Genomic DNA, 72,089 nt, shown 5'->3' with positions numbered 1-72,089 from the left:
GGTGGCTTGTCAAGGTTTCTTGGTTAGGGAAGCTTGTGTCGGTGTTCTGGTGGGTGGAGCTGGATTTCTTCTCTCTGGAGTGCAATGAAGTGTCCAGTAATGAGTTATGAGATGTCTATGGTTTTGGGGTGACTTTGGGCAGCCTGTATATTGGAGCTCAGGGCTGTGTTCCTGTGTTGCTGGAGAATTTGCTTGGTATGTCTTGCCCTGGAATTTGTTGGCCCTTGTGTGGTGCTTGGTTTTAGTGTAGGTATGGAGGCATTTGATGAGCTCCTGTCAATTAATATTCCATGGAGTCAGGGTTTGGACTTAGGCCTCCTGCTTCCAGTTATCTGTCTTATTTTTACAGTAGTCTCAAAACTTCTCCTTCTATGCAGCACCACTGATAAAACATCACAGGGTTTTAATCTATTGCCTGTCGCTTCCATGGCGGTTCCCTCTGTTATAGCTTCTTCTGTTTGCTGGTCTCTTCAGTGTCTGATATCCGCCCTGATACAAAGAGGGCGGTGGTGGGCACCTTTTTTTTAATCTTTTTAAGGCTCACTTGTTCAGTCGTACTGTGGGGAGGGAGGGACACTGCAAATAAATAAGACTAGCGTGTGCTTGCAGTGCCTCAGCCACACTGGGCCTGCCCCCGTTCACAGTGCATGTAGCCTCCCTGCCCACACTGCTCAAGCTCTAGATTGCTCTGCCGGAACCATCCGCGGCCGGCCCTGGGCGGCTTGCACCTCCCAGGTCTAAGCCGCTCAGGTTCAGGCACTCGGGTAGTCCTCAGAGGCACAGACTCGGTTGGGCCTGCGTTTTGTGCCCTTCCCAAGTCCGAGCAGCTCAGACAAGAAAGACAAGACATATAGTTGTCTTTCAATGATGAGGTGTTTGGCAAGCGTGGTTGCTGCGACTTATTGCTTCCCTGCCGCTTGGTTATCTGGGTGTACAACCAGCGCACCTTCTCAGGTGGATGTTGACTGTCCAGAACCCCAAGAAGTTTTAGTTAGCAAAGAAGCCTGCTTACAGTTTTGTAGATAATGTCTCTCTGGGGCTGAGATTGCCCCCTTCCAGGTCTGGCTGCCTGTCACCAGAGGGGGACGGTCTACAGCGGCTATCTCTGTCCAGTCCTTTGTTCCATGCACCGGCCTGGCGGTGTCTTAGGTTAGGGCTGACTTTTCGCGTGGTAGATATCCCACAGTCTGGTTTGCTAGCCCAAATATTTCAGTCAGGTAGCACTCGGGGTATTCAGGCCAGATCCTTACTCTAAGCGATGCAGCCCATGCCGTGCCTCCCTGCCCAGCCCCCGCTTGCTAAATCAGGATTATTTTCTTAATATCTCTTTCTAACAGTTTGTTGTTAGTGTACAGAGAAGATACAGATTTCTGCATATTGATTTTGTATTTAAGATAAACTCAGTTTGGTTTTAGTACTTTTATGGTTTTATTAATTTTGTTTATATACCATATAATCTCTCTAACCTCATTATCATCTAATAAATTGTTGTTTCAAAATCTGGTATTTTTGTTGCCCGTATATTGAAACCCAGTAAGAAGGAAGTGCACTTTACCTTGTTTGATAATAATGTTAGTATTTTTTAATTTTTCAAAATTTCTCTGTTTCAAAATCTTATTGAAATCTCTAAGTATTTTATAATTTAAGTTTTAAAAAATATTTGTTAGATTTTAATATTCTATTTGCATTTTTCTTATATTTTCTTATACTTAACAGTTGGCTGAAATTGGACCATTGGCTCAAAAGAAGGAGATACAAGAAAATTCACTTTCTCAACCCACACTGCACTATCTACATTTAAAACTACTAAAACAAATGAAACTGGCATATTAGAAGTTTTCTGAATCATGAAAGGGAGAAGTCTACCCCAGAGAAATTGGGTAACCCTGTAAATAAGAAATTTAAAAATGACAAAGCTATCTGTTCTTTGACTTTATAAATATTAATGACTTACATTATTGTGTCATATAAAGCAAATTAGTATTTTGATGTCAGTTAAGTTGTAACATTGTTTTAAGTCCAATTGTTTGGCATTTAAAGAAAAAGGAAGTGAATATTTTAAACATGAATATTAGGAGCACTCTGGGTTAAAAATTGTATTATGTATAATTCACTACAATAAAAAAATAAAAATTGCTTTTTCTAGTCCTTAAAATTGGAAATGAGGAAGCCATCAAGGCATCTTACAGGCTAACTAAGCTTCTTCCTGGGTAAGTACACACAGCAGTTGAGAAACAAATCCTGTTCCAGTTGACATGGCTGAATGCCTGCTGATGAAAAGCCAGTAAAAAGAACCGCAGCTCTGTCATTCTCTGATACAGTAACTCATCAAATTAAAGATTTTGCTGCAAACATTAAGACTGAGGTTCTATCTGGACTGCAGAATTGCACTTTAGCCTTAAAAATGGATGAAAAAAATATGCTACAAGATGGATGAACCTTGAAGACTCAAGTGAAATAAGCCAGATGCAAAAGGGCAAATACTCTAAGATTCCACTTCTAAGAGATACTTAGAATCATCAAATTCATAGACAAATGGTAGAACAATAGTTTCCAGGGGCTGGAGACAGGGAGCAATGGAGAGTTCTTCCTCAATGGGTACAGAGTTTCCATATAGAATAAAAAAGCTCTGGAGATGATGGTGATGATGGTTGCATCACAGTGTGAATGTACTTACTGCCATTTAATACATTTTAAAATGGTTACAATAGTAAACTTTAAGTAATATATAGTTTTTTAAGTGTTTGTTTTAATGGACGGATTGATAAGTGTGGTTATATTAGCACCAACTAATCTGCAAAGAACTTTTATATGAAGACCTGAACTCTTCTCTTGATACATTCTCCTCCACATCTTGGGAGAAGCCCCAGGCTTTCTCTATGCATTTGCCTGTCTCCTTAAAAATCACTAGAACAATAAGCAACTAATTATCTGGAACACTAAGAAAAACACTGCCATGGTAGCCTGAGTTTCCTTGGTTTCCACTGAGAGGTCCTAGTTCTCTCCAAACATAGTGTTTAATGAGCTCCCTGGGGTTGATAACTGGGGAGGCTGCCTGGCCTCTTGGGATGAAGTCACATGCAGGACAGTCAGGTACTCCCAGGTCCCCATCCTATCCCTTAACATCTGAGGAACCTGAAGGAGTCAGGTGGTGGATAGTTGGGGATGGGAGAAAGGTTCATGATTCCAGTGCCAGGGGCTACACAGAGGAGTCACCTCTTAGGAAGGAGAAGTATAGCCACTTCAGGAATTCATAACTTCATCTCTAGGCTAAGGCAACCATCACAGGCACTCAGTATTGCCGGTCTTGACACCTCTCTCCAGAATATGGGGCTTTTTCCTTTTATTAACCTGATATGAACATTCCTTCTATGCCTCAAGCCCTCCAATCCACCTCTAGATATCATGGTCAAGAGGACTAAGGAGAAGCTACTGAGACCTCACACACACACACAAAGACCACCCTGGAGGTCACCATCCCTTACCTGAGTAAGTAGCTTGTAATCTTCAACCATATTCAACCTAGAATATGTCTACCTTAGAGGGTCAGAAACATTAAAGCCCTCCTATCTGATATGCTCATTTTTACAGAGAAGGAAAACAAGTTGCCCAATTACATGCAGCAAGATAATGCCATACTTGGGCTACAAGACAGGTCATCTGCTCCTCATCAACCTGCATCCCTTATTTCTTTATCTGAGAACCTCAAACTCCTCCACACACCTCTGTCTCCCTTCTCCATTCACAAAAAGGAGGAGGACTGGCTATGAGTGAGTGAAACTCCAAGCAAAGGGATCAACTCTTTCAGAGAAAGAGTAGCTGTGCTGAAGCTGATGGGCCAAAGTTCAGCTTCCATCATTCCAGCCTGCCTTCAGAATGTCCCCAAAGCCAGTCTTGTATCAAAGAAAAGTCTACCTCAATGGCTTTACCACAGCCTCAGAGCAGCACGGGGACACCACCTCAAGAGCTTCCTGGATGAAATCTGAAACCAGTCCTGCCCCCACCCCCACCCATACACAGAGGGCAGGGAGAGAAGAAAGAGGCAGATGGGTAGGAGGGATGGGTAGGTGGCAGTTTTAGTAAGCCAGGGAACTTACAAGGTTTTCTTGCATGGCCTTAAGAGGAGGAGATCTCCACACCTGCCTGCCAGAATCTTAACAGTTTATACAGAGACCTTAACTGGTTCAGTCCGTGTATCAACAGATGATCCCAACACATCTTATTCTCTAAGGCTGTCTCCTTGAAACAGCTTCTATTGTGGGAACAATAGGCAGAGTGTAATTACCAAGGAAAGGTTGGGGGAGGAGCCTTTGATTGCCCAGGTTCAGCTCCAAGAGCCAAGCAGTCATATCCTCCCAATGACCTTTTCCAACTCCTGGACTGTCACACTAGTCCTGCAGTTCACTGATGGTACAGCACTAAATGACCAACTTTGTTCTTGAGGCTTCAACTGTTGTTGTTCAGTCACTAAGTAATGTCTGACTCTTTGCGATCCCATGGACTATAGCAGGCCAGGCTTCCCTGTCCTTCACCATCTCCCAGAGTTTGCTCAAGCTCACGTCCATTGATTCGATGATGCCATCCAACCATCTCATCCTCTGTCGTCCCCTTCTCCTCCTGACCTCAGCCTTTCCCAGCATCAGGGTCTTTTCCAGTGAGTGGGCTCTTCACATCAGGTGGCCAAAGTATTGGAGCTTCAACTTCAGCATCAATCCTAGCATCAATTTGCAGAGGCTTCAGTTGGCTCTATGCAAATTGATCATGTAGAGTAGAATTTGTTTTGAAACTTTTCTTTAGCACTGAAAGCTTATCTTCAAAACTATCTATCCTTTGTAAAAGAATCTGTAAAACACATGAAGGAAGAATTTTTCTAACTAAAGAGGAAGAATCCTCGGACCCCTGGGTCTGTTCATACTATGCCTCACCAGTGACCTATCTGTTCACATGGGAGTGTCAACCATGGGGTAAAGGAAGAACAGGATGAGAAGTGGAGGGAGGATTTGAAGCTGTGTCCTGGGGAAGGCCAGAGGAGGCAAAAGAAAGATGACATGGAAAAGGGAAGCTGTCCTCTTTCCCATCCCTCCCACTATCTCAGCTCAGAAACAGCCTGCCTTTGTATCAAGGCGGATGCATAGAAATAATGAGAAGAGCTGGGGAACTGATAGTCTATTATACCACATCAGATGGCTTTTGAATAAGCGAAAAATATTGCATGAAGAAAGGTCATCTGGCTTTGCTGAGCTATCTGAAACCACACTTGGTGACCATCTCATCCTGGGCTGGCTGTCAGTACCAGGCCCCTTAATTTATCTGTCACTGCCACAGGAAAGACCCTACAAAGCACGAAGCCCACTAGAATCTCTGTTCCTTCCCCTCTCTGACCAGGAAATTCTCATACATCCCCATTCTGCAGCTCTCCGTGCTTTGATCTTGCTCCCCTTTCAGTGGTCATCTCACTATTTTACACACAATCACACTCTTCCTCACTTTCTTTTACCTTAGCCAGCTTAACCAGTTATTATATATTTATGAGAATTATTGGGCTTCCCTGGTGCTTCAGTGGTGAAGAATTCACCTGCCAATGCAGGAGAAGCAGGTTCAATCCATGAGTCAGAAAGATCCCCTGGAGAAGGAAATGGAAGCCCACTCCAATATTCTTGCCTGGAAAATCCCATGGACAGAGGAACCTGGTGGGCTACAGTCCATGGGGTTACAAAAACAGTCGGACATGACTTAGTGACTGAACAACTTGAGAATTGTGATTTTTCATTGTTTCTTATATTACTTCTATCATTATATATTATTTATATAATTAGTACAAATTTTATAGCACACAGTCTTTAACAAAGCACTTTTCACTCCTTTTCAAAGATATGTTCACCCATTTGATGCCCACGACATTCTGATGGAAATAGGCATTGCATTTCCATATTTTCATGAGAAAAATAAACTAGGCACAAAGACTTTTCAGGGGAAGCAACTGGTAAGTAACTAAACCAGGAGTAGAACCCAAATCCTATACTATTTCCACTAATTCTCCTGATCCAAAGAATCTGATTCAGGTCCCTCTGCAACACGTCCCAGTTATTCAAGTAGCTGTCAAAGTTGCTTATTCTAATTTTGTGTGCACTCAGTCACCAAGTTGTGTCGGAGTCTTTTGGGACCCCATGGACTGCAGCCCACCAGGCTCCAATGTCCATGGGATTTCCTAGGCAAGAATACTGGAGTGAGTTGCCATTTCCTTCTCCGTGGTATCTTACCAACCCTGGGATCAAACCCGTGTCTCTTACATCTCCTGCATTGGCACGCAGAGTCTTTATCACTGAGCCACCCGGGAAACCCATTCTGAGTTTACTCTGCAAATGAAGTCTGCAAGTACTTCATAGGGAGAGAATTAGTATAGTTTAATAGCTAAGAACAGGACCCTGAAACAAAACTGCTCTGGGTTGGAATTATAACCACTTACTCAGTGTATAATCTTGGGCAAGTTATTGAACATCTCTTAATGGTTGTGTAATTGCTTCTTCATCTGTATAGTGTGGGAGTTCTTAGGTGGATTAAATCATCATACAGTGCCTAGCACATGGTAACTACTTTCATTGTGTTCAGTATTTTTTTTCTTTTAAAATCTGTTTATTGTTTTTTTTTTTTTTGAAGGATAATTGCTTTATAATATTTTGTCATTTTCTGTCAAACCTCAACATGAATCAGCCATAGGTATACATATATCCCCTCCTTTTTGAACCTCCCTCCCTTCTCCCTCCCCATCCCACCCCTCTGGGTTGATACAGAGCCCTGTTTGAGTTTCCTGAGCCATATAGCAAATTCCCATTGACTATCTATTTTACATATGGTAATGTAAGTTTCCATGTTACTCTTTCCATACATCTCATCCTCTCCTCCCCTCTCCTTATGTCCATAGGTCTATTCTCTAGGTCTGTTTCTCCACTGCTGCCCTGTAAATAAGTTCTTCAGTACCATTCTTCTAGCTCCATATATGTGTGTTAGAATATACTTATATTTCTCTTTCTGACTCACTTCACTCTGTATAATAGGTTCTAGGTTCATCCACCTCATGAGAACTGACTCAAAGGCATTCCTTTTTATGGCTGAGTAATATTCCATTGTGTATATGTACCACAGTTTCTTTATCCATTCATCTGTTGATGCACATCCAGGTTGCTTCCATGTTCTAGCTATTGTAAGTAGTACTGCAATGAACAATGGGATATATGTATCTTTTTTCAATTTTGGTTTCCTCAGGGTATAAACCTAGAAGTGGGATTGCTGGGTCATACTGTGGCTTTATTCCTAGTTTTTTAAGTAATCTCCATACCATCTTCCATAATGGCTGTATCAATTTACATTCCCACCAACAGTGTAAGAGCGTTCCCTTTTCTCCACACCCTCTCCAGCATTTATTGTTTGTAGACTTTTTGGTGATGGCCATTCTGACTGGTGTGAGGTGATATCTCATTGTGGTTTTGATTTGCATTTCTCCAATAATGAGCTATGTTGAGCATCTTTTCATGTGTTTGTTAGCCATCTGTATGTCTTCTTTGGAGAAATGTCTGGAGAAATGTTTTTCCCACTTTTTCACTGGGTTGTTTGTTTTTCTGGCATTGAGTTATATGAGCTGATTGTATATTTTGGAAATTAGTCCTTTGTTAGTTGTTTCATTTGCTATTATTTTCTCCCATTCTGAGGATTGTCTTTTCACCTCGCTTATAGTTTCCTTTGCTGTGCAAAAGCTTTTAAGTTTAATCAGTACTTTTTAACCACAAGGATACAATGGTGAACTGGGGAATACAGTGTTGAATAGCCAATAAGATCCCTGGAAGATGTCCTTGGAGAAGTAATACCCTGGCCTTCTCCTATGTCAATCAGGTCTCCTAATAGGAGAAATCATCTTGATCCAAAGCACACTGGGGAGAAAAAGATGCTATAGGAACCTATGCCATTGTATCTTAGGAAAGTGCCAAGATGCAGACTGTGGGGATCCTTTCCAATGATGCAGAGAATTTCATTTAAGGGCTTGAAACATTTTTAAAAAATTAGTTCTCAGTGTCCTTGAGTGTAGACTTCTTCTCACTCATCTTTTATATATCTTTTTCATTCTTTATCAGCAATCACTGAGAGACATCTGCAGATTACTTCCTGTGTTTGCCTCTGGAAATAATTCTGATTGTAGGAAAGGTGGACAGTAGGAACCCAAATCCAGGCACAGAATGACTGACTCAGCCTCAGGTAGTTCTGGCTGATAACCAGGATCTGATCCTGGGTGTGAGGGCTGATAGTTGATTTCCGATCTTATTCCACTACAGCTCAGTCTCCACCTTTATAATTGCTGATCTGAGGGACAATTCCTTCCCAACAGGGGTCCTGTTTTGTTCTCTGGATCCTCTGTGCCAGTTTTCAGATTAGAATCCAGCTTCTGAAGCCCAGAACCTTGCTATCCAGTCCTCTCACTGTTATCTGCCAGCCTACTTACTCCGTTTATATAGTTCTTATGCTCAGATTACAATTTATGACTCAGCTCTGATCTACTGTCAATACACTCACCTGTTACTTCCACGATGACTTCCTAATTACCACCCACCTGAATGAAATAAATTAACCCAACCAAACAGGTGCTCTCTCCTGATGCCAGAAAGTGGTCTTCGCTTATGCCACACAACTCCAGAAACTGGTTCTGTCCCCGTACCATAAAGTTTCATCTCCTGGAGGGTTGTAGACTTTCCAATTTCATGGCACTCATAAAGTGATTGTTACTCAAACCCCCAAATGCATTTCACAAACTTTTTCTACAGAGAGTGGAGCTAGGAAAACCATCTGTAGGATGTATATGTTTTCTCATGGAGAAGTTGAGGTATTCTGATATTTGTTTTGAGGAAACGAAAAAGAATTCCTGTCCAAAACAGAATAGCCTGAGGAGGTAAATTTCATACTTTCTGTCTTTATGGATTAAGGTAATGAAAGTTCAGGAGGTGACTTTGTGCTGTGTGTCAGTCAGTGGCAGAGCCAAGATGGAAAGCCAGACATGTGTGACGCTAAAATCCATGTGCCTGTCAACTATACCAGCCACTCATCAGAATTCAGAACTGGAGATTCCAAGCCAGGACTCATGCCTAGCATTCCTTTAGATTTTCCACTTGGGGGACAGCAATGACAAGAGGAAACCAGAGCCACATCACTGAATTCCTCCTTCTGGGACTGAGCAGTGACCCCAAACAGCAGGTGTGGCTCTTTGCCAGCTTTCTGGTAATGCACCTGGTCAATGTGGGAGGCAACTCAGTCATCATTGCAGCCATCCAAGGGGATGTTCGCCTCCACACCCCCATGTACTTCTTCCTCTCCAACCTATCTTTTGTGGACATCTGCTTTACAAACGTCATTGTGCCAAGGATGCTGGCAAACATGCAGAGCAAGAGCAAGAAGGTCCCCTTCACCCAGTGCCTGACACAGATGTATTTCTTTGTGGCCTGTGCAATCACTGACAGCTTCCTCCTGGCTGCCATGGCCTTGGACCGCTACATGGCCATCTGCCACCCACTACGTTACACCACCACCATGAACCCCAGATGCTGCCTCCAGCTTGTGACAGCATCCTGGCTGGTATCCCACCTCCACTCCCTCACCCACACCATCCTTATGGCCCGCCTCTCCTTCTGTGGGCCCAACATCATCCACCACTTCTTCTGTGATGTCCAGCCTCTGCTGATGCTCTCCTGCTCTGACACCTCTCTCAATGAGCTCTTGGCCTTCACAGAGGGCTCCTTTGTGATCATGAGTCCCTTCATCTTCATTACTGTCTCTTATGTCTATATCACCCGTGCTGTTCTGAGAGTCCCTTCTGGGAGAGGCAGGTACAAGGTCTTCTCCACCTGTGGGTCCCACCTCACAGTTGTGGCATTATACTATGGGACTGCCATCTCAGTGTACATCCGCCCCTCATCCACCTACTCAGTGACAAAGGACCGGGTGGTCACTGTCATTTACACTGTGGTAATCCCCATGCTGAACCCTTTTATCTATAGCCTTAGGAACAGGGACATGAAGCAAGCCTTGAGAAAGCTGGCTAGGAGAAAAGAACAGAATAAGCATTGAAGACAGAATGGGAAGATAGCTGAAATTGCATAAATATCTCATCCCTCATCAAACTTCTTCCCATCTATTCATTTACTTATATTGGTATAGAGTTACGGTTTCCGGCTTTGTCCAGTGAGTTATAAGCTATTACTTCTGTGCCTGTTGATGTTTCCACCATTCTCTGAACACTTTCTTGCCTTCTATCACATCAAGATATTCCAGACTCATCTTGCACTTTCTCTGCTCCAGTCCTGAAATCATCCATTTCTCTAAAAGCCAGGTTTCCCAACATGGATGTCAGCTTCACTCTGGGAAGACTCTCATAGTGAAGCAAGGGATATATGGACCCCAGGCTGAGCCGCTGAAATCTATCCCTTGTGGACAAATACTCAAAGATAAAGATAATGGCGGGAGCAGTTCAGTTCCATTCAGTTGCTCAGTTGTGTCCGGCTCTTTGTGACCCCATGGACTGAAGCACACCAGGCTTCCTTGTCCATCACCAACTCCCAGAGCTTACTCAAACTCATGTCCATCAAGTCAGTGATGACATCCATACAACCATCTCATCTTCTGTCATCCCCTTCTCCTGCCTTCAATCTTTCCCAGCATCAGGGTCTTTTCCAAGGACTCAGTTCCTCACATCAGGTGGCCAAAGTGTTGGAGCTTCAGCATCAGTCCTTCCAATGAATATTCAGGACTGATCTCCTTTAGGATCAACTGGTTGGATCTCCTTGCAGTCCAAGGGACTCTCAGGAGCCTCAAGAGGAAGGAGAAGCTGAATCCTGCTTTGATAAGAAATAAAGAGACCACATATTTCTCATTCTTGAGGTCAAGGAGACCTTCCAAATTACACATGTGCAGAAAGGTTCCTCAGGGGTCAGAGAAGGGAAGGGACACCAGATAATAACGTTTTGTTAATGTCCCAGAAACCCTTGTGCTGGAACCATCTTGGCTAAAAGACGCATGTGCACACAGAAGAGGGCCTTGAGTCAGACCAAATATGGACTCAGAGCCAGATAAAGCAAGATGAATGGCCAGAGGAAATGTGAAGAACTGCCCCCATGTAAGTAATTTAAACCACCCCAAAGGCACAAAACTCTCCGATCCAATCTGTGTCTCTCCACAGCCACTTTTTCCTCCTAATAAACACTTTACTTGTTTCACTACTTTCCATCTCTTTGCTGAATTCCTTCCTCAATGCAGACAAAGAGCCAGAGTCCTAGTCTTATCTATTTATTCTGGTCCCTGGTGATATAGTGACTAAGATTCACCATCAAGGCCTTTCTGCTTCTCCCACTTCTTGATTATATGAAATAGGCTTCATTCAGCCTCCCTGACCTTACCCGATTTCTAAGGAGAGGAAAGGAGGGGATGCAGAGACAAGGGAGGAATAGTCAAGAGAAATGATAGTGCAGCCTTGGGGCAAAGTCCTGGTTTCCCATAAAGGGGTATCCATAACAATTATTGCCAAATTCAGACTGAAATTGAAGAAAGTAGGGAAAACCACTAGACCATTCAGGCATGACCTAAATCAAATCCCTTATGATTATACAGTGGAAGTAAGAAATAGATTTAAGGGCCTAGATCTGATAGATAGAGTGCCTGATGAACTATGGAATGAGGTTCCTGACACTGTACAGGAGACAGGAATCAAGACCATCCCCATGGAAAAGAAATGCATAAAAAGCAAAATGGCTCTCTGGGGAGGCCTTACAAATAGCTGTGGAAAGAAGAGAAGCGAAAAGCAAAGGAGAAAAGGAAAGATATAAACATCTGAATGCAGAGTTCCAAAGAATAGCAAGGAGAGAAAAGAAAGCCTGCCTTGGCTATCAATGCAAAGAAATAGAGTAAAATAACAGAATGGGAAAGATTAGAGATCTCTTCAAGAAAATTAGAGATACCAAGGGAATATTTCATGCAAAGATGGGCTCAGTAAAGGACAGAAATGGTATGGACCTAACAGAAGCAGAAGATATTAAGAAGAGGTGGCAGGAATACACAGAAAAACTGTACAAAAAAGATCTTCACGACCCAGAGAATCACGAGGGTGTGAGCACTGACCTAGAGCCAGACATCCTGGAATGTGAAGTCAAGTGGGCCTTAGAAAGCATCACTATGAACAAAGCTAGTGGAGGTAACAGAATTCCAGTTGAGCTATTCCAAATCCTGAAAGATGATGCTGTGAAAGTGCTGCACTGAATATGCCAGCAAATTTGGAAAACTCAGCAGTGGCCACAGGACTGGAAAAGGTCAGTTTTCATTCCAATCCCAAAGAAAGGTGATGCCAAAGAATGCTCAAACTACCGGACAATTGCACTCATCTCACACACTAGTAAAGTGATGCTCAAAATTCTCCAAGCCAGGCTTCAGCAGTACATGAACTGTGAACTTCAGCTGTTCAAGCTGGTTTTAGAAAAGGTAGAGGAACCAGAGACCAAATTGCCAACATCAGCTGGAACATCGAAAAAGCAAGAGAGTTCCAGAAAAACATCTATTTCTGCTTTATTGACTATGCCAAAGCCTTTGACTGTGTGGATCACAATAAACTGTGGGAAATTCTGAAAGAGGTGGGAATACCAGACCACCTGACCTGCCTCTTGAGAAACCTATATGCAGATCAGGAAGCAACAGTTAGAACTGGACGTGGAACAACAGACTGGTTCCAAATAGGAAAAGGAATACGTCAATGCTGTATATTGTCACCCTGCTTATTTAACTTCTATGCAGAGTACATCATGAGAAACGCTGGGCTGGAAGAAGCACAAGCTGGAATCAAGATTGCTGGGAGAAATATCAATAATCTCAGATATGCAGATGACACCACCATTATGGCAGAAAGTGAAGACGAACTAAAAAGCCTCTTGATGAAAGTGAAAGAGGAGAGTGAAAAAGTTGACTTACAGCTCAACATTCAGAAAACTAAGATCATGGCATCTGATCCCATTGGTTCATGGGAAATAGATGGTGAAACAGTGGAAACGGTGGCAGACTTTATTTTGGGGGGCTCCAAAATCACTGCAGATGGTGACTTCAGCCATGAAATTAAAAGACACTTACTCCTTGGAAAGAAAGTTATGACCAACCTAGATAGCATATTCAAAAGCAGAGACATTACTTTGCCAACAAAGGTCCATCTAGTCAAGGCTATGGTTTTTCCAGTGGTCATGTATGGATGTGAGAGTTGGACTGTGAAGAAAGCTGAGTGCCGAAGAATTTATGCTTTTGAACTGTGGTGTTGGAGAAGACTCTTGAGAGTCCCCTGGAGTGTAAGGACATATAACCAGTCCATCCTAAAGGAGACCAGTCCTGGTTGTTCGTTGGAAGGACTGATGCTGAAGCTGAAACTCCAATATTTTGGCCACCTCATGCGAAGAGTTGACTCATTGGAAAAGACTCTGATGCTAGGAGGAATTGGGGGCAGGAGGAGAAGGGGACGACAGAGGATGAGATGGCTGGACGGCATCACCGGCTCAATGGACATGAGTTTGAGTGAATTCTAGGAGTTGGTGATGGACAGGGAGGCCTGGCGTGCTGCGATTCATGGGGTCGCAAAGAGTTGGACATGACTAAGCGACTGAACTGAACTGAGAACAATATCTGAGCTCTTTTGCAGATACTGAAACCTCCACCAGGTAAGAGAAGTTAACAGTATGCTGCTCACAAGCACTTAGACCCCAGGCCAGTTGAAACCAGAAGGTTGATGACACTGTCATTTACCTCACTACCAACCAGTCAGAAGAATTTCCGAGTTGATCACCTCCTCTTTGAATTGTCAGCTTAAAAACAATTGCAACGTAAAAGCTGAGAGTTATGTTTCATTCAGCGGACATTTTTAGGACTCCAAGCCTGGAAGACAGCATCTCAGGTAACCCTGAGAGCACTCTTCCAAGACGGCAAGTGGAGGAATCAGGTTATATAGAAGTTTGCATCAAAGGGAAGGTAGTCTGATCAAAAGAATATTGCTAATTCAGGAAAACCAGATATCTCAAGTTAAGGAATGTAGCACTTTCTATGTATGGGAAGATGCAAGAGTCTGGGCTCACTGAAATCATTCCTTACATATGCCTCTCAGATATCTGGGGCCAGTATCCTGTTTTTCACACCCCCCCTCCCCAAAAGCTTCTCAGTACTCACCATAGGAAATGGCTGCAGCCTGATATCTCCCAGATAACAGGTATTATTCTCCTTCCTGGGTGCTCACGGGGCTCAGAAATTCAAGTTTGGAGGACTGGAAGTGCTGATATCTGTGACAGCCTAGTTTATTGATGTGACAGGAAATACTCTATTTCTCAGAACCATTACTATAAAACTCCTCACTACCCCTTCCAGGTTGACACACAGTCCTGAGGGCCTTATCCCACTGTGACCCCTTTTGCCTGGCAAAGCAATAAATCTATTCTTACCAACTTCACTCAAAATTCTGTCTCTGAGATATAGTTCAGTGTCGAGTACAGAGATCAGATTCTGCTTCAGAAAAGTGAAGTTGCTCAGTCATGTCTGACTCTTTGTGACCCCATGTGTAGCCTACCAGGCTTCTCTGTCCATGGGATTTTCCAGGCAAGAGTACTGGAGTGGGTTGCCATTTCCTTCTCCAGGGGATCTTCCCAACCCAGGGATCAAACCCGGGTCTCCCACATTGTAGGCAGACGCTTTACCCTCTGAGCCACCAGGGAAGCCGCTGCTTCTTCTGGGAAACCTCTGCTTCAGAAGCAAGACATTAGTGTGAGAAGAGGAAAGGGCCAGAAATTAAGAAATATAGGTGGTCTCTGGGAACTGCAAAAGGCAAGGAAACAAATTCTCCTCAGAAGATTCCAGAAGGAATGCAGCCTTACTCTTACTTTAAATTTAGACTTCTAACTTTCATAAGTATATAAGAGAATACATTTGTATCACTTTAAACCACTAATTTGTTAGAACAACATCAAGAAAGTAATAAAGTAGTCAAGAGCCTGAGCTCTGGCTAAAAAGCTCTATGTTTGAATCTTAGCTCTACCATTGACCAGCACTTTGATCTAAGGAATGTCACTTCATGTCTCTGAACTTCAGTCTCTTCACAAGTAATATGGGTAAAATATGCAAATGAAATGATTGATTCAGGCAAGAGTTTTTCACCTAAAACTAAGATATAACCATTAAGTAGAAAGGTGTTAGGGGAAAAAAAATGGATAGTCACACAATTTCAAATACCCACCATTGCTGCTGCTGCTGCTTAGTCGCTTCAGTGGTGTCCAACTCTGTGCGACCCCATAGACAGCAGCCCACCAGGCTCCCCGATCCCTGGGATTCTCCAGGCAAGAACACTGGAGTGGGTTGCCATTTCCTTCTCCAATGCACGAAAGTGAAAAGTGAAAGTGAAGTCGCTCAGTCATGTCCTACTCTTAGCGACCCCATGGACTGCAGCCTACCAGGCTCCTCTGTCCATGGGATTTTCCAGGCAAGAGTACTGGAGTGGGTTGTCATTTCCTTCTATGATACCCACCATTGACTTCTTACTAATTAGAAAAGAGAAACTTTGCCTTTACAATGAAACATCTGCTGGTCAGTAACTTAACAAAGTAATCAAACTTTCTTGAATAGTGGACCTGACCCTCTTTCCCAACTGATGCGATGGAACCAGAGGTACACAATATCTCCCTTGTAATATTCTGATCAAATATTAAATATAAATCTAATCATGTGCAAACAAATAGATAATGTTAAACATTCAGCAAAGCAACTGACCTGCACTCTGCAATGTCAGGAAAAATGAATAAACCAAAAAAAGAAAATTAAGGGGGGAGATGTTTTCCCATTATTAAAAGAGACAAAAGAAATATAACCATCAAATGCAACACATTTACCTTGATTGGGGACTAGATTGAAAAAATTGGACCACAGGTTGGATATCATGTAGGATCTGTGTTTATTTTCTCTTATACAATTATTATTCTGGGGTTTTGTGGAAGATGCCTGCTGAAGTATTTAAAGGAGAAGGGCATGTTGTCTTCAACTTACTTTCAGCTAGTTCACCAAAAAATAAATAGTAGAAATTTATAGAAAGGGATAAAACAAGTGTGGGGAAAAAGTTAACAATCTGTGGACCTATGTGAAGGATAGATAAGAGTTCGTTGTTATCTTCTCTCCATTTTTATGTGAATTTGAAATTTTTCAACCTAAAACTTTGGAAGCAAAAATATAAGTTAGATCATGCTCTTCCACTGCTAAAACCTGTGCAATGACCCAAGGCTTCCTACTGCACTCAGAGAAATAGCCAAAGCCTTGTCATAGCCACCAGATCCTACATGATCTGGCCCCTAGCTTTCTGCCTTCACATATTGTTGTTTGCTCTCTAATGTACTCCTGCACAGAAACATTGATCTCTGGTATTCGTTAAATAAACATGGATTGCTCCCACCTCAGGACATTTGAATTGACCATTTTCACTGTCTGAAATGCTTTCCCTCAGACACTTGGGCATAGCTACACTTCTGTTTCTCTCCATGTTCAGGCTTTAATGAAATGACACTCAAAACCCATGACCTTTTCATCTTGAGTACACAAATGGCCCATATTTCCCAGCTTTTCTTATAGTTAAGTGTGGCCATGTAACTGAGCTCTAGTCAAAAGAATGTGGATGGAAAGGATACACACCACTTTTCAGCCTGATCCATTCAAGTCTCCTCACCTGCAACCCTCTCTCTTAATAAAAATACTAGCTGAAGAGATGCCCCTGAGGAAATAGATGGGGTAGAGCTGCAAGAAGGAGGAATCCTGGGACCCTGAAGGACTGCATGGAAGTCACATTCACATTGAACTTTGTGTCAACAAGAGGTAAACTTTTATTGTAGAAATAAAAAATAAATAGGTGTAATTCCCTGATGGCTCTGTGGTAAAGAATTTGCCTGCCAATGCAGGAGATGCAGGTTTGATACTTGGGTCAGGAAGATCCCCTGGAGAAGGAAATGGAAACCCACTGCAGTATTCTTGCCTGGGAAATCCCATGGACAGAGAAGACTGGTGGGCTACATTTCCTGGGGTTGCAAAAGGGCTATACATGACTTAAACACAAAAATAAATAAATAAATAATAGGACATCCCTCAGTGTGCTATTGTAGAGACTGAAAGCAATGATGACTAGAAAGCAGTCAGCACAAAACCTCAGAATGTACTCAATGCATATTATTTGTGGTAGTGAAAGATAGTGTATGAAATTATGAGAAAATAATATCTGATATGCATTAAAAGTGCCTCAATTGGTAATGTCTTAATTGTTAAGAATTATGCAAAGTTTGCCAAAGAGTACTAAGTTTCAGTTAACAAAGTGAACTCACTCAGTCGTATCTGACTCTTTGCGATCCTGTGGACTGTAGCCTACCAGTCTCCTCCGTCCATGGGATTCTCCAGGCAAGAATACTGGAGTGGGTTGCCATTTCCTTCTCCAGGGGATCTTCCTGACCCAGGGATCGAACCTGGGTCTCCTGCAGATGCTTTGCCCTCTGAGTCACCAGGGAAGCCCAAGTTTCAGTTATGTCAGCAAATAAATTACAGACATCTAATGTAGAACATGGTGACTAAAGTTAATGATACTGTCTTGTATACTTGAAATCTGCTAAGAAGGTAAATCTTAAGTGTTCTCACCACACACAAACACACACAGACACTAAAAGTAACTATATGAGGTGATGAATGTTAATTAGCTTGATTGTGGTGATCATTTCACAACCTACACATATATCACAACATCAAATAGTACAACTTAAACATACAGTTTGTATTTGTCAAGTATAACTCAACAAAGCTAAAAATATATGCATCTTAGATCAGTCTCCCAAGGCAATAGAAATAAAAGCAAGAATAAACAAATGAGACCTAATCAAACTTAAAGCCTTCTCACAGAACGTGCTGTGTGCTAAGTCAGCTTCAGTCGTGTCTGACTATGTGACCCTATGGACTGTACCCCACCAGGCTCCTCTGTCCATGGAAGTCTCCAGGCAAGAATACTGGAGTGGGCTGCCATTTCCTTCTCCAGGGGATCTTCCTGACCCAGGGATCAAACCAGCATCTCTTATGTCTCCAGCTTTGGCAGGCATATTCTTTACCACTAGCACCAACCAGGAGGCCCTCTCACAAAAATTAAGCCCTTGTCAGTCACATCTTTGGCATTTTCTCCCAGTTACTTTGGTATTTTCTCCCAGTTGCCATAAACAAAATGAAAGACAACCTATGGACTGGGAGAAAATGCCAATGATGTGATTGACAAGGGCTTAATTTCCAAAATATACAAACATTTCATACAACTCAACAATAGTAACAACAACAACAAAACAACTCAATAAAAAAATGGGCAGAATTCCTAAATAGACCTTTCTTCAACGAAGACATATAGATGGCCAACACATATAGACACATGAAGATGCTCAATGTCACTAATTACTAGAGAAATGCAAATCAAAACTATAATGGGATACCACTTCACAACGGTGAGGGAGTCATCACAGACATTCTCAGGTGTAGTTTCTGCATGACAAAGTAGAGGAAGTGTGGAATTTAGGAGCAACACCCTTGAATTTGAACTTAGCTGCAGTACTTCCAACCTATGTGACTTTGGGCAAATTATCTGGTGAGATTGAGTCTCATTTCCCTCATTTGTTAAAACAAGGGTACTGCACTTGAAGAGCTGTATATAAAATGCCACATAATTGTTCAATACGTGGTTATTACTATGTGAACATATTCTCATTCTTGAGCTTATGTAATTCTCCAGTCAATACTCTCTGGTACACAAGTACTAAAAAACCCATAAATAACGAACCTAAAATTCAGAGAGGCTAAGAGTTTGCCCCAAATCACAACTAATTGGCTGATGAAAGCCCAGGAATCTGCACTCTCAAGATCCTTTCTATGGTACCACACATCATTCCTCCATCCCAGGGATGGCCCCAGGTCCAAGCCTTCTCTAGTTATCTACCTCCACACCCTTAAAATCATAATAATAATAAGCCATTAATTATCAAAGATTTGAAGAAACTTGTCACCCCAGAATCCTAAGTTTCCATAGTTTTTACTCTTCTCCCAAGCCTTCCTTCTTAATGAGCTCCCTGGGGGTGGTAGATTGCTAGATGGAATGCCTGTGTGTCTCCTTGGGGTGAAATCATGTAGAGGACAATCACCTCCTTTTGGGTCCCCACTCTTACTCATCATTGGAGTAAATCTTCAGAGGCCAGTGGTGGTAGCTAAGGAGGGGAGACAGCCTTGGGTCCCAGATGCCTGGGGCTACATTGAAAGATTACTTCTCTAAAGGGAGAGAGAGAGGTGTCTGAGATGACAACCACACTCACAACAATTCTCAGGGTCTAGTGAGTCCCATCAGCTCCCACCTGAAGCCTGGAAATTTTCTTTCCTCACTTGATATGGGAGCTCTACTGACCTCCATACCTCTGTCTTCCTCCCCTAATCACCAAGGCCAATGAGACTGAAGAGAAAATGCCTGGACTCGTTAATGGCCACACCAAAGATCATCATCCCTTTTCTGAGTAAGTAGCCATTATATTGAACCTCATCATTATGCCTAAATCCTACAAATTCTTATGTATTAGAAACTGAGAGATCATCTTGCAAAACACCCTCTTTTTACAAGGACATAATATGAGGCTCAGCATGGCTGAGACCACAAACCAGGTCCAATGTTCTCCACACTTCTCTGTTTCTGCTTCCCCATTTATATAAACACAAGAAGGATTTGTTCTTGGTGGGTAAGACCCCAAGGAAAGAAGCTCTGTACTTAAGATGGGATAGATGTAACTGCCCTGATGCTGTCACATAGAACCCAGCTACTGTTGACCTAACCTAGCCCCTGGTTGTCCCCAAAACCAGGGCTACTGAGGAAGACTCCAGATGCTATGGCCTCTGAGCATCTTCAGAATAGCATGGGCCATAAGTTGACCCATGACACTAGTAAGGGGATATTGAGCAGTGTTAGTCTTTCAGTCATGTCTGACTTTGTGACCCCATGAACTGTAGCCCACCAGGCTCCTCTGTCCATGGGATTCTCCAGGCAAGAATACTGGAGTGGGTTTCCATGCCCTTCTCCAAAGGATCTTCCTGACCCAAGGCTTGAACCCAGGACTGAGGTATTGGGTGAATCACTCCTTTCTGCCTACATAAAGCGAGTATGTTATTTTCAAATACGTCTTCCTAATATTTCTTGAAGTAATGCAGTGTGTAAAACACTAGATAGAAGAATTTCTCCAGTGAAAGAGGAAGAGACCTAGAGTCTCTCCCATTCATAATTCCATTCAGCTTCTCAGCCCCTCCTGGTGTGGTCTCTGAGTCCCCCATGAAAGCACAGTTCAGAAACCTATGAACTGCATAACTTCTTAAGATCATTTTCATCATCAGCAACCTAAAATTTTACAAATATCCCCCAGAAATTTACAGTCTAAAAGGAAATACTTGGCCATCACATAAGGAGCTTCAGCCATGCCAACCAGTAGTTCAAAAAGGTGACTATAGACAGTGGAATGATGCCAAGTCCTACTGGGTAAGGTTTGGAAGAGACTGGGGAAAATTTCACCCAGAGAATAAGCCTGGGGACATGTTGCTATTTTCAAACATCAGAATGGCCATAGTGGTTCTTCTGAGCTCCGTGGTTGGCATGCAATGAAAATGTGCTGAGTGAATTATGAATTGGTGAAGCAAACCATGAAGGAAAAGCATAACTAACATCACTAGCAAAGAATAAAGTCAGCTAACAGAGGATGCTGGTACTGCCAGGCTTAGTAGAATCCTTGGCTCTGGCATTTCAATCCAAGACATAGACGTAATCCAGTTTTGTTTACAAAGGATCAAGGGACACAGTTTAGGAGGTGGTGGGCACTGTTTACCAGAAATGCTGCAGTTGGATAACCTGGCATCTGTGTTCCTGATGGGTTCATGCTCCAAGAAGTAGAAGGAAGAGAAGTCCCCTGAGTTCAAGTTAAGACTTGATACAGTATTCTTTTCCTATGATACAGTATTCATAGAGTTCAGATGCAAAGGAGTAAATTAACCACACACCTCAGTTCATATTGCCAACACTGGGCCCCTTTCTTATTTTATTTGCTTCCTCAATCACACATGAATTTATATACCAACACCCCATTCCCCCTGCCCTCATCCATGGTGACATGCTTAATGTTTAACTCTGTGTATAGACAGACGTTCTGATTTGTTGCATTTTGAAATATTTTAAGCTATATCCTGTGATATTTTGATATACACTATAAAATGATTATCACAGTGTTGCATTTTTAATGTATATAAACCATTTTGTGTTATAGATCTCATTTATTGTCTTACTTTTTCACTCAGATTATGTTTTCAAAATATACCAGTGTTGCTATCAATACTTCTCATCAGTTGCTTCTAAACAGCTGCACTGGGGACTTCCTTAGTGGTACAGTGGTTAAGACTTCATCTTTCAATGCAGGGGACACAGGTTTGATCCCTGATGGGGGAGCTAAGATCCCACATACCCCATGGCCTGGCCAATAAATAAAATTAAATAAATAAATAAACAGGTGCATTGTACCCCTCAGTACTCTTCTGTCACATTTGCCATCCCAGTGATGGACACCCAGATTGCCACGAGCTCCCCATGACCATGAATGAGTGTACAAGAATATCTTCATCCATAAGCTTTTATCTGCCTGGATGGAAATTTCTCCAGGATATCCATGTAGGAGCAGGATTACTTATCATGAAATGTTCTTGAAACTTTGGTATAATTTACCTTAAAACCATTTGGGACTGAGGTTTTTTGAGAGGAAAATGGTTTTGATTACCATTTCTATTTTTTCAATTAATTAATACCTTGTTTCCCTGGAAAGACCAATTTAGTCCTAGGTATGCACTCTGTTGTTCTTTCCTCACCTCCTTAGTACTTATCTGCCTTCCAATGACCACTTCAGTCTCCTCCCCCTAAACACACTAGCCCCGTTACCTTCTGCCTGGCTCCCTCTAGACTGCATCTACTATTTTTTAGCTGTACCCACTTTGGTACAGAATACTAGAAAGAAATATTAATAGTAGTATAAATAATATTTGCATAGAAACTTGTAGATTTCACTTAGTAATGTCTGACTCTTTGCAACCCCATGGACTATAGTTCACCAGGCTCTTCTGCCCATGGGACTTGAGTGTAGATCTCAAACACTTTTCAAATATGCCATTTTTTTTGGTAACAATATATTCTTTTTTATTATGGTAAGATATATGTAGCATAAAATGGCCATTTTAACCATTTTTAAGTGTGCAGTTTAGTGGTATTCAATACATTCATAATGTTGTATAACCTCGCCACTATCAAATATGCCATCTTATTTGAACTGAATAATAAACTTATAGAAATGATATTTTATTTTTCCCATTTTTCAGGTGAGAAAATAGATGGAAACATAGAAATATTCCCAGGGGAAGTAGCAAGTATCTGAACCAGAACCAATTCCCAAATCACCAAATTTTCCCATCGACTCTACTGATTTCTGGAGACTAGTCTCCAAGTTGCTAGTGTAAAACCCACAATCTTGCAAGGGGTGATCAGGGTGATGTATCTGGTTCAACCTGTCAGGATTCATTATGCAGCTACCATTAGCCAAGTCCTATGCAAGTCACTTAAAACAATGGGGAGTGCAACAGACTTGAACCCTGCCTTGGTAGTGCTTTCATCATAAAACTCTCCAAGTGGTGTCCCTGTCCTAGTGGTTCCTTTCAATTTGTACCAAGCACTAAGTATCTCAGAGAGAAAGGAAATGCTTCAGAAAACAATGCTACTGTATGCACCTACGTGTTAGTGTACTAAAGGAGAAACTAAAAGTCTGAGTTCTCCTAAGCAGGGCAGGGACTTTTATTCAAGATCACTAAGCATCAAAAATGTATCATTAGTACTTGTGTTTGCTTTTGACCCTTCAAAAGGATCAGAAAGATTCTGAGGACACAAGGCATACAGGATGTGCCATGCATGCATACTAAATCGCCTCAGTCGTGTCTGACTCTTTACTTCAGGCTTTTTCCAGGCAAGAATACTGGAGTGGGTTGCCACAAACCAAGGATCAAACCCAATCGCAAACCCACGCCTGCCTTGACAGGCTGGTTTCTTACCACTAGCACCACCTGCCTGGATGTGGAAAAATCTGCATCTCTAACTCTGCCCACAGGATGTGGACTTCCTCTAACTCAAAATCTGCATCTCTAACTCTGTCCTCTCTTTTCTGGGAGTATTTGACCACCACTTGTAGGCTTTCCTTTCTGCTGTTTTCTCTGAAGATAATCCTGTCCCTAGAAAGGGTGGACACAGGGAGTGTGTGTTCTGTAACTCAGTGGTCCCAGTATCGACCCAGATGGCTGCTGGCTGCTTCAAACTCTATGTCCCAATCAGTTCTGGACTTGCTCCCTTTTAACTGAGTTCCAACTTGGTAAATAGACGACTAGGGCATCAGTTCCTGCCAGACTGGAGCCTTGGCTCAGTGTCCCCTGTTCTTGCCTTTGGGGGACAGAAATGACCTATTCCTGAGGCTCAGCATCTTCCTAATAAGGTCACTGCTTTTTGCCAGAATGCTGCATCTTCTCACATTTCCGTGGCCCACACTACCACCCTATGGATGCTTCTTGCCTATAAGAGCACTTGCCTCTTAGTTCCTCTATTTCTTCTTTGATGTCCATCCACCTGCATAAATCACCAAATTTAATGTTGGTTAAATAGGCTCCCTCTGCCAGAAACATTTCTCCAATTTGCCATTCACCCTCGACAGATCCCCACGCTGATGGAACCGGGTGTCCATCACCAGAATCATCTGGCCAGGAGGCAGCTGAAGATTAGCATACTGATTAATAACTGAGGCCAGACACAGCAAAACGATATCTTAGATACAGCTTGGGAAATCAAGCAAACGGATCCTTTCTGAACACTTTTTTTAGACCTTTACCATTTAACCAAAGGAGATGGATATTACAAGTTTTATCTTTTGGACAAGGAACAGGAATTGAAGCATCCTGTTCAAGATGAGTCAGACACAAAGTTGGAATTGAAATCAAGGTATGTCAAGACCAACCATATGAAGTTATATCATAGAATATATGATGGTCTACATGAATAATTCCCTTCATGGGATGCACAAGCTGGAATAAATTATGCAATATCTCCTCTAGCAGACTGAAGACCCCAAGCCACACAACACACACCTAATATTCCTTTATATTTTTTATTTGCAGGAGATCAATGATGAGGGGAAACCAGAGCCACATCACTGAATTCCTCCTTCTGGGACTGACCAGTGACCCCAAACAGCAGGTGTGGCTCTTTGCCAGCTTCCTGGCCATGTACCTGGTCAATGTGGGAGGCAACTCAGTCATCATTGCAGCCGTCCGGGGGGATGCCCACCTCCACACCGCCATGTACTTCTTCCTCTCCAACTTGTCCCTGGTAGACATCTGCTTTACAACTGTCATCGTGCCACAAATGTTACTGAACGTGCTGACTCAGAGAAAGGCCATCCTCTTCGCCCAGTGTCTGGCCCAGATGTATTTTTTTGTGGCCTTTGGGATCACTGACAGCTTCCTCCTGGCTGCCATGGCCTTGGACCGCTACGTGGCCATCTGCCACCCACTACGTTACACCACCACCATGAACCCCAGATGCTGCCTCCAGCTCGTGACAGCATCCTGGCTGGTATCCCACCTCCACTCCCTCACCCACACCATCCTTATGGCCCGCCTCTCCTTCTGTGGGCCCAATGTCATCCACCACTTCTTCTGTGATGTCCAGCCTCTGCTGATGCTCTCCTGCTCTGACACCTCTCTCAATGAGCTCTTGGCCTTCACAGAGGGCTCCTTTGTGATCATGAGTCCCTTCATCTTCATTACTGTCTCTTATGTCTATATCACCCGTGCTGTTCTGAGAGTCCCTTCTGGGAGAGGCAGGTACAAGGTCTTCTCCACCTGTGGGTCCCACCTCACGGTTGTGGCACTATTCTATGGAACTGTAATATCTGTGTACATCCGCCCCTCATCCACCTACTCAGTGATGAAGGACCGTGTGATCACTGTCATCTATACAGTAGTTATCCCCATGATGAACCCTTTTATCTATAGCCTTAGGAACAAAGACATGAAACAGGCTATGAAAAAACTGATGAGGAAGACCAACTAGCATAACTTCTAGAGGTACACCTCAGCATTCATTCATTCAATGCGAACTTATGAAACAGGGACTTCCCTGGTGGTCCAGTGGCCAAGACTCTGAACTCCCAAAGCAGGGGACCCAGGTTCGATCCCTGGTCAGAGAACTAGACCCCACATGCCACAACTAAGACCTGGTGCAGCCAAATATAAATAAATAAATACTTTTTAAAAAAGAATTTGTGAAACACCTGCTCTGTGCTAGGAATTGTATTCAGTTGCAAAATGGCAAAATATGAAAATATTGCAAGGATATATCAATGGTAGCTCCTGTATTCAAAATTAATCACAGCTCAGTAAGGGAAAGGAGACACCCGCAATACGAGGTTATTATACTTTTGGTAAAAACAAGTAAGACATGAGTATTGATGACTTACTGCACTACACACAGTTTCCTTCTTTTTCTTTCATAGTCTAAGGCTCTTGTGTGACACATAAATGACCAGGACTGCAGTACGTGTCCTGATGGAAAGCAAGGAGAAACTTCCTGAGTCAGGTGTTTTAAATGTTAGTTACACAGGTCAACTCACAAATCTTCCCTTATCTCTTTGAAACAGTCCCTCAGAGCTACCTAAGAGGATGCCTCCCAGGCTTAAGTTCTCAGTATCCTAGCTAGTGGTGAAGAATCCACCTGCCAACATAGGAGATGCAAGAGATGTGGGTCAACCCCTAGGTCAGGAAAATCTCCTGGAGAAGGAAATGGCAACCCACTCCAGGATCTTGTCCAGAAAATTCCACAGGCAGAGGAGCCTGGGGGTTACAGTCCACAGGGTCGCAAAGAATAGGACACAACTGAGCAACTGAACGCACACATACACATTTCTGCCCAATTAAACATAATTCTCAACTTTTGGGTTGTGCTTCTTCCTTTTTCCAGTGAACAGCACAAGCCATGCTTATACAGGCTTCTCCTAGCCAATGATTAAGCATGCCGGGGTACCAAGGCAGGCTTATCTCCAGAGAATTACAGGACTCTTCTGCTGGATAATTTTGATTCTGGGACACCTTCCCACCACTCAACCCTGCATTGGCCTAGTCAAAACTTTCTTGGCGTTTTGCTGCAGTCTGAGACTCTTCCTATCCCATCCTTTTTTTTTTTTTTTTTTTTTTTAATTTAATTTAATTTTATTTTTAAACTTTACATAATTGTATTAGTTTTACCAAATATCAAAATGAATCCGCCACAGGTATACATGTGTTCCCCATCCTGAACCCTCCTCCCTCCTCCCTCCCCATACCATCCCTCTGGGTCGTCCCAGTGCACTAGCCCCAAGCATCCAGTATCGTGCATCGAACCTGGACTAGCATCTCGTTTCTTACATGATATTTTACATGTTTCAATGTCATTCTCCCAAATCTTCCCACCCACTCCCTCTCCCACAGAGTCCATAAGACTGTTCTATACATCAGTGTCTCTTTTGCTGTCTCGTACACAGGTTTTGTTACCATCTTTCTAAATTCCATATATATGCGTTAGTATACTGTATTTATGTTTTTCCTTCTGGCTTACTTCACTCTGTATAATAGGCTCCAGTTTCATCCACCTCATTAGAACTGATTCAAATGTATTCTTTTTAATGGCTGAGTAATACTCCATTGTGTACATGTACCACAGCTTTCTTATCCATTCATCTGCTGATGGACATCTAGGTTGCTTCCATGTCCTGGCTGTTATAAACAGTGCTGCAATGAACATTGGGGTACACGTGTCTCTTTCCCTTCTGGTTTCCTCAGTGTGTATGCCCAGCAGTGGGATTGCTGGATCATAAGGCAGTTCTATTTCCAGTTTTTAAGGAATCTCACACTGTTCTGCATAGTGGCTGTACTAGTTTGCATTCCCACCAACAGTGTAAGAGGGTTCCCTTTTCTCCACACCCTCTCCAGCATTTATTATTTGTAGACTTTTGGATCGCAGCCATTCTGACTGGTGTGAAATGGTACCTCATAGTGGTTTTGATTTGCATTTCTCTGATAATGAGTGATGTTGAGCATCTTTTCATGTGTTTGTTAGCCATCTGTATGTCTTCTTTGGAGAAATGTCTATTTAGTTCTTTGGCCCATTTTTTGATTGGGTCGTTTATTTTTCTGGAGTTGAGCTGTAGGAGTTGCTTGTATATTTTTGAGATTAGTTGTTTGTCAGTTGCTTCATTTGCTATTATTTTCTCCCATTCTGAAGGCTGTCTTTTCACCTTGTTAATAGTTTCCTTTGATGTGCAGAAGCTTTTAAGGTTAATTAGGTCCCATTTGTTTATTTTTTATTTTATTTCCAATATTCTGGGAGGTGGGTCATATTTTTTCCTTCTCTCTTTTCTTCCACAGGTCTCAAGGCTTGAAAGCTCTCTCTGATTTCTCCTGCCACCTCCTCAACAAATATCTCACACACCATATCGTACCTTGGCATCTGCTTCTCAGAAGACCCAAACTAAAGCATTAACCAATACCTTGCAAACAATTCTATTTGTTGGTAGATACCCTATGGAAAGTTGAACAGGCACACCAGGAGATTGTACAAGAATTCATGAGTGCAGACATTCCAAATGGAATAAATTGATGTTCTGACCTCATTTATTGTGCTTTTCCTGTCTCACCTATGAAACAATCTAACAACTTAATACAAAAGGAGGAAAATTCCAGTTCTCTAGTCTTTTCTGCTAAAATAATAAAGGTTAGGCTGTCACTAAAATATCAGTAGTAGAACAAAGGAATGATAGATGATTGTTATTGTGGAGTTGTTCTCTTTAGAGGATGGTGGTCTGAAAGTTTCCAATTTCCCTGAAGAAATGTTTTTAAGAAAAAGTGAACAATGGAAAATGTCATTTTTTCTCATTTTTAATGATAAAAAGAGTTCTACTTGAGATGAAGAATCTTTTGGGGGAAATGCCAAAACCTGTAACAAATTCAAATGTCCATTAAGATTAGAATGGAGGGATTCCCTGGTGTCCACTGGTTAAGACTCCATGCTCCCACTGCAGGAGGCACATGTTTGATCCCTGGTCTGGTAACTAAGATTCCACATGTCTCATGGTGCAGCCAAAAAAAAAAAAAAGATCAGAATGGATAATACAGTACAATCACAGAATATAATTAGAGTCCACATTCCCTTAACTGCAGTCCTAAAATTCAACTGAATCACTTTCCTGTACAGCAGAATTTAACACAACATTATAAATCAACTTTACTTCAATTAAAAAAAAAAAAGACGTATAGCTACAAGCACTAATATAAATGAGAAAGTACTAATATAAACAGTTCAGAAAGAAAGAAGTGAAAGAAGCAAAATGATTCCAGTCATGCGAAAGACAAAAATAGGGAAACAATACGCAATTCATGCATATGTGCAGAGTTGTAGCTATGTGTGTGTGTGTTTGTGTGTGTACGCTCAGTACCGTCTGACTCTTTGCCATCCCATGGACTGTAGCCCACCAAGCTCCTCTGTCCCTGGAATTTTCCAGTCAAGGACACTGGAGCAGGTTGCCATTTTCTACTGTAGCATAGCAAAACTATAAGAAAACTATTCCTATATAGTTTATAAACTCTTTTTCATATATGATGTATTTCACAATTTAAAAAATATAAAGAAAATCCTGTATACAGAAGTGTCTCTATTATTTAGCAGATTTTTACAAATGAGCTTCATCTCTACCCTTTGAGTCACAGGGAACAACTGTTCTATGTATTGAACGGTAGAAATTTGAAGACTATGATTGTGTGGCCCACACTTCATCAAATCTCTTCAGTTTCATTTGTTACTGTTTATTTTCTGGGACATGATAGGTGTTCTTTATAAGGATTTGGGTTACAGCGTGTGAACTCCACGGTAGGTTAGGGTTCGGGGTGATGCAGTCCTCTCCCTCCTGTGCCAGGGGAAGGGCATCAGGTAGAGTGCTATCCAGATTCCCAGGCCTGGTCAGTCTGACACTGCCAAGACTCAGGTCTCCAGGGCCCCAAGGGGACAGCTGAGAGGCTGGACTTTTGCCCCATCTTGTCTCTAACTAAGAGATCAGGGAGTGAGTCCCAGGAGATACTCCATATGAAAAGCCCACAGCTCCGCCTAGCCCCTGTGCCTGAGGACAGACTGCTCCAGCCCTGGGTCTTTAGTCTGTGCTGCTGTTACAGGGAAGGAAGAAAACTGAGGTTCTAGCCAGTCCTCTTTAGGAGAAGACAGGTAGGCAAACCAAACAAGTGAGGCAGACAAAACACCTGGTGATGGTGATGAGATCTGAGGATGGTCAGAATTTCCAGGTAAGACCTGAATGGTAGAGGTGGGAGACATTGGTCAACACAAACACACACACACACACACACACACACACACATTCTCCTCCCCTATTCCTTATTGCCCCTTCCTTGCTGCTGCTGCTAAGTCGCTTCAGTCATGTCCGACTCTGTGCAACCCCATAGACGGCAGCCCACCAGGCTCCCCATCCCTGGAATTCTCCAGGCAAAAACACTGGAAATGGGTTTCCATTTTCTTCTCCAATGCATAAAAGTGAAAAGTGAAAGTGAAGTCACTCAGTCGTGTCCAACTCCTAGCCACCTCATAGACTGCAGCCTACCAGGCTCCTCCATCCATGGGATTTTCCAGGTACTGGAGTGGGGTGCAATTGTCTTCTCTGCCCCTTCCTTACTCTCAGCCAAATACTTCCCTGGTGATTCAGACGATAAAAAATCTGCCTGCAATGCGGGAGACCTGGGTTTGATCCCTGGGTTGGGAAGATCCCCTGGACAAGGGAACAGCTACCCACTCCAGTATTCTGGCCTGGAGAATTCCATGGACAGAGGAGCTGGCAGGATACAGTCCATAAGGTTGCAAAGAGTCAGAGCAACTTTCACTCAAATACAATCTGGCTCTCTTATCCATCATGAGGAGGGTCTTGATTTAATATTCATGACCCTCTACAGAGTCTAGCCTGAAGTCACTGTAGATTAGTGGTCCCCAAGCCCCTGGAAGAGGCCAAGACATTGTAGCTATAATAACAGTGCTCAGGATCCCTACATGATGCTGGACAATTCACTCACAGCTCACTCTACCCTGAGTGACTTTCAGAATCATTCTTTGCCACCACCCAAAGACAGTAACAATCCCCACACCCACTGATAGTTCAGGAAGCCTTAGTCCATCTTCTTAACTTCAGTCCTGGAATGACGTGAAGTAGGCTTATTTAGGCTCATTTCACACCTGGGGTTCTTATAAGTTACATGTTTTCCACCAAGATGGTACAGCTGGGACTCAAACCTGGGTCTGCACATGTCACAGTGGATGCTTTGTTATGACTCCTAGGTCAGACCATTGCCACCCAAGGTGATGATGACACTGTTGACAGTAGCATGTACAATTCCATATATGAAACTTTACAGGTTTCAAGGCCCAACTTCTTACAGACCAGGACCAAGTTCAACTTGCCCAGGACTGAAGGAGTTTCCTGGAAGTGGGATGTTTCATTTTGAAAGCAGGAAAGTCCTGGACAAACACAGAGGACTAGTTGGTTGCCCCAGAAAGCATCCTCCTTTTGTTAACTCCATCAAGAGAAAACAATATCAGAGGAAGCTGTATTTGAGGATCATTTGATATGAACCATTGTTCTAGCTCAGTGCAATCCTTATCTAATTCAGTCCTGACCACAGTATTGTTAATTATCCTCCTTGAGCAGATATAGAAATTGAGGCCAGAAAGACTGAGAAAACATGTTCAAGATTACAGTTCACAAGGGGGCTGGTGGAAAATAAAGGTGTGTCAGACCCAGAAGGGATAACCACATCAAAGAGCATGACATTGGCCTGGCTGCCACTGCCTGTTTGAGTGCTCATCTTCCCACACCATCCAAATACAGGAACTGCATTTGGTAGTTTCCACTGCATATGTGGTATTTTAATACCATATATAGTATTTAATACCACTGCATATGTGGTATTTTATATCACAGGTTCTGAGAAAACCTTTAAGTGATCCTAGGGTTTTGATATTCTCAACAGTCCTGTATGGTAGGTTTATGTCCATATCTTATAGATGAAGAAAATGAGACTGACAGATAGTAAATAATTCCCAAAAATATAAGATTCAGTGAGGGTTTACAGTGGGGAGGCATGTCCTCTAATATTTTCTGGTGTATCAGGACACCAGGCTCCATTTTATCTACTACTGATTCTAGCAATATTAGTAACTATTATCACAGTTTATTAAAGACCTATTCTGTGCTACTGCTTTGAATATGTCATCTCATTGATGAGCTACAATAAGTATACAAAGTATGCACACAATTTACAGATGAGGAAATTGAAACAAAAAGAAAATAGGATGTGGAGTTTTCAAAGGATTACACAGCCAGAAAAGAAGTCCATCCAGTCCATAGGACATCAAAGCCAACATTCCTAAGGACTGAAGATGTTGACAATGCTGATGATGATAACTCTTGTTTGTCAAATACCTTTGAGCTTATAAAGTAATTTCATCCACTTTAGCTTATTTGATGGATCTTCAAAAGGAAAAGAGGATATTCCCATCATATGAAGAATATCTAAGTGACAGTTATGGTCTTTCTATATAATTAGTATCCCTTCTCTACTCCTCAACAAAACACAGATACAAGACACAGAGAGAAAGAGAGAGAACTATCCTTAAGAATTTTCTAGTGACTCAGAGGTTAAAGCATCTGCTCCAAGGCCGGAGACCCAGGTTCGATCCCTGGGTCGGGAAGATCCCCTGGAGAAGGAAATGGCAACCCACTCCAGTACTCTTGCCTGGAGAATCCCATGGACAGAGGAGCTTGGTGTGCTACAGTCCATGGGGTTGCAAAGAGTCGGACACAACTGAGCGACTTCACTTTCACTTTCGTGATATCTTACTCAAATTTCACAAGCCTGTGAAACTGATAGCTTTCCTATTTGAAATAGGCATGGACTAAGACTTGGGAATTTTCTTTTTTTATTTTATTTTATTTTTTAACTTTACAATATTGTATTGGTTTTGCCATATATCAAAATGAATCCGCCACAGGTATACACGTGTTCCCCATCTTGAAACCCCCTCCCACCTCCCTCCCCATACCATCCCTCTGGGGCATCCCAGTACACCAGCCCCAAGCATCCAGTATCGTGCATCGAACCTGGACTGGTGATTCATTTCATATATGATATTATACATGTTTCATTGCCATTCTCCCAAATCATCCCACCTTCTCCTTCTCCCACAGAGTCCAAAAGACTATTCTATACATCAGTGTCTCTTTTGCTGTCTCATATACAGGGTTATTGTTGCCATCTTTCTAAATTCCATATATATGCATTAGTATACTGTATTGGTGTTTTTCTTTCTGGCTTACTTCACTCTGTATAATAGGCTTCAGTTTCATCCGCCTCATTAGAACTGATTCAAATGTATTCTTTTTAATGGCTGAATAATATGCCATTGTGTATATGTACCACAGCTTTCTTATCCATTCAACTGCTGATGGACATCCAGGTTGCTTCCATGTCCTGGCTATTATAAACGGTGCTGCGATGAACATTGGGGTACACGTTTCTCTTTCCCTTCTGGTTTCCTCAGTGTGTATGCCCAGCAGTGGGATTGCTGGATCATAGGGCAGTTCTATTTCCAGTATTTTAAGGAATCTCCACACTATTCTCCATAGTGGCTGTACAAGTTTGCATTCCCACCAACAGTGTAAGAGGGTTCCCTTTTCTCCACGCCCTCTCCAGCATTTATTATTTGTAGACTTTTGGATCTCAGCCATTCTGACTGGCAATTTTCTTCCCAACTAATCTCCTATTCAACCCTCAACCAGAAAGTCTACAGGACAACCTACAATACAACTAAAATGCAGAGTCTCCCAACAAGTCTCCCAATCACTGTGCTTAGTTCTCACATCTGTACATGTTTACATGCCCACCAGCAAGAGACACCTATACATCTATGTGACCTTTGAAAAAAACACAGAAAACAGACAAAGGCTTTGAATGATATAAGTTTTTGAAGCAATATTTTCCTTGCATTTTTCTCCTTTAAATGAGCATTACAAATGAAACCAGCATCTCTGACTTCCTGCTCCTGGGCTTCTCTCAGCACCCAGAGCAGCAGACTCTCCTGTCCAGGCTCTTCCTGGCCGTGTACCTGGTCACCGTGCTGGGGAACCTGCTCATTATCCTGGCCATCAGCTCTGACCCCCGCCTCCACACCCCCATGTACTTCTTCCTGGCCAACCTGTCCTTCACTGACACCTGCTTCTCCTGCACCATCGTCCCCAAGGTGCTGCTCAACATCCACACACAGCACTACACCATCTCCCACACTGGGTGCCTCGTGCAGATGTTCTTCTTCATGGAATTGACTCTGCTGGATGACTTCCTGCTGGCTGTGATGGCCTATGACCGCTACGTGGCCATCTGCCTTCCTCTCCACTACACCACCATCATGGGGCCCCAGCGCTGCCTGCTGCTGCTCACTGCATCCTGGCTCAGCTCCCACCTCCTGGCCTTCTCCCTCTGTCTCCTCATGTCTCAGTTCTCCTTCTGCACCTCCCATGCCATCCCACACTTCTTCTGTGATGTACCCCCACTCCTCAAACTTGCCTGCTCAGACACTCACATCTTTCAGGTCACCATGCTAACTGAAGCTGTTCTTTCGGGTCTGATTCCTCTCACCTGTGTCTTAGTGTCATATGCCCACATCGTTTACACTGTCCTCAGGATCCCATCTCCTGGGGGGAAACACAAAGTCTTCTCTACCTGTGGCTCTCATCTAACAGTGGTCACTCTCTTCTATGGGACACTCTTTCTGGTGTATTTCCAGCCCTCAGCCTCCTACTCAGCAGACACTGGGATGGCAGCATCTGTGGTGTACACGATGGTCACCCCCATGCTGAACCCCTTTATCTACAGCCTGAGGAACAGACACATGAAGGCAGCTTTGTGGAGATTCTTCAGCTGGGGAAAATATTCTACTCAGTAAAAAGCCCTGTCCCAGATTAGAAGCTCAGGCTCTGTGATGTGTTTTATTCCTGGAGTCTTCATTTGCAAAAGTTTGACAAAATCAGATTCAAGGCAGGATGGTGCTCAGCATCACAAGCAGATTTTAAAGATGGAGAATGCCTGACTTGGTGGGACTGGAATACCATCAACTAACCAAGGACAGAGCTAAAGCCTGCAAGAGAAGTAACCAGCAATCCCTGCAAGGTGACTTGATTCCTGGATATAGGTGACCAAGCAGATTCAAACCACAGATTCAAATTATCAAAAGATGACATCAGACAGAATACAGGTTCTCAGAGAAAGCTAACCTGTCCGTTCAACTACAAGAAATGTTGACAATATCTAGAAGGGTCAAGTGTCTGAGTTTCAGGGATCATTTCCAACCCATCTTTGGAAACAACTCAAAGGGATTCAGCTACACAGGCAGAAAGCTGAACCAAAAGACATACTATTTGCTGGGAATAAGCAAGCGAAACTAATTCTAGAAGAAACCTGGCACTGGTAGGTGGGGCTGGTCCAAAATCATACACCTGGGATTAGAACTGGCCTGTGACCATGAGTGATTAGGAATTACTGGAGTACATTCATGACTTTTTTACTTTTTAAGCTGTGGCTTAGTTCATTTTTCTGTTAAAAAAAAAAAAAACACTCAGAGGAAATTTGTAAAACATACAAATAGGAAAAAGAAGAAAAAGAAATACTCACTATTCATACATTTAAAGACAACCACTGATAATATTTCACATCATTTCCCTCCTGTCTCCTAAAATTGCTTTTTGTTTTTTACTGTGTTGAGAAAGTACTGGACATACAATTATATAGCGTTTTTGCCTAACTTCATAACATAAGTTGTCTCCACATTAATGCCTCCTGAACATTTGGCTCTCTGAGATGACAGAAGGAAGGATGTTTCCCCATTTCTGGATGATTAGGAGATTTCTATGTGTTCACTATTACAAATAACAGTGCAATGAAAGTCTCTGAAAAGAAATGATTCTTATGTTCATAGTCTGTAATTTTAATATTTTCAAAAGTAGAACATCAAAGGTTAACATTTTGGGGGCTCTTTTATCCATGCTGCCAAAATGTCAAATAAGAATGTTTTTTTGTCTCTATCCACTCCATATGTTGATGTTCAAATTTTCCCCTAAATGTAAAAATACAGTAGTGAAATGGTATCTTCTTGCCCTGGTTTTAATTTCTTTGTTTATTAATAAGGGGACTATTTTCCAGCATCCATTAACCAATTTTTAAAATTCTCTTAAATTGTTTATTCATGTCATCTACCTATTACCTTCTGGGATTTTTTTATTGACTTGTATGGGCCTTTTTATATTAAAGACATTATATCCCTGTCTTCATCACCTTGTTCCTAGTTCATTCTTTATCTCTTAACTATGTGATTTTTTTTTTTTTTTTTTTTGGCCATTCTGCAATAGCATGTGGGATCTTAGTCTTGTGACTAGGGATAAATCCTGTGCCACCTGCATTGGAAGCACATAGTCTTAAACACTGGACCACCAGGGAAGTCCCTTAACTTGGTGATTCCTTTAAATGTAAGGAAGTTTTATTTTATTATCAAATCAAGAAATATTCTTTGTAACTCTTTTTACTACAGTTAAATTTGAAATCCTACCTTCTGCAGAATTCATGCAAATATTCAACTTTTTTCACTTTCTTGTGTAATACAGTATTTTTTATATAAACATACATTAGTTTAGGATGAAATCACATTGTTAATGTGGGAATAACACACAATGAGTTTGAGTTTGAGTAAACTGTGGGAGTTGGTGATGGACAAGGAGGCCTGGAGTGCTGCAGTCCATGGGGTCATAAAGAGTTGGACACAACTTAGCGACTGAACTGAACTGAACACACAATTATACTGCTGATGTTAAAGAAAAATATCATAAACAACTCATCAAAAAATTTAGTAAGAAATATACAATCTCAATAGACCTAAGACAATTGAGGAAATTGAATCAGTAGCCAAAAACTTCTTCAAAGAAAATTTCAAGCCCAGGTGGTTGCAAAAATTTTATAAACACTTCAAGAATTCTACTTTGCAAAACTCTTTCAGAGAATAAAAATAAAGGAACATTCACCTATTCCCTTTTAGACATTAGCACAACTTTGATACCTAAAGCTAATGAGAATATTGCAAAAAACAGAAGTACAATAAGCTGAAGAAAATATGTTATCATTACCAAGTTGAGTTTTCCCAGAATGCAAAGTTGGTTTAACATTCCAAAGTCAACCAAAGTAAGTCACTATTTTACAAAACAAAGGACGAAAATCATATGATTCAAGAAAGCAATACTTTTGAGATGCAAGAAAAATTTGGATATAATCCAACATACACTTATGCTTATTAAAAAGGCAGGTTAGCAAATGGACATAGAAGCAAATGTTCTTAATATGAAAAGAGTTCTTTTTCAAACATATAGCATACAGTGTGTCATAATCATACATTAAATCCTTCCTGTCCACATGAGGAGCAGGACAAAATACCAACTCTCACTACAACTATCCCATATTGTATTTGAAACATCCAGTGCAATGGAATAAGAAAAACAAAGAAAAGATATATATTTTCTAATGAAAGAAACAAAATTGAATTTTATTTACACCTGATAGGTTTGATAATATTGAAATTCAAAGGAGTCTAACATTCAAATTATTAATTAGGTGTCTTGAAGCAAAAACAAGTAAAACATAGACACTTTAGTACTCAGTTCACAAAATACACAAAAGTCTATTTCAGAGTGACTAAAGCAGTAACTGTTAAAAGCAAAATTCTAAGGATTTTATTTATTTATTTTATCACTTGGTATTATCTTTAATTACAAAGACTTTTCCAAACACATCACATAGAGATCATTTTATCCCCTGTTTCTGTTTGGCTGCAATCTCTTATCTCTTTGAGATGGTAAAAAAAAATTTGAATAAGAATCCAACCTTTGCCAATAAAAAAATGTTTGAGGCTGTGTGGCAAATGACATAGAAGCAAATCTTTCACATAACCACATCAGAAGAAAAGAATTCTTTTTGTAATCAAACATTCTTCCCAGGTTAGCACCTCCAGTCACCATGTGGTTACATAAAATTTGATGAAATCAAATCCTTCCTCAAGTCAATCTGAATGGTATCATTCACCTTGATGAGGGATCAAGACAAAATATCATGAGCATCATGGGTTACCAGATGAGGGATTCCTTTTGTCCCCACAAATATCTTTTTACTTTGCACAAACATCCCTCAGGTGCAATGGGATAAGAAAAGACAAATAAAAAATATATATTTTATAATGGAAGAAATCAAAACCAGAAGGTATTTATATCTGTGCTGACTTTGGTTTGATAATATGCATGAAATCTCAAATCTCCAGTTAGGGCATCTAACTATTCAAATTAAATGATTAGGTGATATTCCCTTAGGCTTGAAACTGGTAGATGGACATAGACACACTTCAGTTTCTCAGTTCCAAAATTTTGGAGCTGCTAAAATTTCAGGTTTCAGAGTGGGACTAAAGCCAGTAACTGTAAAAAAAAAAAAGAGCAATTCTAAGGATTTTAGAAGAAAATGCTGAAATATACTTTCCTGAACTAAGGGAACAATGGACAGCATAAACCAGATACTAGTAAAGCATTAAGAAAAAAGAAAAAAACTGATGAATTCAATAAATTAAAAATTAAAATATTTATTTGGCAAACAGACTGTAACAAGAGTGAAAAGACAAACCACAAAGACAGAGAAAATATTTGTAATACATATAATGCACAAAGGGATGGTATCTAGAATATTTAAATAGTTCTAGACTGTGTGGATCACAATAAACTGTGGAAAATTCAGAAAGAGATGGAAATACCAGACCACCTGACCTGCCTCTTGAAAAACCTATATGCAGGTCAGGAAGGAACAGTTAGAACTGGACATGGAACAACAGACTGGTTCCAAATAGGAAGAGGAGTACGTCAAGGCTGTATATTGTCACTCTGCTTATTTAATTTATATGCAGAGTACATCATGAGAAATGCTGGGCTGGAAGAAGAATAAGCTGGAATCAAGACTGCCAGGAGAAATATCAATAACCTCAGATATGCAGATGACACCACCTTTATGGCAGAAAGTGAAGAGGAACTAAAAAGCCTCTTGATGAAAGTGAAAGAGGAGAGTGAAAAAGTTGGCTTAAAGCTCAACATTCAGAAAACGAAGATCATGGCATCCGGTCCCATCACTTCATGGGAAATAGATGGAGAAACAGTGGGAACAGTGTCAGACTTTATTTTGAGGGGGATCCAAAATCACTGCAGATGGTGATTGCAGCCATGAAGTTAAAACACGCTTACTCCTTGGAAGGAAAGTTATGACCAACCTAGACAGCATATTAAAGAGCAGAGACATTACTTGGCCAACAAAGGTCCGTCCAGTAAAGGTTATGGTTTTTCCAGTGGTCATGTATGGATGTGAGAGTTGGACTGTGAAGAAAGCTAGCTCCGAAGAATTGATGCTTTTGAACTGTGGTGTTGGAGAAGACTCTTGAGAGTCCCTTGGACTGCAAGGAGATCCAACCCGTCCATCCTAAAGGAGATCACTCTTGGGTGTTCATTGGAAGGACAGATGCTGAAGCTGAAACTCCAGTACTTTGGCCATTTCATGTGAAGAGTTGCCTCACTGGAAAAGACTCTGATGCTGGGAGGGATTGGGTGCAGGAGGAGAAGGGGACAACAGAGGATGAGACGGCTGGATGGCATCACTGATTCGATGGACCTTGAGTCTGAGTGAACTCTGGGAGTTAGTGATGGACAGGGAGGCCTGGCGTGCTGTGATTCATGGGGTCGCAAAGAGTTGGACACAACTGAGCAACTGAACAGACTGAACTGAATAAATAAATTAGAATTTTAAAAGATAACTAAAAAGAAAAATGAACAAAAATTTAGATAAACAGTTTCAAAATTAAGCAATACAAACACTAATAAATATTTCAGGTGTCCAATCTCATTATTAATTACCAAAATATAAAGTCAAGCCACTGGGAGATGCCCCCCAACACACACACACACACACACACACACACACACACACACACCAAGTGACTACAATGAAAGAAACCAACACCACCAAGTGTTAACAAGAATGAGCTGCCACCACAACCTCACTTATTGCTGATGGAAGTGTAAATTGGTACAATCTATTTGAAGACAATTTTATATTTCATAGTAAAATTAAAATGGAGATTTCCTAAAACCATGAAATTCCTCTCCTGGGTATGTATGAAAGAGAAAGAAATGCATGTGTATACAAAGAAACATTTATAGGAATGATGAAAACAGTACTGTTCCAAATAACCAAAAAAACTATTCTTTCAAAAATATTTTGCATGACTAATGTACTTAACCTATATGCAGAATACATCATGAGAAACACTGGACTGGAAGAAGCAAAAGCACCCAAGATTGCTGGAGACTGTCAATAACCTCAGATATGCAGATGAAACAACCATTATGGCAGAAAAAGAGGAACTAAAAAGCATGAAAGTGAAAGTGGAGGGCATTTAAATCAACATTCAAAAACGAAGATCATGACATCTGGTCCCATCACTTCATGGGTTGGAGAAACATAACAACAGTGTCAGACTTTTTTTTTGGGGGCTCCAAAATCAGCAGATGGTGACTGCAGCCATGAAATTAAAAGACAAACCGTGGAAGAAGTTAGACCAACCTAGATAGCATATTGAAAAGCAGAGACATTAATCTGCCAACAAAGGTCCGTATAGTCAAGACTTGGTTTTTCCTGTAATTTATGGATGTGAGAGTTGGACTGTGAAGAATGTGAGACAGAAGAATTGACAAAGAACTGTGGTGTTGACTTTTGAGAGTCCTTGGATCTTAAATCCAACCAGTCCATTCTGAAGGAGATCAGTGGGATTTCTTTGGAAGGAATGAAAAGCTGAAACTCCAAACCTCATTCAAGAGTTGACAGAGAACATGCTGGGAGGGATTAGGGCGGAGGAGAAAGGGGACAACAGAGGATGTGATGGCTGGATGGCATCACCGACTTGATGGACGTTAGTTTGAGTGAACTGGGAGATGGTGATGGACAGGGAGGCCTGGCAAACTCTTCATGGGGTCACAAAGAGTAGGACCTGACTGAGGACTGAACTGAACTGAACTGAACTGAAAATAATATCAATATTTGTAGCAACTCCCTGCAATGGAAGTGAACAAACACCCACCACCTAGAGCTGTCTAGATGATCTCACAGAGAAACAACGAAAGAGCCAGAAAAGAGAATACATAGTGCATAAATTTGCAAAACAGACTGAGTGACTCCTGGAACAATTGGAAGTAAATGGCAAAGTAGTGTTCTTGCCTGGAGAATCCCAGGGACGGGGGAGCCTGGTGGGCTGCCATCTATGGGGTTGCACAGAGTCGGACGTGACTGAAGTGACTTAGCAGTAGCAGTGCATGAGGGCATTTATATAAAGTTCAAAAAGAGGCAAGACTAAAATCAAGTGTTAGAAAGATAACAGGAATCACTTTCCTTCAAGAAGGAGGGAAGAGTGATGACGAACCTACTAACACAAAAGGAATTTCAGACAAGCTGGCAATGTCCTACTTCTGAATCTGGGAAGTGATACATAGGGGATTGGTTCCCAGTAATTTCTTGGGCAGTATGCTAAGAGAATGTCAGACAGAGAAAGACAAAGACTGTATGATATGACTTATAAGCAGAATCTTAAAAAGTGCAACAATCCAGTGTGTGAAACAAAAAGGAAGCTGAATCACAGACACAGAGAACAAGCTAGTGGTTAGCTGTGGAAAGGGGAGAGAGAGGCAGTGTGGAGGATGGGGAATGAGAGGTACAAACTCTTGGGTATAAGATAGGCTCCAGGATGACTGGTACAGGACTCTTTACAAATATTTGTAGCAACGGTAAATGGAAAGTAACCTTTAAAATTGTATTAAAATTTTTAAATTCAAAATAAGCATAAATTAAAAAAAAACTATCCTGGAACAATAAGTAAATAAAGTATTGCTGCTGCTGCTAAGTCGCTACAGTCGTGTCCGACTCTGTGCAACCCCATAGACGGCAGCCCACCAGGCTCTCCCGTCCCTGGGATTCTCCAGGCAAGAACACTGGAGTGGGTTGCCATTTCCTCCTCCAATGCAAGAAAGTGAAAAGTGAAAGTGAAGTCGCTCAGTCATGTCCAACTCTTAGCAACCCCATGGACTGCAGCCCACCAGGCTCCTCTGCCCATGGGATTTTCCAGGCAAGAGCACTGCAGTGGGTTGCCATTGCCTTCTCCGACATAAAGTATTGACCTGTATACTATTTAAGCAAAGTGATGGGGGAATAGGCATTAGTTTTATTAACATTCTTAGGAGAATATACATGTTTTATATATTCTTTTTATGGAAGATACATTAAAATAAAAACAAACATATCCATAAATTGATTTATTTTTAGAAAGTATATAGGCACCATGTGTCCAATAGAGAATCTAAATATTATTCATATCTCTGTTCTCTGAGATCATTAAATAAGAATGTGTCCTTGTCTACATGACTTCTAAAAGCAAAGATTATGACCTCTGATCTATTCTATCTTTATTTTTACATATTTACTGGGACATTTATATCCATAGGGCCAGGGCTCTAATAAAAAAAGTAGGGACTCCAGGACTGAGATGGACCAGTTCAGGGTAAAGGCTGGGAGGAGGGATCCACGCTGTACTTCACCCAAAGGAGAAACCGAGGTGCTGCCCATGGAGCCTGGTCCATCTGAATGGAGTCATCACTGATGGTGCAGCAACACAGAAGGCCACCGTCCAGAGGGGACAGCTGGCAGGTTGGACAGTTGCCCCAACGTGTCTCTAACTAGGAGGTCTGGGAACAGATCCCAGGAGACACTGCCTGTGAAAAAGCAGTTCTGGCTCCAGTGGCTGGGAATCTCTAATGACCTGAGTCTTCAGTCTGTGCTCTTCCTACTCACAGGAAGGGCTCTGTGCCTCCAGCCCTTGTGACAACAGAGAAGCAAACACAACCTCCTTCGAGGAAGCATCACAGATGGAGGCTGGTCAGCACCTCCAGGTGAGAACAGATGCTTAGGGATGGGGAGAGAGTCTACCTAAGGGGGCACGCTGACACATATACTCAAGCAGCCTGTAGAACCTCTTCCTTTCATTTTGCCACTTTCTTCTACATCCCTATCTGCCAATCATTTTCTGAATCTTCTGATCACTATGAGGGGCACCCAGTTCTGGGGTTCATCACATCCCTGAAGGTGCAGACTGAAGGCATTGTGGAGAATGGGTGTCAGAGCACCCTTCCACAACCCCATCAGCAACCAGCACACAGCATCTGTGCAAGAACAGAGCATCATTGACCCTTGTCCAGTGGAAGAGCCTGGTTCCCAGTGTCTCTCCACCACCTCGCCATGTCAGTACCCATAATTTACTCTCTACGTCCATTTAGTTACCAACCTCGGTCACACCCTTCCTTTTTTACTAAACTTTGTGCTAAATCATTTAGGACAAAATTATTTATTCCTATAATACTATTATAATCAGGGAGCTTTATGATTAAGTTATTTGACCCAGTTTCTACTTGGTTTCCAGCTGGCAAAACAAAAGTTTTGCCACTGACAGTTGTAGGTAGAGTCAGAGGTGGTGCTGCTGTGCTGATATTGGTGATAATGATGATGACTTTTTTTTTTTTTCTAATTTTATTTTATTTTTAAACTTTACATAATTGTATTAGTTTTGCCAAATATCAAAATGAATCCGCCACAGGTATACATGTGTTCCCCATCCCAAACCCCTCCTCCTCCTCCCTCCCCATACCATCCCTCTGGGCCGTCCCAGTGCACCAGCCCCAAGCATCCAGCATCGTGCATCGAACCTGGACTGGCAACTCGTTTCCTACATGATATTTTACATGTTTCATTGCCATTCTCCCAAATCTTCCCACCCTCTCCCTCTCCCACAGAGTCCATAAGATGGACTCTGTGATGATGACTTTTTATTGACACCTCACAACCTACAAGCCCGAGATACAGGCAGAGACTGGATTCACAAAAACAACGGCCTTTTCATTTTTAAAAAAGTAGTAATAATAGGTCATATTTATTAAACACTTACATTTATGTCATTCTTGATCTAAAATAGTCTATTTTTTTGTTTGTGCTGTGCTTAGTCACTTAGTCATGTCCAACTCTTTGTGAGCCTATGGACTGTACCCCGCCAGGCTCCTCTGTCCATGGGATTCTCCAGGCAGGAATACTGGAACGGGTTGCCATGCCCTCCTCCAGGGAATCTTCCTAGCCCAGGGATCAAACCCAGGCCTCCCACATTGCAGGCGGATTCTTTACCACCTAAGCCACCAGGGAAGCCAGGGTGTCTATAATTATTATCAAACAGTCTATAACTATTATCAAACTTAATCCTCATAACAACTCTGTATAGGAAACTCTATCATTATTCCATTTAAGCCAATGAAGAAACTGAAGCTGAAAAAGTTAGCGACTTTCTCAAGATCTCATCAAGAGTAAAGAGCGGAAAAATTCTGTCAGACTCCAGAGTGTATAATGCTTTTATTCATGACCAATATCATGACATGATATTGGCCCCTGCTGCCACTGACTGACCTGGCATTCTTCCTCCAAACCATCATAGCTCCTTCGAGCTTGGCAGCATATCATGAATCCTGAAGAAACCACAGCCAATCCCAGCATTTGGCCTCTTCAACAATCCTATCAGGTAGGTTATTATCTGCATCTTGTAGAAGAAAAGCAAAGGTCAATGGGAGTGAAAATATCCCAAAGATTAAAGGCACGTGAGGAGCTCAGCAGTAAAGCACATCCCCCAGTACTTTTTCACCACATCCTGGGGCCCAGGTTCACACTGCATCACCTGCTACTAACAATGACAGTAACATCATTGCCCTTAGAAGCAGCCTGCCCACCACATATGTTATCTCAGTTATAACCTCAATGAGTCTATGAAGTAGTTGCACATGGTACAAAGCAGGACACAGAGATTCAGGGGACAGTAATTAATCAAAGGCAGACTGAGCATAAGGAACAGAGAAAAAATTCTTATCCCATGTCCAGATTCCAAAGCTCAGATGTTAAAACATAACATATTGATGGACAGGTTGATGATGAGAATGAAACATGATGTCCCTTAGTGAAAAGGTGCTTTTCAGTTCACAGGGTTCTCACAGCTACATGAATGCATGGAAATGGTTCAAAGCAAAGAGAGCCAGAACACTCCCGTCAGAGATTCCCTAAATCTCAGTGGGCTCCTCTCTGAAGTAACTAACCCTCCTTCCATTGTCCTCAACATGTGCTCAACCCTCACACACTTACACACAGAGCTCCTTGTTTTGCCCCCTAAATCCTAGTATATGCATGACCCCAAAATGATCTCCACAGTAAGACAGTGAAATTTAAATGGTTGTTCTAAATTAGGAGTTTAGAATTAACATATACATACTACCGTCTATACCTGGAGGAGGGCATGGCAACCCACTCCAGTATTCTTGCCTGGAGAATCCCCATGGACAGAGGACTCTGGTGGGCTACAGTCCATGGGGTCACAAAGAGTTGGACATGACTGAGCAACTAAGCACACACACACACACACACTGTATATAAAATAAGTAATCAATGAACCTACTGTATAGCACAGGGAACACTGCTCAATGTTGTGTGGCAGCCTGGATTGTTGGGAAGTTTGGTGGATAATGGATACAGGTATATATATATGGCTGAGTCCCTTTGCTGTCCACCTGAAACTATCACAACACTCTTAATCGGCTATACTCCAAAGTAAAAAAGAAAGTTTAAAAAAAACAAGGACCTACGTATAGCACAGAAAACTCTACTCAATGTTATGTAATCAACTATATGGGAAAAGAATCTGAAAAAGAATGGAGATATATATATATATATCCACACACATGCATGCATAACTCATCACTTTGCTGTATAGCTGAAACTAGCACAACAATGTAAATCAGCTATACTTCAATATAAAATAAAAATTAAATCACAAACAAAAATGATTGTTCTGTAGTTTTTTAAAAAGAAAATTAAATTTGAAGAGATTTTTCCAGCTGAATTCCAGTTCAGTCTCATTTCCCACCTATGGGGAAAGCATGCCCCATTACAGGATTCTAGAACCCAAACTGCATCTCTACCCTGATGCCGTCTCATCAGAGTTCACAGTCCTATTTGTACATATTTGCAAACCATCATTTACGCCTACTAATGGAACCCAGTGACCTCTTCAAGGAATAGAGAAAAGCAAACCACAGTCCATGGACTCTGTAACATTGAGAGCCTATCTTTATTTAAATAAGATCTGCTCTAATTTCTCTGCTTTTGAAGGAAATTAGAAACCAAACCAGCATCTCTGACTTCCTGCTCCTCGGCTTCTCTCAGCACCCAGAGCAGCAGCCTCTCCTGTTCGGGCTCTTCCTGGCCATGTACCTGGTCACCATGCTGGGGAACCTGCTCATCATCCTGGCCATCAGCTCTGACCCCCGCCTCCACACCCCCATGTACTTCTTCCTGGCCAATCTGTCCTTCACCGACACCTGCTTCTCCTGCACCATCGTCCCCAAGGTGCTGCTCAACATCCACACACAGCACTACACCATCTCCCACACTGGGTGCCTTGTGCAGATGTTCTTCTTCATGGAATTGGCCCTGCTGGATGACTTCCTGCTGGCTGTGATGGCCTATGACCGCTACATAGCCATCTGCCTTCCTCTTCACTACACCACTATCATGGGGCCCCAGCGCTGCCTGCTGCTGCTCGCTGCATCCTGGCTCAGCTCCCACCTCCTGGCCTTCTCCCTCTGTCTCCTCATGTCTCAGTTCTCCTTCTGCGCCTCCCATGCCATCCCACACTTCTTCTGTGACCTTCTCCCACTCCTCAAACTTGCCTGCTCAGACACTCACATCTTTCAGCTCATGATGTTTGCAGAAGCAGCCCTCTCGGGGGTGGTCCCTCTCACCTGTGTCCTGGTCTCTTATGCCCACATCATCCACACCATCCTCAGGATCCCCTCTGCTGGGGGAAGCACAAAGTCTTCTCTACCTGTGGCTCTCACCTGACAGTGGTCACTCTCTTCTATGGAACTGTCTTTCTGGTATATTTCCAGCCCTCATCCTCGTACTCAGCAGACACTGGAGTGGTGGCATCTGTGGTATACACGATGGTCACCCCCATGCTAAACCCTTTTATTTACAGCCTGAGGAACAGAGACATGAAGGGAGCTTTGTGGAGACTCCTTGGCTGAAGATGGAGTAGTGTAGTCTTAGTCACTTCAGTCGTGTCTGACTCTTTGCGATCCCACAGACTGTAGCCCACCAGGCTCCTCTCTACATGGGATTCTCCAGGCAAGAATACTGGAGTGGATTGCCATTCCCTTCTCCAGAGGATCTTTCCAACCCAGGTATGGAACCTGGGTCTCCTGCATTTCAGGAAGATTCTTTACTGTTTGAGCTACAGGGAAGACATTCCACCCTGTAAAAAATCCTTCCCCAGAGTAGAGCTCCAGGCTTTTCAATGTGCCTCCTTCTCTAGATTTGTCCGTTATAAATTTGAAAGACTCACATTCAAAACATAATATGCTGAGTTTTCAGAGCAGATGCATGAAAATACTCAGATTTGCAGAACAGCAATAAGGGCAATTGGAGAGAGAAAGGGGGACCAGCATTCCCCACAGGGTGACTTGATGTGTGGGTATATGTATCCAGGCAGAGTCAATCGAGAGTTGGGAACATCAAAAACACCAGTGAACACTTTGCTTCTAGGAGGAAGGCCAATAGGAGCAGTGTAGGTTACAAATTCTTCCCCAACAAAAAATTCTGGCAAGACTAGACAGGTCAGGACATCACTCAAGTCACTGGGATGCAGGGACCAATTCTGACCCTACCTTGGAAGAAACTCATTCATGGGGACTGGACTCGACATGGAGAATGTCATATCAAGTAGGAAGAATCTGTATGTTGCCTGAGTGTGTATGCTTATGTTCAGTGGTTCAATCGTGTCCAACTCTTTGCGACCCTTTGGACTGTAGCCTGCAAGGATCCTATGTCCATAGAATTTACTCAGCAAGAATACGAGAGTGGATTGCCATTTGGGTTCAAACCCATGTCTTCTGCATTGCAGGCAGATTAGTTTACTGCTGAGCCACCGAGGAACTCTATGTGATTGCAAGGGCAAAAATATTCTAGAAAAGGGAGCTAGGCACAAAAAGAGTTAGAATTTGTCCAGTTTCATACATCTGGACTCAGATCTTTGTCTCTGGTAGGTGATTTGGTTTTTTGTTGTTGTTCAGTTCAGTTCAGTTCAGTCCCTCAGTCATGTCCAACTCTTTGTGACCCCATTGACTGCAGCACACCAGGCCTCCCTGTCCATCACCAACTCCTGGAGTTTATTCAAACTCATGTCCATTGAGTCGGTGATGCCATCCAACCATCTCATCCTCTGTCATCCCCTTCTCCTCCCTTCATCAATCTTTCCCAGCATTAGGGTCTTTTCAAATGAGTCAGCTCTTCGCATCAGATGGCCAAAGTATTGGAGTTTCAGCTTCAGCATCAGTCCTTCCAGTGAATATTCAGGACTGATTTCCTTTAGGGTGGACTGGTTGGCTCTCCTTCCTGTCCATGGGACTCTCAAGAGTCTTCTCCAACATCACAGTTCAAAAGCATCAATTCTTTGGCACTCAGCTTTCTTTATGGTCCAACTCTCATATCCATACATGACTACTGAAAAAACTGTAGCTTTGACTAGAAGAAGGACCTTTGTTGGCAAAAGTAATGTCTCTGCTTTTTAATAAGCTGTCTAGGTTGATCATAACCTGTCTGCCAAGGAGCAAGCGTCTTTTAATTTCATGGCTGCAGTCACCATCTGCAGTGATTTTGGAGCCCAAAAAATTGAAGTCTCTCACTATTTCCACTGTTTCCCCATCTATCTGCCATGAAGTGATGGGACCAGATGCCATGATCTTAGTTTTCTGAATGTTGAGCTTTAAGCCAACTTTTTCACTCTCCTCTTTCACTTTCACTTTTATATTTGGCAAAACTAATACAATTATTTAGTTTAAAAAATAAAATAAAATTGGAAGAATAAAAAAAAAAAAAAAAGAGGCTTTCTTCTTCACTTTCTGCCATAAGGGTGATGTCATCTGCATATCTAAGGTTACTGATATTTCTCCCAGCAATCTTGATTCCAGCTTCTGTTTCATCCAGTCCAGCATTTCTCATTATATACTATGTACTTAAGTTAAATAAGCAGGGTGACAATATATAGCCTTGACATACTCCTTTCCCAATTTGGAACCAGTCTGTTTTTCCATGTCCAGTTATAACTGTTGCTTCTTGACCTGCATACAGATCTCTCACGAGGAAGGTCAGGTGGTCTGGTATTCCCATCTCTTGAAGAATTTTCCCAGTTTGTTGTGATCCACACATTCAAAGGCTTTGTCATAGTCAATAAAGCAGAAGTAGATGTTTTTCTGGAACTCTCTTGCTTTTTTGATGATACAATGGATGTTGGCAATTTGATCTCTGGTTCCTCTGCCTTTTCTAAATTCAGCTTGAAAATCTGGAAGTTCACAGTTCACATATTGCTGAAGCCTGTCTTGGAGAATTTTGAGCATTACTTTGCTAGCATGTGAGATGAGTGCAATTCTGTGGTAGTTTGAGCATTATTTGGCATTGCATTTCTTTGGGATTGGAAAGAAGACTGAGCTTTTCCAGTCCTGTGGCCACTGCTGAGTTTTCCAAATTTGCTGGCATAAACTGAGTACAGCACTTTCACAGCATAATCTTTTAGGATATGAAAGAGCTCCACTGGAATTCCGTCACCTCCACTAGCTTTGTTCGTACTGATGCTTCCTAAGGCCCACCTGACTTCACATTCCAGGATGTCTGGCTCTAGGTGAGTGATCACACCATTGTGATTGTCTGGGTCGTGAAGATCTTTTTTATATAGTTCTTCTGTGTATTCTTGTCACCTCTTCTTAATATTGTCTGCTTCTGTTAGGTCCATACGATTTCTGTCCCTTATTGTACCCATCTTTGCATGAAATTTTCCCTTGGTATCTCTAATTTTCTTGAAGAGATCTCTAGTCTTTCTCATTCTGTTGTTTTCCTCTATTTCTTTGCATTGATCACTGAGGAAGGCTTTCTTATCTCTCCTTGTTATTCTTTGGAACTCTTCATTCAGATGCTTATATCTTTCCTTTTCTCCTTTGCCTTTCACTTCTTCTTTTTCCATAGCTGTTTGTAGGGCCTCCTCAGACAACCATTTTGCCTTTTTGCATTTCTTTTCTTGGAGGTGGTCTTGATCACTGCCTCCTGTACAATGTCACGAACTTCCATCCATAGTTCTTCAGGCACTCTATCAGATCTAATCCCTTGAATCTATTTCTCACTTCCACTGTATAGTCATAAAGGATTTTATTTAGGTCATACCTGAATGGTCTAGTGGTTTTCCCTACTTTCTTCAGTTTAAGTCTGAATTTGGCAATAAGGAGTTCATGATCTGAGCCACAGTCAGCTCCTGGTCTTGTTTTTGCTGACTGTATAGAGTTCCTCCATCTTCAGCGGCAAGGAATATAATCAATCTGATTTGGTATTGACCATCTGGTGATGTCCATGTGTAGAATCTCCTCTTGTGTTGTCGGAAGAGGGCGTTTGCTTTGACCAGTGCGTTCTCTTGGCAAAACTCTGTTAGCCTTTGGCCTGCTTCATTCTGTACTCCAAGGCCAAATTTGCCTGTTACTCCAGGTGTTTCTTGACTTCCTACTTTTGCATTTCAGTCCCCTATAATGAAAAGAACATCTTTTTTGGGTGTTACTTCTAAGAGGGTATTTTAGGTTTTCATAGAACCGTTCAACTTCAGCTTCTTCAGCATTATTGGTTGGGGCATAGACTTGGATTACTGTGATATTGAATGGTTTGCCTTGGAAACGAACAGAGATCATTCTGTCGTTTTTGAGATTGCATCCAACTACTGCATTTCAGACTCTTTGTTGACTATGATATGGCTACTCCACTTCTTCTAAGGGATTCCTGCCCACAGTAGTAGATATAATGGTCATCTGAGTTAAATTATTGTTGTTAGCTGTGAGGCTATTTTCATTTTTTAAACTGTTTAGTTTTTCTCCAATTGAAAAATTATTTGTGTCATTATGCTGCTGCTAAGTCACTTCAGTCGTGTCCGACTCTGTGCGACCCCATAGACGGCAGCCACCAGGCTCCCCCGTCCCTGGGATTCTCCAGGCAAGAACACTGGAGTGGGTTGCCATTTCCTTCTCCAATGCATGAAAGTGAAAAGTGAAAGGGAAGTCGCTCAGTCGTGCCCAACTCTTAGCGACCCCATGGACTGCAGCCTACCAAGCTCCTCCATCCATGGGATTTTCCAGGCAAAGTACTGGAGTGGGGTGCCATTGCCTTCTCCGTGTGTCATTATAGTAAATGTCTAAAATATAAGGAAAAATTTTCAAATCCTTTCCTGAAAGAATGTGTTATGCAAATTCTTACAATCCTTTTCTCTATACATTTATTCTACATTGTTAAGAGATGATTTTTCATGTAACTTTAAAACATGAATGCTTTCCACACTGTTGTTAAATTTATATAAGCATTCTCATAATTAATATTATAGCAGAAGCACCTGCCATGTTGTCATTGTTCAGTCGCTCAGTCATGTCTGACTCTTTGTGGCCCCATGGACTGTGGCACACCAGGCCTCCCTGTCCCTCACCAACTCCTGAAGTTTGCCCAAGTTCATGTCCATTGTATTGGTGATGCCAGCCAGACATCTCATCCTCTGATGCCCTCTTGTCCTTCTGCCCTCAATCTTTCCCAGCATCAGGGACTTTTCCAATGAGCCAGCTGTTCACATCAGGTGACCAAAATACTGGTCTTCAGTATTTAGCTTCAGCATCTGTTCTTCCAATGAGTATTCAGGGCTGACTTCCCTTAAGATTGATTTGCTTGATCTCCTCGCAGTCCAAGGGACTCTCGGGGGACTTCTCCAGCACCACAGTTGGAAGGCATCAATTCTTTGGCCCTCTGCCTTCATTACTGTCCAGCTCTCACAACCGTACGTGATCACTCGGAAGACCATAGCCTTGACTGGCAGAGTAGTGTCTCTGATTTTCAACACACTGTCTGTAATCTTCCATTTGGGGGTAATTAGTCCCTGGTGGCTTGGACAGTAAAGCATCTGCCCACAATGCGGGAGACCCGGGTTCGATCCCTGGGTTGGGAAGATCCCCTGGAGAAGGAAATGGCAACCCACTTCAGTACTCTTGCCTAGAAAATTCCATGGATGGAGGAACCTGGTGGGCTATACAGTCCATGGGGTCGCAAAGAGTCAGACATGACTGAGCAACTTCACTCACTCAGTTCTGTTAATTATTTTTAACTTTATAAATAATCATGCAATGAAGATCAGTGTGAATAAACCATATATGTATAGATTTTCCTATGCCCTTCCAATAAATTTTAAGAAGTGGAATTGGTGTGTGGAAATTTTTTCAGGCTCATGAAATATGTTGCAAAAATAGTTTACAAGGACTTCACTGGAGATCCAGTGGTTCAGACTCCACATTTCCACTGCAGGGATCATGGGTTACAACAAAGATCCCACATGCCACATGGCATGGCCAACTAAATAGATGGATTTTTTAATGAAGAAACTATCTATAATAAAAATAAAAATTTGCCAAACTGTTAATTATTTACATCCCAACTGATGGTTCTGTGAGAATGTTCCTTTCTCTGCATTCTTTGTGTTCCAATTTTTTACTCAATTGTCACAAATATAGTAAGTGAAAAATGGTACTTCTTTTCTTTGAATGTTTTGGATTACTGATTGTTTACTTAAATCCATAAATGCATTTTATTTATTCTTCTGTCAATTATTTCTTCATGTCATTTGACTATTTTAAAAACTTGCATAAGTCTTTTTTATATTAAATATTTAAATTCTACACTTTCCTACTCATATTGCAGCCTTTTTCCAATCACCATTTTATCCTTTGATTTTCTTTTTGATTTTTTGACATAAATAAGTTTTCAATTTACATACATGAAACTAATAAAAATCATCTTCTTTGTGACTCTTCAGGCTGTGTTATCATTGGAAAATTCTTCCCTATGTAGTTCATGTGAATAATAAATTGTTTTTTTTATATTTCAGTACAATGCTATTTTTAATAACAGTTTATTGAGATATAATTCATATTCTATAAAATTCCTTTTTATAGTTTGTAATTTAGTGGCTTTTAATAGGCAGTGTGGGTTTCTTTAGTGAAACAGTATATGACTTTAGCATGATACTAAGTGTTGAAGTGGCTCTCTCCCTCACATCTCTCACTCTTTACAAAAGTTTCCTCTCCATTTCCTGTCCCATAATTATTTTAAAAAAAAGATGCTGACTATGTCTGAGCCCTCACTCACTCACATATATCATACACATTTCCCCTCAGGGCCTTTCTTTCTAGCATTATTTTCCCCTTTGTGGCTTCTTCCTTTACTCCATGCCCTGGAGCACAGGGTAAGTTTCATGTCATGTGCAAAATGTACCTTCTCACACTAGCCCACTCTAATCATCTGGATATGATCTGTTTTTCTTATAAGCATCACTATCCATTTATCTAATCTTGCTACTTCTGCCCTTCTAAGGTCAAGAATGACACAAAGATGGCCACTCCTCCCGTTTCCATTCAGTATTGTACTAGAGGTTCCACTCAGCACAATTAAGTAAGAAAAAGAACTAGAAAGCAATTGGACTGTAAAGAGGACTTCCCTGGTGGCTCAGTGGTAAAGAATCTGCTTGCCAATGCAGAAGATACAAGTTGGATCCCTGGGTCAGGAAGGCATGGCAATCCACTCCAGTATTCTTGCAAATCCCATGGGCAGAGGAGCCAAGCAGGTTATAGTCCATGGAGTCACAAAAGAGTTGGACACAACTTAGTGACTAAAACAACAGCAGCAGCAGATTGTAAAGAAGTAAAACCATTTGTACTTGCAAATGACAGATGCTGTAGATTTTTGAACTCCTAAAACATCAACCAAAAAAACTATTAGAACTAACAAACAATTTGAATCCAATGTAATCTCTATCAAAAGCTGGACAGGGAAGCCTGGCATGCTGCAGTCCACGGGGTCACAAAGAGTCAGACATGACTGAGCAACTGAACACCAACACCTTTTTTGCATAAAATGACAACCTGATCCAAAAGCTCACATAGAAATACAAGGGAACCAGAATAATCAATACATTCTTGAAAAAGAAGAGCAAGGTCAAAAGACTCACACTTCATGATTCCTAAACTTACTACAAAGTTTCAGTAAATAAGGCAATTAATTAATTAAGGCTATACTTCATAGGAAAAGATGTTCAACATCGCTAATCATCAGGGAAGGCAAATCAAAACCACAATGAGATACCACCTCTCACTTGTCAGAATGGCTATTATCAAAAAGAATACAGATAACAAGTGTTGGCTAGGATGTGGAGGAAAGGCAGCCCTTCTACACCTTTGGTGGGAATATAAATTGCTACAGCCATTATAGAGAATAGTATGAAGGTTCCTCAAAAAACTGAAAATAGAACTACCCAGTGATCCAATAATTCCACTCCTGGGTACAAAACACTAATTCAAAAAGATCCATGTACCTCAGTATTCATAGCAATGTTATTTACAGTTGCCAACATATGGAAGTGACTGACCTCAACGTCTGTCAACAGATTAATGGATAAAGAAGATGTGGTATACACATACAATGGAATAATATTCAGTTATTTTTAAAAAATGAAACTTCACCATTTGCAGCAACATGGATGGACCTTGAAGGCATTATGCTAAGTGAAATGTCAGACGAAGAAAGACAAGCGTCATATGATATCACTTGGATGTGGAATCTAAAAAACACAAGAAACTATTAAATATAAAAAATGCAGACTCAGATATAGAAAACAATGTAGTAGTTTTCAGTGGGAGAAGAAAGGGAGACTCAAGAGGCACAGACTATCAGGTACAAAATAAGCTACAAGGGTATGTTGTACAACACAAGGAATATAATCAATATTTTATAATAACTGTAAATGAAGTAAAACCTTTAAAATTGTGAATCACTATATTGTACATCTGTAACATAATATCATATAGCAACTATACTTCAATTTTTAAATGTACAATGCCATACAGCATAAGGCCAGACACATATATAGACCAAAGGAATACAACCCGGAGTCCACAAGTAAACCTTCACATTTATGGGCAATTGATTTTTAATAAGGCTGCAATTCAGGACAATTCAGTGGGGAAAAAATATTGTTTTCAACAAGCAGTGCGGGGTCAACTGGACAACCAAATGCAAAAGAATGAACCTGAACCTTTACCTCACATACATATAAAAATTAACTCAAAGTCAAAGCTAAAACTACAAAAGGTTTAGAAGACAGTGTGAGAATGAATCTTTGTGATCTTAGATTAGTCAATGGTTTCTTAGGTATGACACCGAAAGCATAAGCAGTCATATAAAAAAAGGGATAAATGGGACTTCATCAAAATCACCAAGTTTTACATTTCAAAAGATACCATCAGGAGAGTGAATAGACAACCCACTGAAAGGTAGAGCATCTATACAAATCACATATCTGATAAGATATTTGTATAAGAATATATAAAGAACTCTTACACCTCAACAATAAGACTAATAAGCCAACTATAAAACTGCTAGAGGAGAACAAGGGCAAAACCCTCTCTGACATAAATCACAGCAGGATCCTCTATGATCCACCTCCCAGAATATTGGAAATAAAAGCAAAAATAAACAAATGGGGCCTAATTAAAATTAAAAGCTTCTGCATAACAAAGGAAACTATAAGCAAGGTGAAAAGACAGCCTTCAGAATGGGAGAAAATAATAGCAAATGAAGCAACTGACAAACAACTAATCTCAAAAATATACAAGCAACTCCTGCAGCTCAATTCCAGAAAAATAAACGACCCAATCAAAAAATGGGCCAAAGAACTAAATAGACATTTCTCCAAAGAAGACATACAGATGGCTAACAAACACATAAAAAGATGTTCAACATCACTCATTATCAGAGAAATGCAAATCAAAATCACAATGAGGTACCATTTCACGCCAGTCAGAATGGCTGCTATCCAAAAGTCTACAAGCAATAAATGCTGGAGAGGGTGTGGAGAAAAGGGAACCCTCTTACACTGTTGGTGGGAATGCAAACTAGTACAGCCACTATAGAGAACAGTGTGGAGATTCCTTAAAAAACTGGAAAGAGAACTGCCTTATGACCCAGCAATCCCACTGCTGGGCATACACACCGAGGAAACAAGAATTGAAAGAGACACGTGTACCCCAATGTTCATTGCAGCACTGTTTATAATAGCCAGGACATGGAAGCAACCTAGATGTCCATCAGCAGATGAATGGATAAGAAAGCTGTGGTACATATATACAATGGAGTGTTACTCAGCCATTAAAAAGAATACATTTGAATTAGTTCTAATCAGGTGGATGAAACTGGAGCCTATTATACAGAGTGAAGTAAGCCAGAAAGAAAAACACCAATACAGTATACTAATGCATATATATGGAATTTAGAAAGATGGTAACGATAACCCTGTATGCGAGACAGCAAAAGAGACACAGGTGTATAGAACAGTCTTTTGGACTCTGTGGGAGAGGGAGGGGGGGATGATTTGGGAGAATGGCATTGAAATATGTATAATATCATATAAGAAATTAATCACCAGTCCAGGTTCGATGCAGGATACAGGATGTTTGGGGCTGGTGCACTGGGGTGACCCAGAGGGATGGTACAGGGAGGGAGGTGGGAGGGGCGTTCAGGATGGGGAGCACGTGTACACCCATGGAGGATGCATGTTGATGTGTGGCAAAACCAATACAATATTGTAAAGTAATTAGCCTCCAATTAAAATAAATAAATTTAAATTTTAAAAAAATAAATAAATAAAATGCACAAAGGATTTAAATAAATGCTTCCCCAAAGAAAAGGACACAAACAACCAATTAGCACATGAAAGTTCTTTAACATCATTAATCATCAGAGAAGTGCAAATCAAAAACACACTGAGGGGCTTCCCTGGTGGTCCAGTGGTTAAGACCCTTCACGCCCACCATATGCTGGAGCCCCAGGTTGAATCCCTCATGCCACATGCCACAACTTAGACCTGGCTCAGCCAAATTAAATACACACACACACACACACACACACACACACAATGAGATACCACTTCACTTCCACTAGAATGGTTTAAAAAATAGACAATATCAAAATGTTGCCGAGGCATGAGAGAAGGGTGAACCCTTCTACATTGGTGAAAGTGAAAGTTGCTCAGTCATGTCCGACTCTTTGTGACCACATCGACTGAAGCCTGCCAGGCTCCTCTGTCCATGGAATTCTCTAAGCAAGAATACTGGAGTGGGTAGCCATTCCCTTCTCCAGGGGATCTTCCTCACCCAGGGATCGAACTCAGATCTCCTGCATTTAGTGGGATTTTATTTTATTTTAATTTTTATTCTTCCAGCCATTTTATTTTTAAAACATAATTGTAGTTTCTCAAAAAATGAAACATATACATGTTTCCCCATCCCCGACCCTGCTCCTCCTCCCCATACCATCCCTCTGGGCAGTCCCAGTGCACCAGCCCAACATCCAGCATCATGCATCGAACCTGGACTGGCAACTCGTTTCCCTACATGATATTTTACATGTTTCATTGCAGCCTCACTTCAGGCTCCTCCCACAGAGTCCATAAGACTGTTCCCTGGGATTTTTCTCTTTTTTGCAAGAACACTGGATCTTTCTAAATTGCCATTTCCTTCTGTATTTATGGGAAAGTGAATAATGTAGCCAGTGAAAAACATCAGCAGTTTCTCAAAAACTTAAACATAGTGTTTCCATGCTGCTACTGCTAAGTCTTCAGTCGACCCTCTGTGGACTGCAGCCTACCAGGCTCTCTGTCCATGGGATTTTCAGGCAAGAACACTGGAAATGCAGGAAAGTGAAAAGTGAAAGTACTGGAGTCCGGTCCGACTCTTAGCGACCCCATGGACTGCAGCCTACCAGGGTTCTGTCCTTTTTCCAAAGAGTACAATTCCATTCCTTGGCATATAACTAAGAAAATGTATGTTCAGACAAAAGCCTGTACATGAATGTTCATAATAGCATTATTCATAATAACAAAAGAATAGAAACAACCCCAAAACACACAACTGTTTCAAATTTTTTGTTAAGTATAGTGTTGGTTCAAGGCCTATGACAAACAAATGCCAAAACATAATTAGTGGAAAAAATATATTAGGGAAGATGCTTGTGAAAGATAAAGGGGAATAGGAAAGTCCCACAAGCCTCCCCCGCACTTACAGAAAGCATAGTTCAGCTGCCGCAGAGAAGGACAGGAATTCCCTGAATAAGCAGGGGAACTTGCTTACAAGGCTTGTCTTAGTAGCCACAAATAGATACCCACCCACGCTGGCCAGGATCTTAGAAGTTTAAACAGTGGGTTCAGACACGCACACCGTTCAGATGCTCTGAACAACACATTGTTCACTCACTGTTGTTTACTTGCTAAGTTGTGTCCAACTCTTCATGACCCTGTGGACTGCAGCACGCCAGGCTTCCCTGTCCTTCACTATCTTCTGGAGTTTGCTCAAATTCATGTCCATTGAATCAGTGATACCATTTAACCATCTTATCCTCTGTTGCCCACTTCTTCTCCTGCCCTCAATCTTTCCCAGCATCAGGGTCTTTTCCAGCGATTCAGCACTTGACATCAGGTGGCCAAAGTATTGGAGCTTCAGCTTCAGTATCAGTTCTTCCAGTGAATATTCAGGGTTGATTTCCTTTAAGGATTGACTTATTTAATCTCCTTGCAGACAAAAGGACCCACAAGAGTCCTCCAGCACCACAATTCAAAAGCATCAATTCTTCGGTGCTCAGTCTTCTCTCATTGCTCTCTTGAAAATGGCCCCCACTTGAGCAGAGTGCATAATTCAAGGACAGAGGAGGAGATGAAGTGCTTCCGATCAGTCAGGTCCGATTCACAGGTCAATCAGAAGTCATGCCCTCTCTGAGCTCCCAGTGTACCTGAGCAGTGTACCTGAACAGGCCCTCCAGGGACAAACTCCCGCCCAGCCACATCCTCCTCCACAAGCCTGCTTCTTGTTGTAGAAAATCTTTAGACTCCTAGGCCCTCCTCAAGATCCAAAAATAAATTGAATCAGAGAAGTGAGAAAATGCAGAAATAAAACAATCAAGCCAGACAAAATGATAATAATTCAACCATTCACCAAAGTCAAGGATCTTTAGTTCCTCCTCAAGGGCTATAGATAATATTCTGAGCCATATCCTTTAAGTTGGTTTGCAGACACGGAAACCCCCACCAGGTGTAAAAAGTTAACTGTATGCCACCCACAAGCACACAGAGACTCCAGACAGGTTGGACCCAGAAGGTTGATGATGTTGACTCCTCATTACCTCATCACCAACCAATCAGAAGAATATCCACAAGCTGATCACAAACACAGCAACCCTCTCCCTCACCCTGTCTTTAATATTTATTTTTATTTTTTATTTATTTGGCTGTGGTGGGTCTCAGTTGTGGCATGTGGATTCTTTAGTTGTGGCATGTGGGATTTAGTTTCCTGACCAGCAAACGAACCCAGGCCCCCTGCATTGAGAGCACAGAGTCTTAGCCACTGGACCACCAGGGAAGTCCCCTCACCCTGTCTTTAAAAGTCTTTCCCTGAAAGCCACCACAGAGTTCAGATTTTATGAGCATTGGGTACCTTGAACACTTTGCAAGGGTCCAGCAAGGGGCTTCACTGCATGGAGGTGGTTCCTATCTGGCTGTTTTGGAGGCAGATGTCACCGAAACAGTATAGGCACATGCAAGAGAGAACACACATTAGGATAATGATTCCCAAAATAAGGAACAAATTTTTCCACCAAAAACCCCATGATCTGAACTACTGATTTATTAAGTCCCCTAAGCTTGACATCAGCTCACTAGGGCCACTCACTTGTGTCCTCCTGTGATTTAATGAAATGATACACTAGTAGACTCATCAGGTACACACACACAACACTCTGGATAATGTCACAGGTGTTTCCTTGCAAGGCAGTCATAATGTCCAGGCCATCGTATTTTAGATGATTGCTTTTCTCATTAGATTCAGTGACCAGAAAAGACAGATTTTGCCAGCTACCATTTAACACTTGTTGGGAGAATTTAGGGAGAAGGCAATGGCACCCCACTCCAGTACTGTTGCCTGGAAAATCCCATGGATGGAGGAGCCTGGTAGGCTGCAGTCCATGGGGTCGCTAAGAGTTGGACACGACTGAGCGACTTCACTTTCACTTTCCACTTTGACGCATTGGAGAAGGAAATGGCAACCCACTTCAGTGTTCTTGCCTGGAGAATCCCATGGACGGAGAAGCCTGGTGGGCTGCAGTCCATGGGGTCGCACAGAGTCGGACACGACTGAAGAGACTTAGCAGCAGCAGCAGCAGGGAGAATTTAGTAAAGGCTTCTATGTGTGTTATAATGACCTCCAGGCCAATGGAGGGGGAAAAGATGGTGGCCAAATAATTGTACCAATGGAAAACAGAATGTGTCCCTGTGGCCTTGAGAAGAGGGAGGTTGGCAACTTTTTTTAACTCTCTGCCCAGGTAAAACCCAGGTTGCAGCAGCCCGATGACCCAGGTAGAAGCCACAGCTGAAGACTTGTGCCACACAACCACTGGGTCCCACTGGTGGTCACCCAATAAACACCTGAGTGGTGCAGTCAGTGCCAAGCAAGTCACTGTCCTTTAATGTGACAGAATGACTACATGGTTCTGATGATATCCCTGATGCAATTGTGTTAGTTCTAACTCCTTGCAAGCTCCAGGGAAAAGGGGGCTATGGCTCTTTGGTTCATCATTAAGACCTTAAACTTAAGCCCAGAACACAGTAAAATGCGATAGATATTAATTATGTGAACTAATGAACACTTTGCTAACATGAATGACAGATTAGCTGTAAGACACGCCATAAAACTGAGGTGATTCCAGACTGCTCTCACCCCATAGCCATCAACTCTCCATAGACTGAGCTACTCAGCTCTACCTTCAGACTCAGCCCCCTTCTCACCCATTAGGGAATGGTTCTCAACCCTATATGAACACTGAAAGCAGTTTTCAATCCTGAGGGTTTTAAAAATCACCAGTGCCTGGGTCAACTCCCAAGAGTTCTGATCTAATTCCAGAGAGCTGACATCATGTCCAGTCCTGGCCTCAGGTTGCTTCCAGCCTGGTACAGCATCAGCCACAATTGATAGCTAACGGTGAACAATGTTGATTCCTGATCTCCGAAGAAGATTTAGCTTTGGGACCAGGGACCAGGCTTGATCACTCAAGAGCTCTTGTGTAGCAGAGTTTTATTAAAGTATAAAAGGGACAGAGAAAGCTTCTGACATAGACATAAGAAGGGGGACAAACTGTGCCCCCCTCGCTAGTCTTAGCAAGGCTTTATATACTTTTATCAGACCCACTCCCACAACATACATCTTAAGATAACAGGATTTGAACAAACAATAGAAAGATCTTACCAGACCAACGCCCACAGTTCACAAATTTTAAGATAACAAGATTAGTCAGGAGGTTCTTGTTCAGTTCAGTTCAGTCCCTCAGTCGTGTCTGACTCTTTGCAACCCCATGAATCGCAGCACGCCAGGCCTCCCTGTCCATCATCAACTCCCGGAGTTCACTCAGACTCACGTCCATCGAGTCAGTGATGCCATCCAGCCATCTCATCCTCTGTCATCCCTTTCTCCTCCTGCCCCCAATCCCTCCCAGCATCAGAGTCTTTTCCAGTGAGTCAACTCTTCACATGAGGTGGCCAAAGTACTGGAGTTTCAGCTTTAGCATCATTCCTTCCAAAGAAATCCCAGGGCTGATCTCCTTTAGAATGGACTGGTTGGATCTCTTTGCAGTCCAAGGGACTCTCAAGAGTCTTCTCCAACACCATAGTTCAAAAGCATCCATTCTTCGGCACTCAGCTTTCTTCACAGTCCAACTCTCACATCCATACATGACCACTGGAAAAACCATAGCCTTGACTAGACAGACCTTTGTTGGCAAAGTAATGTCTCTGCTTTTGAACATGCTATCTAGGTTGGTCATAGCTTTTCTTCCAAGGAGTAAACATCTTTTAATTTCATGGCTGCAGTCACCATCTGCAGTGATTTTGGAGCCCCCAAAAATAAAGTCTGACACTGTTTCCACTGTTTCCCCATCTATTTCCCATGAAGTGATGGGACTGGAACCATGATCTTCGTTTTCTGAATGTTGAGTTTTAAGCCAACTTTTTCACTCTCCACTTTCACTTTCATCAAGAGGCTTTTTAGTTCCTCTTCACTTTCTGCCATAAGGGTGGTGTCATCTGCATATCTGAGGTTATTGATATTTCTCCCAGCAATCTTGATTGCAGCTTGTGCTTCTTCCAGCCCAGCGTTTCTCATGATGTACTCTGCATAGAAGTTAAATAAGCAGGGTGACAATATACAGCCTTGACATACTCCTTTTCCTGTTTGGAACCAATCTGTTGTTCCATGTCCAGTTCTAACTGTTGCTTCCTGATCTGCATACAAATTTCTCAAGAGGCAGGTCAAGTGGTCTGGTATTCCCATCTCTTTCAGAATTTTCCACAGTTTATTGTGATCCACACAGTCAAAGGCTTTGGCATAGTCAATAAAGCAGAAATAGATGTTTTTCTGGAACTCTCTTGCTTTTTCCATGATCCAGTGGATGTTGGCAATTTGGTCTCTGGTTCCTCTGCCTTTTCTAAAACCAGCTTGAACATCTGGAAGTTCACGGTTCACGTATTGCTGAAGCCTGGCTTGGAGAATTTTGAGCATTACTTTACTAGCGTGCAAGATGAGTGCAATTGTGCAATAGTTTGAGCATTCTTTGGCATTGCCTTTCTTTGGGATTGGAATGAAAACTGACCTTTTCCAGTGCTGTGGCCACTGCTGAGTTGTCCAAATTTGCTGGCATATTGAGTGCAGCACTTTCACAGCATCATCTTTCAAATGATGAGGATTTGAAATAGCTCAACTGGAATTCCATCACCTCCACTAGCTTTGTTCGTAGTGATGCTTTCCAAGGCCCACTTGACTTCACATTCCAGGATGTCTGCCTCTAGGTCAGTGATCACACCATCGTGATTATCTGGGTCGTGAAGATCTTTTTTGTACAGTTCTTCTGTGTATTCTTGCCACCTCTTCTTGATATCTTCTGCTTCTGTTAGGTCCATACCATTTCTGTCCTTTATTGAGCCCATCTTTGCATGAAATGTTCCCTTGGTATCTCTAATTTTCTTGAAGAGATCTCTAGTCTTTCCCATTCTGTTGTTTTCCTCTATTTCTTTGCACTGATCGCTGAGGAAGGCTTTCTTATCTCTTCTTGCTATTCTTTTGAACTCTGCATTCAGATGCTTATATCTTTCCTTTTCTCCTTTGCTTTTCACTTCTCTTCTTTTCACAGCTATTTGTAAGGCCTCCCCAGACAGCCATTTTGCTTTTTGCATTTCTTTTCTGTGTGGATGGTCTTGATCCCTGTCTCTTGTACAAGTAAGATGGTAGGTGTTGCAAGAGGGCATCAGAGGGCAGACACACTGAAACCATACTCACAGAAAACTAGGCCATCTAATGGTATATGTAATAATAGTAAGGGCTTTCTAGGTGGCGCTAGTGGTAAAGAATCCACCTGCCAATGCAGGAGATGCAGGTTCAGTCCCTGGGTCAGGAAGATTCCCTGGAGGAGGAAATGGCAACCCACTCCAGTACTTTTCTAATCACACTAGGACCACAGCCTTGTCTAACTCAATGAAACTAAGCCATGCCCGTGGGGCCACCCAAGAAGGGCAAGTCATGGTGGAGAGGTCTGACAGAATGTGGTCCACTGCAGAAGGGAATGGCAAACCACTTCAGTATTCTTGCCTTGAGAACCCCATGAACAGTATCAAAAGGCAAAATGATAGGATACTGAAAGAGGAACTCCCCAGGTCAGTAGGTGCCCCATATGCTGCTGGAGATCAGTGGAGAAATAACTCCAGAAAGAATGAAGGGATGGAGCCAAAGCAAAAACAATAGTCAGGTGTGGATGTGACTGGTGATAGAAGCAAGGTCCGATGCTGTAAAGAGTAATATTGCATAGGAACCTGGAATGTCAGGTCCATGAACCAACGCAAATTGGAAGTTGTCAAACAAGAGATGGCAAGAGTGAATGTCGACATTCTAGGAATCAGCAAACTAAAATGGACTGGAATGGGTGAATTTAACTCAGATGACCATTATATCTACTACTGTGGGCAGGAATCCCTCAGAAGAAATGGAGTAGCCATGATGGTCAACAAGAGTACAAAATGCAGTACTTGGATGCAGTCTCAAAAACGACAGAATGATCTTTGTCTGTTTCCAAGGCAAACCATTCAATATCACGGTAATCCAAGTCTATGCCCCATCTAGTAACGCTGAAGAAGCTGAAGTTGAACGGTTCTATGAAGACCTAGAAGACCTTTTAGAACTAACACCCAAAAAAGATGTCCTTTTCATTATAGGGGACTGGAATGCAAAAATAGGAAGTCAAGAAACACCTGGAGTAACAGGCAAATTTGGCCTTGGAATATGGAATGAAGCAGGGCAAAGACTAATAGAGTTTTGCCAAGAAAATGCACTGGTCATAGCAAACACCCTCTTCCAACAACACAAGAGAAGACTCTACACATGGATATCACCAGATGGTCAACACCAAAATCAGATTGATTATATTCTTTGCAGCCAAAGATGGAAAAGCTCTATACAGTCAACAAAAACAAGACTTGGAGCTGACTGTGGCTCAGATCATGAACTCCTTATTGCCAAATTCAGACTTAAATTGAAGAAAGTAGGGAAAACCACTAGACCATTCAGGTATGACCTAAATCAAATCCCTTATGATTATACAGTGGAAGTGAGAAATTGATTTAAGGGCTTAGATCTGATAGATAGAGTGCCTGATGAACTATGTACTGAGGTTCTTGTTAAGGAGAAACAAACCCTTGAGCAAGATACATTGTTATATTGACTAAGACAAAGCAATATAGAAAAAAATGTTTGTCTTTTTCTCCTCCTTGAGAGACTCGGACCCCTTTCTCCTTCTCAAGGGCCCTGGACCCCTTTCTCCTCCTCAAGGACACTGGACTTCTTATCAACCTTCCTAGGAATTGACTCTCTCACAATCATCTATTTCCCTGTCTGTTTTGGATTAGTGTTCTTGCATGCACATATTGGAGAAGGCGATGGCATCCCACTCCAGTACTCTTGCCTGGAAAACCCCATGGACAGAGGAGCCTGGTAGGCTGCAGTCCATGGGGTAGCAAAGAGTCAGACACGACTGAGCGATTTCAGTTTCACTTTTCATTTTCATGCATTGGAGAAGGAAATGGCAACCCACTCCAGTGTTCTTACCTGGAGAATCCCAGGGATGGGGGAGCCTGGTGGGCTGCCATCTATGGGGTCACACAGAGTCAGACACAACTGAAGTGACTTAGCAGCATGTGCATCTCAGCTGCATGGAGGGAAAGAATGGTTCCATCACAGAGGCAGGAAGGCTTCCTGCAAAAGGTGATGGGGTATGTGAGCTGATTCTGTAACTAAAAGGGTGAGTTTTTCAGGTAGACGAGAAAGAGGGTGGACAATCCAGGCAAGAGGAAAATGTGACATGTCAGGAGCCCCACAAGAAGAATTTGTGTTGGTGTAGAAGACTATAAAGCATCATAAAAATACTGAGTCTCAAAGAAAAGAGGGGGAAAACTCCCCTAAACAAGCAGCATGAGTGTCTTCCCCACACAGAGCCTGGGGACCCACTCAGTCAAATTTTTCCAAATTCCCCAGGCTCTAAAGAGTGAGTCATCCCTGGTATTCCCCTGCCACCAGCTCTCATGGAGTCCCCAAAGGATGTGGAGAGGGAGTCCCCATGGAGACCAGGACAGCAGAGGGGAAAAGAGGAGTCAGCAGAGGGGGAACGAGGCAATTCCCCCAGGGTCCAAAAAGAGTATAAGTCCCCCTGTTCCTATGTCTGGGGTGGGGGATGTCCCTGCTACCTCCCCTGCCATCATCACCCAAAGGCTGGACTGAAGTCACTCCATCAGAACTACTCATCCATCTCCACCTTCCAGGTATGTCTTACCAAGCCAATAACCACTCACCAACACAATGACAGCAGCTGGTGTCTGGAACAAAGCATATAAATTGTCTGTGTGCTGAGGAGGAATGATCTAAGAACTGGGCCTTGTTAGAAAATGGGGAAACCACAGCTTGAAAAATGCCAGGACTCTGGCCTTGCCAAATGTAAATGTGTTCATGCGTACAGTGGGGCCTGGAAAGAGAAAATGAGTCAAAAACAAAGTGTTCAGCAGAGAGAAAGGGGCAAGCAGGAGGAGGCAAAAAGAACCCTCCAGAAAGCTAGAATCTTAAGATGTCAGAGCCTGGAATGCTGTCCAGTAGGACACAGGCTCTTGCTACTCAGAGCGTAGTGCCCAGATCAGCAGCATCAGCGTCACCTGGGTGTTTGTTAGAATGCAGATTCTCAGGCCCCTCCCCAGCCCTTCTGAGGCAGAACCTGCATTTAACAAGATCCCTACATGATTCATATGTGCATTCAAGACAGAGAGGCTCTGATGCTCAGGGTTCCAAATAGACCTGCATATCAGAATCAGCTGAACATTTTTTACAGTACAGGTTTCTGAGCTCTGCTCTAGATAAATTAGAATTTCTGGGCACTGTGTATAGCTATATATTTTTTTTCACAAAGCTCCATTGGTAATTCTAATGACAGAGGTCCACAGAGCAAACTGGGACCCCCTGATCTGGTTCAGTCTGCTTAATCTTAAGCTGAGAAAACTGAGGCAAGACAGTGACAACTAGCTTGGTAATCTATTATGAGACTCAATTAATATTTCTGCCTAGAGACCAAAAAAAAAAAAAAAAAAAAAGGGTGGAGTTAGATCCAAACTCTAACTCAATACCTTAATAGCTGAATATCCTGTCTCCTCCCATCTTTGGAGCTCCATTTTCTTACCTTTAAGGAAAAAAAAATGAATGTCCCTGAATGTCAGGATTACTCCTCACGGGCAGTACGCAACAGAGAGAAATTAATGGAGGATCCACTCTGTTTTGTGTATACACACACACACTCACACTCCATAGTAATTGCTTAACTGAGGTTTGGGGATCCTTGCATCCCAGAATTTCAAAGCAATTTAAAAGCCCTGAAGTCTCATTGTCCCCATTTTACAGATGAAGAAATGGAGAGGCGCTCGAAGCAGCTGTGCTCCTCACTTTGTAAAGGTGAGTAGTGTCTGCTTTCCACCTGGACAGACAGTAACACGGAAAGGGTTTGCCACCAACTGGGTTCTGGATGCAGAACTTCAGCCAGCGAACCGACTTCATTCATGGGGAACATGTAGTTGGGTGGGGCTGGAACCCCACAGTTCTCTATCCCTGGAGGCTGTCTGACCTCTCCCAGTGACCCCACTAAGAAGGAGGGGAAGATCCCTAAAATTCTGTATCCCTAAGGATAAAGGGAAGAATTAGGCATGGTCCCAGTGAGGGAAAAGATCATTTAAGTAATTATCAAATGATAGAGTAGGGTTATAATATAGAGAGCTCAGTGAACAGAGTTCCAGAATGAGAGATTCGGTGGTTGGATGTCAGATAAAGCTTCCTGGGGAAAAATTGATGATCCCCGAACAGAGTCTTAACAGATAAGAAGGATCAGTTCTGGTTGTGTAGATGAGCCAAAGGAGATAAAAAACCTTCTGAGATGTCCCAGGATCCTTTAGCTGGGACCCAATCTCTTGTTGAAGGAACCAGCATTTGATATGCATATAAATAAAAACATATATTATTGTTTTGTTTTTCTTTAATCTGTATAGTTTTCCACAAATTATGATTTTAATCTCAATATGGTTTTAAGATTTCTCTACATTGATATATATAAGTTAAATCTATTCCTTTTTAAACTCCATGAGCCTATTAACATTTAGGTTTGGCTAATGTTAGTCCAGTGCAAATAGCCCAGGAGAACATGCACCCTTGGGCATGTCTCCTTGTGTACATATGGGGGAGTTTTTAAAACACTAAGAAGTGGAATTACCTAGCTGTCATGGACTGAATGCTTGTGTCCCTTCAAAATTTATAAGTTGAAGTCCTAATCCTGAATGGAATGGTATTTGGAAGTGGGGGTCTTTGAAAGGCAACTAGGTTTAGATCAAGTCCTAAGGGTAGGGTTCTCATGATGGAATTAATGCCCTTATAAGAAAAGATTAGATAACCTGCTATCTCTCTCACTTCACTATATGAGGATAAAATAAGAACACAGTTCAGTTCAGTCGCTTAGTCATGTTCAACTCTGTGACCCCATGGACTGCAGCAGGCCAGGCCTTCCTGTCCATCACCAACTTCCGGAGTTTACTCAAACTCATGCACATTGAGTCAGTGATGCCATCCAACCATCTCTTCCTCTGTCGTCCCCTTCTCCTCCCACCTTCAATCTTTTCCAGCATCATGATCTTTTCCAATGAGTCAGCTCTGCACATCAGGTGGCCAAAGTATTGGAGTTTCAGTTTCAACATCAGTCCTTCCAATGAATATTCAGGACTAATTTTCTTTAGGATGGACTGGTTGGTTCTCCTTGCAGTCCAAGGGACTCTCAAGAGTCTTCTCCAACACCACATGTCAAAAGAATACAGCCATCAGCGATTCTAAAAGTGGGCCTTCACCAGAATCCAACCATGCTGGCACCCTGATCTTGGACTTCTCAGCCTCCAAAATTATAAGAAATAAGTATCTGTTGCTTAAGCTACCCAGTCTATGGTACTTTGTTACAGCAGCCCAAGCAGACTAAGATACTAAAGTGTGCATATTTGTGGGTCCTCCAATTTTCTCAGTTTACATTTACACCAGCACATTTATTGCCTCTTAGAACCCTCCAAGAGAGGTATTACATGTACTTTATGAAAAAACCGTCTGAGAGAGGTCAAGTGACTTGCCCAAAGTTGCACACCAGAAAGTGTGGAAGCCAGACTTAAAACCAAGTCTGTATGCTGATAAAATTCATATTCTTTTCACTGTTTTAGACATTCAGCCGGTATTTATTGAACACTTATTACGTACCAGACCCTGGAGGTACAAAAATTAATCACAGAGTCATACTGAGCACACAGTAGGACTTAATAAATGTTTGTTGAATGAATATTGAATCAAGGTGCTCAAAGCCCACAGGAGAGACAGACACACAAAAAGAACATACAGTAGCTTTTTGGCTTTCAGATTAATTTGTGTTTTAACATTTTTGAACTTTTTTCATGTAACATTATTATATCATGTGCTTTTTCCATATCATTAAAAATTCTATAAAAATAAAACAAAAATGCATGCAATAGAATAGTGATGCACTGTGATGAATGTAAGCCCCGGTGCAGCCAGCACACAGTAGGGAGAAGTACAGTTTCCTCTGAGTCATGTGAGTCGGGAGGGAAGGCTTTACATACGAGATAGTTTTGGTCAAACACAACAACTGGAAATGGGTTCTTAGCAAAGGGAACACATGAAAAGGGACAGGAGTGTAAACAATATATTTTCTGGAAACTACACTACTTCTGGTTGCCTTGAAGTTACTTCCTTCCAATATCAGGGCTAGGTATCAATAAACTGATCCTTCAGTAAATATCTGCCATATGCCAGGCTTTGTGTGAGATGTTTTACATGCTTTATTCCATTGAATCCTTGCAGCATTTTTTCCTCATTACACATAGAGAAAACTGAGGCTCAGGGTGGTGAAGAATCCAGCCCTGGAATATATTCAAGTTTTCTATTCTTTCCACTCCCTGTCATCTCCCTCAGATGACAGCCACTGCTGCACTCTCCTGTCCCAGGTTTTACTCCAATGGAAGGACGTCCTCTCAGCAAACCTAGCTAGCTACCCTTTGGATCAGGAAACTGTGCCCATTTCACTGCCTCTTTTTCTCCTTGGGAAACTGGAGAGGAAAATGCATATAGAGTCACGGAGTTTTCAATCCTTGTCCAGACACAACTATGATCCTATTCATCATCCATGCATTTAATAAATTCAGGCATACTTCATAGATATTGTGGGTTTGGTCACAGACAAGCACAATAATATAGCCAAAATATAGCAATGAAGCAAATCACCCCAAAGTTTTGGTTTCCCAGGGCATATAAAAGTTATGTTTACACTATACTGTAGTCTATTAAGTGTGCAATAGCATTATGTCTAACAAAGCAATGTACATACCTTAATTTTAAAACATTTTATTGCTAAAAAATTATACCCATCACCTAAGCCTTCAGTGAATCATAGTAGTAACATCCAAGATCTCTAATCATAGATCATCATAACACCTATAATAATCATGAAAAATCTGAAATATTGTGAGAATTACCAAAATGTGACACAGGGACACAAAGTGAGCAAATGCTGTTGAAAAATTGTGCCACAAATCTTCAATTTGTTTAAAAACAAAAAACTACCATCTGCGAAGCATTATAAAGTGCAATAAAATGAAGTGTGCCTTTATTTATTGAGCAATTACTATGTGCCCAGCAATGTTCTCAGTACTGTGGATTCAAAATTGAGTAAGCCAGGCAAGTGTCCCATTCTCACGGAGGTTAAGTAGTAGCGTGTGTGTGGTAAGTTGCTTCAAGTCATGTCCATCTCTTTGCGATCCTATGGACTATAGCCAGCCAGGCTCCTCTGTCCATGGCATTCTCCAGGCAAGAATACTGGAGTGGGTTGCCATGCCCTCCTCCAGGGATCATCCCTACCCAGAGATTGAACCCTCATCACTTAAGTCTCCTGTACTGGCAGACAGGTTCTTTATAGCTGAGCTACCTGGGAAGTGGCAGGGACTTAGCACTAAAGAGATAATTTTAAAATTACCTCTTTATATAAATTTTAAAATTTTATATATTTTTAATTGAAGGATTCTTTTTAAAATTTTTATTTTATTTTTAAACTTTACAATATTGTATTAATTTTGCCAAATGAAGGATTCTTTTAAACACAGGTTTTGAGAAGTGCTGTGGTTTGTCCACACACATCACACTTTTATTACACAGTTAGGACTCACCCAAATCTGTTCCCAGTACAAAGTGCGTTCTGGCTGGTCATGGTCCTGACCTTTTCCTCACCTCCCTCCTGCTTTGTCTCTCCTCAGACTCTGTCCTGCAAAATGACACCTGAGAACTTCACCTGGACCTGGGGTGCCCCTGCTGAGTTCATCCTCCTGGGCATCACAGACCGCTGGGACCTGCGCCTGACCCTCTTCCTCATCTTCCTGCCCGTCTACCTGGTGAGCTTGCTGGGAAACGCAGGCATGGTGCTGCTGATCCACATAGACGCCCAGCTCCACACACCCATGTACTTCTTCCTGGCCAACCTCTCCCTGCTAGATGCCTGCTATTCCTCAGCCATCGGCCCCAAGATGCTTGTGGACCAGCTGTTGCCTCGCGCCAGCATCCCTTACGCAGCCTGTGTTCTCCAAATGTTCCTGTTCACAGGGCTGGCCGATGCCGAGTGTTGCCTGCTGGCAGCCATGGCCTATGACCGCTACGTGGCCATCGGAAACCCTCTTCTCTACACCACGGCCATGTCCCGGCGTCTGTGCCTGGTCTTGCTGGGAGCCTCCGGCCTGGGCGGGGCAGTGAGCACCGTGGTCCACACGACCTTCACCTTCCGCCTGAGCTTCTGCGGCTCCCGGGAGGTGAACAGCTTCTTCTGCGATATTCCCCCCCTGCTGGCCATCTCCTGCAACGACACCAGTCTCAATGAACTCCTCCTCTTCGCCGTCTGTGGCTTCATCCAGACAGCCACCGTGTCGGCCATCGCCGTGTCCTACGGGTTCATCGCCGGCGCTGTGATCCGCATGCGCTCGGCCGAGAGCCGGTGGCGAGCAGCCTCGACCTGTGGCTCCCACCTCACGGGTGTGGCCATGCTGTACGGGACACTCATCTTCATGTACCTGCGTCCCAGCTCCAGCTACGCCCTGGACACTGATAAGATGGCCTCCGTGTTCTACACCCTTGTCATCCCAGCTCTCAACCCGCTCATCTACAGCCTCCGCAACAAAGAGGTCAAGGAGGCGCTCAGAAGGACTTGGAGCCGATGCTGCGGTCCACGGCGGAGGCACCAGTGAAAGGGCTGCAGGCTGGCGTTAGGACTGACTCTGGAGGGATGAGGTGGGCTCTTCCCGGCCCCTGGCACGGGCTGGGTGTCCCTTGTCCTTGTTTGAGGTGGAAGAAAGGGGAAAAACTGAGGTTTACAGACAGCAGACAGGAACCTGAGGTACTCTAGACCCAGCCAGAACCAAGATCAAGTGAATTTGCTGTTGAGTTTGCCTTAGGCTCCTCCATGTTCAAAGCATGTTACCAGGTGCAGTAACTATTTATTTGCCACTTGAATTTCCAAGAGGCTGATACCCAGAAACACCAGATAAGGTCTGTGCTGGCCGCAAGTGTTCTAGAGCCTTGGTTTTCTAACGTCCTTTGTGACCAGTGAGTCACACTTCTCACTTTGAGCCCAAGAGAGCAACTTCAGAACCCACTTATGCCAAAGACTGGGATAGGATCTGGGTAGGCAAATATCTTTCCCTATGAAGCCGCATATTCCATCTCTCAGGATAACTGAGAATACACATGATCTCATTC

At 42.2% G+C, this 72,089-nt stretch overlaps 5 protein-coding genes across 5 annotated transcripts; all 5 read left to right on the top strand.

Annotated features, from left to right (window-relative positions):
* The first annotated feature begins 9,165 nt into the window (after positions 1 to 9,165).
* On the top strand, positions 9,166 to 10,107 carry LOC138990018 (olfactory receptor 1L4-like). The gene has a single exon (XM_070380185.1). The coding sequence runs from the start codon at positions 9,166 to 9,168 to the stop codon at positions 10,105 to 10,107; it is 942 nt and encodes a 313-aa protein (XP_070236286.1).
* A 14,215-nt stretch (positions 10,108 to 24,322) lies between these two features.
* Positions 24,323 to 25,252, top strand: LOC102278471 (olfactory receptor 1L6). The gene has a single exon (XM_014481431.2). The coding sequence runs from the start codon at positions 24,323 to 24,325 to the stop codon at positions 25,250 to 25,252; it is 930 nt and encodes a 309-aa protein (XP_014336917.2).
* An 8,031-nt stretch (positions 25,253 to 33,283) lies between these two features.
* Positions 33,284 to 34,225, top strand: LOC102279022 (olfactory receptor 1f45-like). Its single transcript, XM_070380110.1, has one exon. The coding sequence runs from the start codon at positions 33,284 to 33,286 to the stop codon at positions 34,223 to 34,225; it is 942 nt and encodes a 313-aa protein (XP_070236211.1).
* A 7,710-nt stretch (positions 34,226 to 41,935) lies between these two features.
* Positions 41,936 to 46,556, top strand: LOC138990017 (olfactory receptor 1G1-like). Its single transcript, XM_070380184.1, is given in 4 exon segments — positions 41,936 to 41,950; positions 42,243 to 42,338; positions 45,640 to 46,327; positions 46,330 to 46,556. Coding segments are annotated over 4 exon segments (1,026 nt in total).
* A 24,059-nt stretch (positions 46,557 to 70,615) lies between these two features.
* OR5C1 (olfactory receptor family 5 subfamily C member 1) lies at positions 70,616 to 71,578 on the top strand. Its single transcript, XM_005911254.3, has one exon. The coding sequence runs from the start codon at positions 70,616 to 70,618 to the stop codon at positions 71,576 to 71,578; it is 963 nt and encodes a 320-aa protein (XP_005911316.2).
* Positions 71,579 to 72,089: the final 511 nt, after the last annotated feature.

Source organism: Bos mutus, chromosome 11, assembly GCF_027580195.1.
Source record: "Bos mutus isolate GX-2022 chromosome 11, NWIPB_WYAK_1.1, whole genome shotgun sequence".
NCBI lineage: Eukaryota > Metazoa > Chordata > Mammalia > Artiodactyla > Bovidae > Bos > Bos mutus.
This window is presented reverse-complemented; position numbering and strand designations above follow the sequence as displayed.

Bases quoted from the DNA above. Each gene is read 5' to 3' on its own strand.
- LOC138990018 (XM_070380185.1), top strand. From the start codon at position 9,166: ATGACAAGAGGAAACCAGAGCCACATCACTGAATTCCTCCTTCTGGGA.
- OR5C1 (XM_005911254.3), top strand. From the start codon at position 70,616: ATGACACCTGAGAACTTCACCTGGACCTGGGGTGCCCCTGCTGAGTTC.
- LOC102279022 (XM_070380110.1), top strand. From the start codon at position 33,284: ATGAGCATTACAAATGAAACCAGCATCTCTGACTTCCTGCTCCTGGGC.
- LOC102278471 (XM_014481431.2), top strand. From the start codon at position 24,323: ATGATGAGGGGAAACCAGAGCCACATCACTGAATTCCTCCTTCTGGGA.